This window comes from Oryx dammah, unplaced genomic scaffold, assembly GCF_014754425.2.
Source record: "Oryx dammah isolate SB20612 unplaced genomic scaffold, SCBI_Odam_1.1 HiC_scaffold_7, whole genome shotgun sequence".
NCBI lineage: Eukaryota > Metazoa > Chordata > Mammalia > Artiodactyla > Bovidae > Oryx > Oryx dammah.
This window is the reverse complement of record NW_024070191.1, coordinates 31,770,383-31,839,238: the sequence shown is the minus strand read 5'-3', so window position 1 is coordinate 31,839,238 and position 68,856 is coordinate 31,770,383. Positions and strand designations below refer to the sequence as shown.

The following is a 68,856-nucleotide window of genomic DNA, read 5'->3' as shown; positions in this document are numbered from 1 at the left end:
CAGGTGGCGGTGGCAGGCTGAGTCCTGCAGTTAAAGAAACGGCGCCCCCCCTCCACACGGGGGAGTCGGCCCCCACACCAGACTCCGAGACGACGCAGGGACATGAGGAGATGGGTCCGGATGCCTGTGACGGCGGAAAGGATACCAAGAAGCAGGCGTTGTTTTCCAAGAAGCTCTCCGCAGAAGAGGCCGGGGAGGAGGCCCCCAGGCTGGTCCATGGGGACAGAGGGGCCCCACAGGAGCCAATGGCACCAGGGGCAGCTCCCAGAAATGCGATGGACATGGGAGACTCCCAGGAGGGGGCGGCCGCGACTGGACCCGCGGCCCTGGCAACTCGCGCTCCCCGCCCCTCCTCCAAGGGGGGCTCCTCAGGGGGTCCCCAGCGGGCGACCGGCTCAGGGAGGGCTGGTCCCCTCTTCAGGAGTCAGGGAGACAACACCCGGATGGCATGGAACCAGAGCAAAGCCAGTGACCACGAAGGTCTGCTGTCCGACCCCCTGCGGGGCCTCCAGGCCCCCTGTGAGGCCAAGCCCCCAGGCGTGGCCCATCTGGACCTGACCCTGCCCTCCATCCCTGAGGTCGAGTCAGAGGACGAGAGAGTCGATCAGCCTGAAGACGGCGGAGGGGCGGCCCTGGTGGCAGGCCAGGGAGGAGGGGTTCCGTCCTCCAGCGCGGGGCCCGTCCAGCCTGAGGGGGAGAGGGCGCCCAGTGAGGAGGCTGGCGGGTCAGCAGCAGGAAGCCTGCATGACCCCACGCCGGGAGCACCCAGAGCACCTGCCCCGGCTTCTGCAGAACAGACCCCAGGCCCCGGTGGCGATGGCGGGAAGGGAGGACCAGCCGGAGATGGGAGCCCGCCTCGGCCTCCAGCCGCTGCCCTGGGGTCCCCTGTGTCCAGCTCCCCCACCCTTCCCCCGCTTCCTGCCATGCGCTCCTTTCCCCCCTCTGCACACTCTGACACCCCCCACACCAATACAGCAGAATCTCAAAAAAAAGCAACAGCCGAGGGCTCCGCGGGTAACGTGGAAAATCCCGGCAAGAGGAAGCCACTTCTTCAGGCCCGGGTCTCCCCCTCAGAGACACAGCCGAGCGCTGGAAGCAGGCCGGCCAAGCACAGGTGAGAGCCGGTGTGGAGCGGGGGGACCGTCCTCGGGAGTGTAAGCCAGCCCCCCACCCCTGACTCCCCACCCCTGCGTCTGTCTCTGGCGTGAGGGCTTGCTCACGCATAGCTGTCCTGGCGGTGTATGTGCCCCCCGCCCCCGCCCCGGTGTTGACAGCAAGGCGTCTTTGGGAAGGCCGTCCTCTGGGCTGGGAGCCCCCCAGAGACGACACCCCTGCATCTTGGAGCAAGAAAGTCGCAGTAGCGGCCATCCTCAGAGGCAGAGTGCGGATTGTCCTGCCCTGTCTGATATGGAGCTCTCCTTGCAGAGAAGCATCGGGAGCCAAGTTTTCTTTCCTGGTCTCGGAGACCAGCTGAGACTTGAGTGGGAAAAGCCAGTCGGGCGGACAGCTTACTCTATAAAAACCCCGCCTGGTGGGAAGCTGGCTTGTCTGTTGGAGCTCTGCAGGGCTCCAGGGCGGAGGTGTGAGCACCCATGTCTCCAGGCTCCCCTGCCGCCTGCCTCGCTGGTTGCCACCCCCAGAGAGAGGTGGTCCCTCCATGTTGCGGTTCCCGCAGGTCTAAGGGTCCTTTCCCCCTTCTCTTCCAGACTTCATCCTGTGAAGCCGATGAACACGACAGCCCCCAGGGTCACTAACTCCACCTTGGGAACTGCCGCGATCGTGAGTGAGAACTTGATCAACGAAGCCGGGATGAAGGTATGTCTTGGGGGAGCAGGCAGGTTAGTCTGAGTCTCCATGGCAGATAGCTCCTGGGGGCAGTGGGGAACCCCGGGATGACTCAACCACACGTCTCTGCTTTGGACGATCTTTGGAAGCCCTTACACCTCCCATGGCATACTCACCTTTTCCCCTCATAGTTATTTGGCTGTTGTTGGATTTGTGTGTGTGTGTGTGTGTGTGTGTGTGTGTGTGTGTGTGTGTCTCAAGCAACACGATTGGCAACCAGTACTTCTTTTTAATGAGAAGAAAATGTCACCCACCCCCAACCCCCCACCCCACCCCCTCGGGTCATGCCAAACAGACATTCTCCTTTTCCCCATGCATCCTTTCCTATCTTTTGGCAAGAAGGTAAAATTCTTGTAGTTGTAACTGTGGCACAGATAGTCTTTTTTTGTAACTTTATTCTGAAGTGATTTCAAACTTGAAAAAAGTTGCAAGCGTAGCACAAAGAACTTCTGTACGCCTTTCACCCCAGTCCACCAGCTTGTTGGCATTTCTCCAGATTTGCTTTATCATGCTCATCCTCTCCTCCATTCTCTTTGTATGTACATACATTTCCCCACCTCCTGAATTATTTGAGAGTAACTTGCCCACGTCATGCTCCTTTTATCCTTAAATACTTAAGTGTGTAATTCTTAAGAATAAGGACATTTATCAAAATGAAGAAATTTAACAGACATATCACACTGCTTTCTCATCTGTCGTCCGTATTTCAATGTCACCAGTTTGTCCCAGTGGTGGCCTTTCTTCTTTGTTTCCCAGTCCGGGGTCACCAAGAGACCCTGATGTCTTGTCTCAAGGATCTCCTTTATTTTGGAACGGTTCCTTGGCTTTTTTTTTGTCTTTGGAGACGTTGACCTTTTTCAAGAGTTTAGAACAGTTGTTTGGTAGAATTTTCCCATTTGGGTTTGCCTGACATCTACCCGTGGTTTGGTGGAGGCTGGGTCTTTTCGGCAAGTATTAACTATAGGAAAAACACGCCCTTCCCAGTGCATCGTGTAAAGGGCCCACGGCACCCTGTCCTCTTAGTGGGGTGTTAACTTGGTGACTTAGGTTAGGTGGTGTCCACTGGGTTATTCAGTGCAGAGTAGCTGTTTTTTCCCCTTCACAGTTGGTAGGAAATGTGTGGGGAATTCATTTCAGGCCATGCAACCTCCTGCTCTCTATCAACCTCCCATTCATAGGCCTCAATGTCGACTGATGAATGTAAGGTAGTAGCAGAAGGATGGGTCTCCAGCCCCATCGCCTGCGTGGAAACCCTCTGAAATCCTCTTGTTCGCTTAGTTTTTATCATACACACTTCTGCACGTTGCTACTTAATTATTCTTTGAAATGGTTATGCTAGTCTATACTTACCCACTCCCCAGTTAGGTAATTGGCTATTTAGCTTGTTCTCTGATTTTCGGTATGAATAACACTGCAGTCCGTAGTTTCTTACATAGGACTTTTCCCTTCTTGTAGTTGACTTCCTTAAGCTGAATTTCCAGGAAGACTATTGCTTGATGAAAGGATCTCTGCTCTGTAAAAAAGCTTGAGTGGCTACCACTGAAAAAAGCAGCTCCTCCCCACAAAACCAAAACCACCCCCCACCTCCCACCCCCATGAGTTCCGCTGGGGAGTGTCTCCATCCTGCCCTTTCCGGTTCTAGAACCAGAGGGATTGAGTCCTGCCTTGCTACCCAACCTCTTCGTCTTTGATTCATTGTCACACAGACGGAGGAGAATGATCTACTTACTGAGTGATAGGGGACTGTTAATGAGAGGAGATGTGTTGTGTTTCAGGCACGTGGAAACATGTTGTGTTTCCTAACCGACCCTGCAGACTACAGTTGGGAGACATAAACTTCATTTCTGTTTTACTGCAGGTGTCTAGAAGTTTCACTCAATCATAGATTGTACAGTCCCATGGATTCCAGGATGTCAAATATTTTTTGTGTTTTTTTTTTTTTTTTTTTTCTGTTTTTGGGGGCAATTCGGGAGCACACCACTTAGAATACAGGATCTAAGTTGTCTGAGCAGGGATCGAACCTGTGCCCCTTGCAGCGGAAGTGTGGACTCTAAAACATTGGACCACCAGGGAAGTCCCAGTTTTTGTGTTTTTTAAAAACAAAACTTTTGCTCACATGGCCTTCACTCCTGCAGGTATTTTTAAGTGTGGGGTGATGGCTGATGCCTTCCACCTTCCACTCTAGGAACTGGGCTGAAGGTCATCCACTGAAAGCCAGAGATCTGAGTTCCAGGTCAAGAGGCAGAGTGGTAATAAGGAACTGTTGATAAGGAACTGTTAGAAAACCACTTAGCATCTTCTAACCATCTTGCCTTCTCCTCCCTGTAGTCCGTGCTTACAGGGCGCCAGCCTGAAAATGATCAGCTGTAGCCAGAATTGTGTACCTATGGTCTTTTAGCCCCAGCCTAAAGATGGACTGGCTGTAACTTCACCAGCCCAGCCCAGCTGGCTTCTTTGGTTGTGTTAGAAGAAGCAGCACTTGTCTTCCTGGCATGGATGATATTTACCAGGAAATTGGGCAAAAGAACAGCACGAAAGGGACGATAACGAAAACCAGGGTCATTTCGCAGCTCTGCACCCTTCTTCCTTTAACAGTGGAATGCAGCTTGGCTCCAAAGAGAAACAAACACCTAGCTTTCAGGAAGTCAGCTAGACCCTTGGTCCCCCGCTCTGTTTACTCATCCAAGCTCACTTAATCAGGGGCTTATCTCTGGGCCCCGACTGACAGTAACTTGCCTTAAAACCAAGGCAACCGTTACTTATGTTGCTCATGATCTGTACGCCCCACTGCTGCCCCTCTGCCTGGCTGTAACAGAGCTGTTGGTCCCGGACCAGACCTGGTAACTCCTCTGAATAAATATGGAAGTGTTCCTGGAGACTGCCATTGGCCGGCCATAGGATAGGCACTTTGTACTAAGGCATAAACAGTACTTATGAAAATAACCACTCTTTGGAATGTTGCAAAGTGAGAGAGAGGTTAGGGAAAGAAACTGCGTGGCTAAAGTTATGAAAACCTAGCTGAATCATCACTTTAATGGCTTTTTCTTTTCTTTTCTGGTTATTGTGTTAGGGCCACCATCTTTTATAGATGATTAATAACTAGGAATGTATCATTTATTCAGGTGGCTTCCACACTTCCATTTAAAAATAACAGAGCCAACTAAAGCCAAAAAAGTCTTCTGTCAAATTATAGGGGGAAAGTGGGAGACCAACGTGAATATATGTCATAATTGGTAAAATGATGGGGGGAAAAGTCCGATATGAAAGTCCTAGAAGGAAATAGGTAACGATGGGCACTATCGTCTCCTGAGTTAATGGGTATTTTCTTTGCACCTCTTCCTCTCCGTGGCCCTTGCTCACTTTCTGTGACTGCTGGATTGCTCTTTAATTTTTTTAGTCGTCACATAAATAGGAGTTTCTGATGATTTCTATGATGCAGCATTTCTTCTTTAGGTTACAGAATCCAAATGGAAGAGCTGTTTGACAGTTTGTAGGAAGTCCCGCTAGTCTTCCCTGGTGGCTTAGATGGAAAAGAGTCTGCCTGCAGTACAGGAGACCTGGGTTTGATCCTTGGGTCAGGAAGATCCCTTGGAGAAGGGAATGGCAACCCACTCCAATATTCTTGCCTGGAAAATCCCATGGACAGAAGAGCCTGGTGGGCTGTAGTCCATGGGGTCACAAAGAGTCGGACACGACTAAGCGGCTAACACTCAGGAGGTACCTTAAGTGTGCGTGCCATTTCAGTTCTGTGCCTTGGTCTTAAGGAAATGTTTACGGATATGACCAAAGATTGATGTTCATGCCTTTAAATATGTTCTTATATAATTGTGAAAACTGAAACCACCTTAAATGACCAGCAACAGGGAGATGGTTAAAATACAATTAAGTTTAAAACATCCATTTAAAAAGCAATTTTTCTAAAATTTAATGATGGGAGAATGCTCACAAAATACCCAATTTTCAAAAGCTATAAAACTTGATTCTGTGTGAGGCTAAAGTTATCACAAAGAACACCCGTTACCAATAAGAGACCCAAATATTAGGTGTTGGAGTTATGGGTAATAATTTTTTCCCTTCTTTTAGATTTGAGATTTTCTATGATAAATAAATATTTTTTTTTCACAGTTCAAAACACGATTCTGTTATTGCAGGCAAAATTAATTTTTTTAAAAATTCATTTAATTTTTAATTGAAAGATAATTGCCTTACAGAACTTTGTTTTTTTCTGTCAAACATGGTCAGAAAATTAATGTTAATTCATCTCCAGAGTCTGAGCCAGCGGTTACTACTCCATCTTTGAAGCTTTCCCCCATCACCCAGAAGCCAGGGTCTCTGGTTTGTCCAGCTCCTGGAGCACGTCCTGTCCCCCTGGACCCTGATGCCCTGCACCTCAGGTGAAGCCCCAGGTGTGTCAGGCCCTGTTGGGGCCTGTGCCTCCTCTCGACATGCACTCTCCCTCCAGATGTCTATCTCCCAGACGCTCCTGCGAACGTCTTCTGTGATCAGTATTTTTTTTTTTTTAAGAGGAAGTTACTTATTTATTTTCGGCTGCCCTGGGTCTTCGTCGCTGCCTGAGGGCTCTGTCTAGTTGCGGTGAGCAGGGGCTGCTGTTCCTCATGGCTTCTCACTGCGGTGGCTTCTCTAGTGGGAGCACAGGCTCTGGGGCGTGTGGGCTCTGGTAGTCGTGCCTGGCGTGGCCTAGGCCACAGGCTCAGCAGCTGTGGTGTGCAGGTTCAGTTGCTCCAAGGCACGTGGGATCTTCCCCGACCAGGGGTGGGACCTGTGTCTCTGCATTGCCTTCCTATCTACTGCGCCACCAGAGAAGTCCTGTAATCAATATTGTTGAACAGATAAAATCCTTCTGTGACAGAGGTATAATCTAAAACCCCTTGAGGATATATTCTTGGCTATTGTTTTTACAAAGACCACTTGTTTTCTTGGTAGGATATGTAAACAGACATGCCACTTTGAAAAAAAAAGTGATAAAATAAACATAAAATTTACCCTCTCGACTGTTTTTAAGTGTCCATTTTCAGCAGTGTTAAGGACATTCCTATTGTTGCACAACCAATCTCCAGAGTTCCTTCCCAGACATGCAACTTTTTTGAAAGGGTTGTTTTGAAAGTCACAAGTAGGATGATGGAGGTCCAGCGGGGGGTACCCTGTGAGTGTCTGCTTTCAACAAGTTAAAAAAAAAAAAGATTGAAAGAGAGAAACAGTTTTCAACAAGTGGTCCAGCATCTCAGGGGCTTCCCTAGTGATAAAGAACCCACCTGCAATGCAGAAGACATGGGTTCGATCCCTGGGTCAGAAAGATCCCCTGGAGGAGGAAATGGCAACCCACTCCAGTATTCTTGCTTGGGAAATTCCATGGACAGAAGAGCCTGGCGGGCTACAGTCCATGGGGTCGCAAGAGTAGGACTCGACTTAGCAACCAAACAATAACCACCATCTCACCTATTTCTAGGCCTCCTGTGTGAAGTTAGGCCTGCTGCGTGTGTGGAAGTGTCAGGAGTTTCTAAGTTACTAGCCATCATTGTGCTGTTCCTTGTAACCAGGACAAGAGGGACACAATTTCTCTGGAACTCTGGCTGGTGTGCAGGCAGTTTACATCACTGGACCGAACAGGGGCTTCTCTCATGTTGTGTCAAGGTTTACCTGCTCCTGACATGACTGCCTCTTGGAGCAGGTAGTTCTCGGCCTTCCTCAGGAAACTATTTGACCCTCACAGTGGCGAAACCATGATTATCTCAGAGCTCTGCAGGCAAAACTGTCTTGAGGTTGCCCTACAACCTCATCTCTTTCAACTTTCGAACCTGAGTCATAGACTTCAGGAAAAGTTAGTTTGGTTTTTTTTTTTTAATTTCCCCCATCTCTCTGGAGACTTGGTACAACATGTTAGTTTACATAACGCTTATCTTGTGTCTCCTCGAGGTTGGGGCCTGAGCAGTTTGCAGTCAGACTCCAGGCCTCCCAGGTGACGATCGCAATCCCTGGGGCTCCTACTCTGGTCAGGAGCGGGGCGGCCGCTCCGGCCGCGGCCACAGGACCCCCAGGGGACGCCACCAGTGGCTGTGTGCTGGCCTTTGGCTTTGACTCTGCATAGGTTTTGAGAGTGAGATGACTTAGACTGGGGTCTCCCAGGCTGTCCTCCTAATCGCCAGGTCTCCTGAGCATAGTGGAGGCAGTAGCAGACTGTCTGGGATAAATGTCCACATATTGTACCGGGAGGAGAGTGTTGCCTACTGCGTCGTCTGCCGCTAGCATTTCTTCACGGGTCCCCTCAGCCTGGGGCTCAGGTCCGCTTGGATACCTGGTTGTTCCAGTTCTAATGTTCACAGACCTCCAGTCGTGACGTCTCTAAATCCCAGGCCTAGAGGCTAGTCCAGGGGTCTGCAGCCCGTGAGTCAAGTATGATTTTCACACTTTCAATCGGTCGTTCTCCAGCGGTCCCATGGTTAGGACTCTGCACTTTCACTGCTGAGGGCCCAGGTTCAGTCCCTGGGTAGGGAAATAAGATCCCACCAACCTCAGTTCATTTCAGTTCAGTCACTCAGTCGTGCCCAACTCTTTGCGACCCCATGGACTGCAGCACGCCAGGCCTCCCTGTCCATCACCAACTCCTGGAGTTTACCCAGACTCATGTCCATTGAGTCAGTGATGCCATCCAACCATCTCATCCTCTGTCATCCCCTTCTGCCTTCAATCTTTCCCAGCATCATGGTCTTTTCTAATGAGTCGGTTCTTCCCAGCAGGTGGCCAAAGTATTGGAGTTTCAGCTTCAGCATCAGTCCTTCCAATGAATATTCAGGACTGATTTCCTTTAGGAGGGACTGGTTGGATCTCCTTGTAGTCCAAGGGACTCTCAAGAGTCTTCTCCAACACCACAGTTCAAAGGCATCAATTCTTCAGCACTCAGCTTTCTTTATAGTCCAACTTTCACATCCATACATGACTACTGGAAAAACCATAGCTTTGACTAGATGAACTTTGTTGGCAAAGTAATATCTCTGCTTTTTAATATGCTGTCTAGGTTGGTCATAACTTTTCTTCCAAGGAGCAAGCGTCTTTTAATTTCATGGCTGCAGTTACCATCTGCAGTGATTTTGGAGCCCAAGAAAATAAAATCTGTCACTGTTTCCATTGTTTCCCCATCTATTTGCCATGAAGTGATGGGACTGGATGCCATGATCTTAGTTTTCTGAATGTTGAGTTTTAAGCCAACTTTTTCACTCTCTTCTTTCACTTTCATCAGGAGGCTCTTTAGTTCTTCTTCACTTTCTGCCATAAGAGTGGTGTCATCTGCATATCTGAGGTTATTGATATTTCTCCCGGCAGTCTTGATTCCAGCTTGTGCTTCATCCAGTCCAGCATTTGTCATGATGTACTCTGCATATAAGTGAAATATAAGTTAAATATACCAACCTCGTGGTAGGGCCAAAAGGAAAAAAAAAAAAAGAAAGAAAAGGTAATGAAACAAAAAACCAAACCAAAAGACGAACATGCAGCAAAGGCCATCTGTGGCCTGGGCAGCCTGAGATACTAACTCTCTGGCCCTTTACAGAAAGCTTCATTGTCACAGATTTTCACTGAAATTGAAACTGAATTCCCAGGAGACTCAGATCACAGACTCAATCACTAAAAGCTACCTCTTCTGTATTTCTTTTATTTACTTATAACTAGTTATTTGTTCATAAATATTTACTTGGCTGTGCCAGGTTTTAGCTGAGCCACCCAGGGTCTTAGTTGTGCCCTGTGGACTCTTAGTTGCAGCATGTGGGATCTAGTTCCCTGGCTGGGGACCGAACCTGGGTCCCCTGCATTGGGAACGTGGAGTCTTAGCTACTGGACCACCAAGGGAGTCCCGGTATTTCTCTGAGATGTTTGACCTCTTGGCTGACTTTGTCAATTTTCTTGTTGTCCCCCCTTCCCGCCCCCCACCAAAGAAATATAAGCCCTCGGACCCCGCATTTGCCTACGTGCAGCTGACCCACGACGAGCTCATTCAGCTGGTCCTCAAGCAGAAGGAAACGATCAGCAAGAAGGAATGTCAGGTGCGCCAACTGGAAGACTACATCGACAACCTGCTGGTCAGGGTCATGGAGGAGACCCCGAACATCCTCCGGGTTCCCTCTCAGGTCGGCAAAAAAGCAGGAAAGATGTGAGCCGCCGGCCTCCAGCATCGAGACTCTGCCGTGAGTCTGTCTCCACCAGCTCCCAAGGCCGAGGCCTCTCTGTGCCCGACAGCCGGGCACAGGTTGCCGTCTTCCTCCCAGGTTATCTGGCAGGGGTCCCTCCCACCCACGGAAGCCAGGTCAATGAGTACAACGGATCCTTTCACTGTCCATTCCCAGGGTTTTATTTTTAAATGCCACTGTGCCTTTAACCACGTTGTAAATATTTTATGGTCCGACCGGAGACATGGTCATAAGATCTGATCCTGGCCCAGAGGGTCAGATGGCGCGGGGGGGGGTATTAATTAATGTATTTTAAACACTGGGGTTTTCTTTCTTTGAATTTGAGATTTTTAAAGTACATCTCCCCCCGGTCTTTAAAGCTTCAGGTGAGATGACAAGGACCAGGCGACTGGGGCTGTGCTGCACATACCTTCTTGGCATTTGAGTAGCTCAGGCATGGCGTTTTGGCTGCAGATGCTAAATTTTTGATACCGTGTAAACCTACTTGACTCCTCGGACTTGGTCTTTTGTTTTGACTGGAGCAGAGGAGTGCAGAGTGTGCCTTTGAGATTTATAACAAGCTGCCTTTTCCAGACATCAGCCTCTACACCACAGTAGCCTTTAAAAGATGCTCTTTATCAATGGAGAGGGGCTGTCTGTAGAGGGAAGCAGACCAGGGGACTTAGAGTCACTTTGCACTCAAGGGAATTGGTCAAAACCCCTCCTCTGGTGATCACAGAGTCCCTGTGACTGGAGTGGCTGAGGCAATGCCTTGATTAGCTATCGAGTGCCCCAGGTGCTTGCTAAAATGGTTCTACCAGCTGTGGAGCGATGGCAGGGGGTCCGTTGGCCCTCTCCCCCCATGTCTTCGCTTGGCTCCCTGGTTTCCTTGGCAGCTCTTCATGGCATTTTCCCTCCTTAGTATAACATTGTGAAGAGCAAGATGATATCTATTTTTAGATGGCTATGTTTTTAAAACTAGATTAACACGCTTAAAAAAAAAACTAGGACCCCTTCTTAACTAATAGCACCAGTTCAGATTCTTCAGGGCTTCCCTGGTGGTTCAGTGGTAGAGAATCCTCCTGCCGATGCAGGAGATGGGGGTTCTATCCCTGGGTTGGGAAGATCCCCTGGAGAAGGAAATGGCAACCCACTCCAGTGTTCTTGCCTGAAAAATCCCACGGACAGAGGAGCCTGATGAGCTACAGTCCACGCGGTCGCAAAGAGTCAGACATGACTTAGGAACTAAACAACTCAGACTCTTCAGGTAATTTCATTGTTAGTAACCTGATATTAGAATGTTTTCTATATTACTCATTTTTTGTTGTTGTTCCAGTTGAGACAGAATCTCATCAAATCCCGACATCTCTCCTCGGGAGAGAATGTCATAGGCCGAGGGTGTGGGTAGGGCTTGAGGAGAGAGCAGTTATTAAACGGAACTCTCTGTGTTCATTCTTGTTGTATTGAAGTTAAGAGGTAAGATGATTGGCAGTGGGATTCCTTCTCAGGATCACATCTGCTGCCACATTAGTTAATATCAGAGCACTTTAATCTGAAGGATGATACTGTAACTTGATTGAACTAATTCACTTTTAATTATTGATAGCTGTTTTATTTAATACCTTCCTACATACTGGGGACCACTGTAAACCTCTCAGACGACTTGTATTTTTGTAGCGCTACGAGATTTATTTACATCCCTATAAAGAGAACTGGATGTTTGCTTGAACTCTGGAGACATACGTGTATATATTTATTATGCAATGTTTTGTACTTGATGTCAGTGTACCTGGACTGTGATAACCCTCGTGCACTGGGTGGCAGGGGCCCTTAGTGGTTTCTCCCAGGAAGAGCTCACGTGGAGACCCGAGTTCTTCCTGAAAGCTTTTTGTTGTGGGAGATCTGCTGCTAGGACCTCGGGGATGGGACCCGCTCAGAGCGAATTCCTCTGCTCTGAGATGCCACTCGAGAACTCTGGAGAATGAAGGACAATCAACTTCAAGAGTGTCTGGTTTCTACCAACTGCTGGAAAAAAATTCCACAGGTAGCATTCCTGCACCTCTCAAGGATGCCGGTTAACACCTGTCCTTGAGGACACTGCTGTGAGGGAGAACTCAGTTGGGAAAGCTGGAGCCAGCTCTGAGCTGTTCACAGGGGCAGGTGGACTGGAGGGCTGGAGCTCCTGCAGCTGGTGTTGGTCTGAGGGCTTACACCCAGGTGTCTGCACCAGGAGAGTCTGGTTTAGCCTCTGGCTGCTGAGAATGCTCACTGAACTGATGAGTCCTGGGAGGAGGCCATGCCTTGCAGAAGCAGGAACAGTTCTTTCTTGGCCCTGCTTGGCTGCCCACCTCCCACCCCCAGAAGACCAGTCAGTACTTCAGGGAAGCATCCAATGAAATACCAAACACCTTGTGATGAACTTCCACTGGAGGTCAGCATCTAGAAAAAAAAAAGTCAATCCTTTGCCCAGTTGTTTCATATTATCTATGTTGCTGGGCTTTGACAGATGTCCTGCCCACCCCTTTTATTTCCTGTGGGTTAGCCTCCCCAGGTAGTGGGATGGAAGAGCAAGAAAGTCTGCCCTTTGCCACATGAACAGCCATTGGCCCGGAGTGGAGGGTGTGTGGGCAGTGAGTGGCACACGTGTATGGTTTCCAGCTCTGCTGACAGTGGGGGCTCAGAAGGGCACAGAGTGGGGAGGGTCCACGACCCTTAGCCACCTGCCAGACTGAAGGCCAGAGGCAACTTGTTGTAAAATTAGGCGCCCCATGCCCCTTCTCTTTTAGACCCATTCACCAGTGAATGGTCCCTCAAGGCTGAAGGATCTGTTGCCCTCAGCAGGGCGGAGAGCTTACCCTCCAGTTTCTACACCAATCTCAAACCTGTGGTTTTCTCAGTATCTATTGTGTGAGCTACTGACGTGACCTCTTCCTCCCTCTGATTGAAAGCTCACCCAGCATTTCTGGATTATAGAATTCTTATCTCCTGCCTTATTACTTTGGGAATTTTGAATTTCTTTGCTTTTGTTTTTGAGAAGTAACCTAAAAACTTCCTACAACACTAAATAAAATGGTACTGGTACTACCTTTCAAAGTTTTGTGTCTGTGGTTTTGTATGAGTGTGATAAGAATTTCTGGCTTCCTGCAGAATCTCTCTTAGCGGGTGACCAGTGTTTCTCAGCCCATGAGGGTCTCTTGCCTGGGTTCCTGCTGCTGCCACTCTATCTGGTGCCCAGGGGCCCCAGGGCCCTTTCTCCTGCGGGGGTTGGGATATCTCTGATGACCTCCCTATGACACAACCCATATTTTGGGCTGGAAGGGACTCTGGCGTTTATCAGCTGAACATTGTTTGAATTTCCTGTCCCTAGTGATACAGGCTGCCACCTTTTCCTTAAGCTGAGCAGAGGAACAAGCCATGTTCTTGATTCACCTCCACTGTGCACCACCCTGCACCACCGCCCACCACACACACACACCTCTTCACCCCCGGCCCACTGATTTCCCAAAGAGTGAAATCCTGACTTTTGGAGCTTCATTTGAATTCACCCTGCGTTCAGGACTGCCCAGATCTAGGAGCCAGGTCTCTGGTTCCACAAGTGTAGCTCATTCATTTCTGAGTAGAGGGGATTATGGCTGTAAAAGACTCCTCTTGAGCTCATTCTACTAATCTCCAACCCTTCCCCAAAGAAGTGAGAGGTCTGCCTGCCTCAAATAAGGGTCCCAAGCTCTCCGAATGGAGGAGATGCTCTTAAGGATGAAAGTCACATTGTAGAGGGACAGACGCAGGTGAACCAGGGTCGCTTCCAGGTCGGGTGGGGGAAGCTTCCTGAGGGCCTCCCCGGTTTGGGTGGAGGGGTCTGGTTACCCAACTGGATGTAGATGGTGGAACCACCATGTAAAATGATACAAAGTTGGTTTCTCTTAAAACATAAAACCTTCCAGGTTTGGTCCAAACAATCAAAAAGCTCTCTGGAAAGGGTCTCCAAGGAAGGAATGTTTGTACAAATGACCCCCAACTCTCCCCTGAGATTCATCTCCCTTGCTTTTTTGGGGGGGCACCCTGCCCACCTCCCCGTGGAAAACATCACAGGGTACCATTCCCACTCTGACCACAGCCAGAGCATCAGCACCATGCACATTCCCAGCCCTCAGACCCGGCCTCTAAGCCGATCGGGGGTGCCATCTTTTGGACTCTGCAGTCTCCCCATCCTGAGAAGGTGGGAACAATCTCTTTGCCTTCAAGTTCAAAGCTCTAAGCTGAGCTCTGTGGGGCCAGCGGTTCCCAAAGCCAGAAAACCTTCCAAGGGAAAATGTCCTCATGTGGCCTTGTGATGTTTGACTATCTTACACACACTTGTATCCTGAGCTCTAGAAACAGTCACCCTGGTGACACCAGCAGGCCCTCAGAACTGAGAGGAAGCTGCTCCATCCTTGCACATCAAGTGCTCACTTCAGGCTGAAACTTGACCACAAAAGGAAGGCCTGTTTGTTGAGTTCCTGCATTTCACTCAGCACTGCTGATCACTGTTTCAGTTCTCATCAAGGTAGATAATATCTCCATTGTGCAGATGAGGAAACGGAGACTTTCAGAGGCATCAGAACTGGAGTTTGCCTGGGGTCCCAGAGCAGGTAGTTAAGAAAGGATTTGAACTCACTTATCCAACCTGGGGTTCTAAACAGGTGTCAAACTATGGCCTCACTCTTGTTCATGTGGCCCTCAAACCACGGGTGATTTTTCCTGGCAGTGCTCTAGTAGTCCAGGGGAAGGACACTGCACTTTCACTCCTATGGTCCTGGATTTAATCCTTCATCAAGGAACTAAGATCCCATAAGCCATGGAGTGCAGAAAAAAAAAACACAACAACAACAACCCACAACCCCACCAACAACAAAAAAACAAAGATGATTTCTCCTCTTTTTTTTTTTTAATGCGGGATGAACAAGTCTAGAGATCAAACGGCCAGAATGACCGAAGTCAACAGCATTGCACTGAATACTGGAGATTTTTATATATTTTTTTAAAACAATCAAAATAACAATTCATGACATTCAAATTTCAGTGTCTACACAATTTTATTGGGATACAGCTGAGTTCATTGTCTATGTCTGAGTAATTGTCTATGGCTGTGTCCATCCTGCAAAAGCAGACTTGAGTGGTTAAAACAAAAACTTTCGCATCCGCGAAACCTAAATATTTGCTTTCAGGCCCTTTTTAGAAAACGTCTGTGGACACCCAGTCTAGGATTACTTTGGGGGGCCAAAGAGATAGTATTCTGAGTGACCTGGAATACTGGAGGATGGGAGCAGGCAGGGAAAGTGGAGCCCACGTGACTCAACCCCCACTCAAGCAAGGCCCTATAAGCCACGGCTCCCGAGGAGGGAAGTTCCGGCTGTGATTAAGCTCTCGGCCTGTGGCCACCTCCTCAGACTTGCCAGGTGCCTTTGTTCCTGGGAGATGAAGAAACCCAACACAGTGATCCTCAGCCAGGGGGAGGGAGAGAGTAAACAACAGGAAAAGGGAAAGTGAATATGAGCGAGGGCCCTGGTCCTGCCCTGGACTGAGGCCGTCACCACTGTTGTCAGAGGAGAATCAGCATCTGCTGAAAAGCTGAGATGACCGGGACCCAGTTAGAAAAGCTCCAAGGCCCAGGTTGGCGAGGAGAGTGGGTCCTCCAGGCTCAGAGTGAAACTGGGTTAGAGAGTCATCTGAGCTGGAAGAAGCCCGGGGTGAGGCCTTGAGAGAAGCCCAACCCCACCTCCCCCCAGTTACTCACTCCAGATTAAAAATGATCCTGCCGCTGAGGAATTCCATCTATGTGTGGCCTCTGACAGGCCTACCCAGGACGGGTGTCCACAGGAGGTGAACAGCCTTTTGGTGTAACAGGCGCTCCTGGGACACACGGATGAGACAGCCAGGTCATTCCCAGGGAGACTTGTAACAAAGTCAGACAGGCAGACCACTAACGAACACACACATGTAACCAGAGATGACTGGCCAGGGGCCTTCCATCGGGACACCTTCCATCGGCCTTCCTCTCTGGCCTCCTCTCCAGAAAGAACTCTGGCCTCGAGGTCAGAATTTCACATCTGGACCACGTCTGAGGGATCTTTTCCAATGGCCTTCACTCCTCAGTAGCTTTCTGGTCTAATCCAGCCTATCTGGGCACTCAGCATTCCAAAAGCTGATGTGCTAAGTACCCTGTGGGCTCTGGCCTTAGGGACAAGAAACATGGCTCCAGCTTCACAGGCTTGGGGAGGAGCTGGGGAGAGGGCTTTGAGAAGCATCTGTTAAACAGATCATCACTGTCACTGAAGGACACTTAATTCTTAACCCGGGTCACCTGCATTGCAGGCAGAGTCTTTACTGTCTGAGCCACCAGGGAAGCTCTAAAGCTTAGTAGAGTTTGTATCGGAAGGAAAGGCGCCAAGGATGATGTGTACGTCCTGATTTCCCAGAGGAAGACAAATGAATTTCCTAAATAAATGGTTTCCTTCATGAGAACGGGAACCTTAGACTTGCATGTCTTAGGAGAGCGCGCCATCTTCTGGCCTGGGTCCTGACTACCTCCCTGCCTGTTTGCGTCTGAGGGTGAGGCTCTCTGAGAGCATCCAGGGCTGGAAGAGAATTACCTCTCCACCCCTGGAGTTGCTAGCTGTGTGTGTGCTCAATCGTGACTGACTCTTTGGGACCCCATGGACTATAAACCCGCCAGGCACCTCTGTCCATGGGATTTTCCAGGCAAGAATACTGGAGTGGGTTGCCATTTCCTCCTCCAGGGGATCTTCCTGACCCAGGGATTGAACTCGAGTCTCCTGCGTCTCCTGCATTGCAGGCAGATTCTTTACCACTGTGCCACCTGGGAAGCCCCAGAGTTGCCAGGTCATAAAACTGCTCTTCCACTTTACTATGAGAAATGTCAGGGAAAGCAGAATTTCAAGGCTTCTGTCATGAGTAGATGACTCTGTAGTGAAATCCCACTTAAAAAAAAACAAAAATGCAGTTAGGTTCATGATCTGCACAAAACTGGGATGAGCGGCGTCAGATACTGTTCTCTATGGGAATGTAAAGACATACTCCCAGGGCCAGTTATGTTCCTTTTAGGGACATGTTTACCCTCCCAGTTGGAGAAGGAAATGGCAACCCATTCCAGTATTCTTGCCTGGAGAATCCCATGGACAGAGGAGCTTGGTGGGTTACAGTCCACGGGTCGCAAAGAGTCAGACATGACTGAACGACTTCACTTTCACTTTACCCTCCCAGTAAGGATGTCGATTGCACTGTCTGAAACTAACATCTTCTAAAATCTGCTAATGCCAGAGACTGCCTGAAATTCTCCAAGATCAAAGCGAGAAGCAGAAATTCCCCACATACTTTCAGCACGGGCTGTGATAACACCCGTCTGTTTTCTTGGAGTCAGAGGGACTGGCCATGGTTCTTTGTAACTTTAACTCAATTGTCTTATTCTTCAAACATAATTGATTCTAAAAGTTTCAAGTGTTAAAAAACATTTATTTATTTATGTATTTATGCCACACCACATGGCTTGTGGAATCTTAGTTCCCTGACCAGGGATTGAACCTGGGCCCTCAGCAGTGAAGGCACAAAGTCCTAACTACTAGGCTACCAGGGAATTCCTGAAAACCTTTACTCTTGATGAGTGCAACTGGGATTTACTTATGAGAAAACACATCCTCTTTGCTGACACTTAAGTTATATTCAAACATGACATACAAAATCTCTTGTTTGTGAGCTTGGTTTCTGGAACATTACTAGAGGCACACTTTTGCTTGATTCTTTGATCTATACTATACCACTCCAGGAACTTTGGAGCTAGAATTCTGGAGCATCTTAAAGCTTAAGGTTTTAAAAACATCTCAATTTGCTTAAATTCTTCAGACTGCCAAGGGCCTCACTAACCTCCATAGTTTTTCTCTCCAACTCCCTTAGGCATTTCTTGCCTAGTCTCTGGAAGCCTCCCAGGTTGTCACTCTGCAAAGAGAGGAAACAACGTGCTTGTAGGGAAGCTGCTCTGGAAAGAACACAATTTCCTGCTCTCTCAATACACTACTCTCCCTTTTAGGCCACGAATTTTATACTATGGCCAGAATCAACATTTATTAAGGGTCCGTCTAGTCAAGGCTATGGTTTTTCAGTGGTCATGTATGGATGTGAGAGTTGGACCCAAAAGAAAGCTGAACGCCGAAGAATTGATGCTTTTGAGCTGTGGTGTTGGAGAAGACTCTTGAGAGTCCCTTGGACTGCAAGGAGATCCAACCAGTCCATTCTGAAGGAGATCAGCCCTGGGATTTCTTTGGAAGGAATGATGCTAAAGCTGAAGCTCCAGTACTTTGGCCACCTCATGCGAAGAGTTGACTCATTGGAAAAAACTCTGATGCTGGGAGGGATTGGGGGCAGGAGGAGAAGGGGACGACAGAGGATGAGATGGCTGGATGGCATCACGGACTCGATGGACGTGAGTCTGAGTGAACTCCGGGAGTTGGTGATGGACAGGGAAGCCTGGCGTGCTGCAATTCATGGGGTCGCGAAGAGTCGGAAACGACTGAGCGACTGAACTGAACTGAACTGAAGAGAAAAAGGAGAGTCGGCGATACCCTTGGCGCTTTAGAAAGAATTGTTTCTGACTGGCAACAGTTTTTTGTTTGTTACGCGCATCCACAGCGGTAGAAAGCTCACTCAAGAGTAACCCTGAGCCTAGACAGCCAACCTCAAACTAAGTACAGATTGCGGGGAATTTGAAGATACAGTCCAGGCCAGGAACCTCCTTTCCTCGATCACGTTTCTACCCGAGTCCGCAGAGGAACGGACCGGAAGCCGCGGAGGAGGTACCTACAGTACGGCTGTTACGCTGGCCGGAAGAGGAAGGAGCAACCCTACAAGACTCCGCTCCTACTTCCTGTTTCGGCACAGTTGCTGTTGTGGGCGGTAGGGGTGGTTAGTAGCTTGGGCTCTGGAGCGCTTGTGCGATGTCGGGTAGAGGCCGCTGTCCCGATTGCGGCTCCGCTGAGCTAGTGGAAGACTCGCACTATTCCCAGAACCAGCTGGTGTGCTCCGACTGCGGCTGCGTGGTCACCGAGGGCGTTCTTACGACCACCTTCAGTGACGAGGGCAACCTCCGAGGTACCTGTGAGGGCTTTTCCAGGGCCATGGATACAGCCTGGGGCGATGGAGGGATTGACGTCAGATGCTTCTTATCTCTTGCCATCTCCCTGTCATGAGCACACTTAGATATGGGAGAAAACAGTGAAAGTGAACGAGTGAACTGCAGATCAGGGGCTGCCATTATCTGTTTTCTTGGCTCCATATCTGTTACATGTAGTAAATGAAACAGAAACAAAGTTCCACTGAATTTACCTAGTTTGCCTATTTGGAAGCATTATATCAATAGGTCAGTGTTGTGCGAATGCGGGAAATACTACTACCCCGAAGCGGTTTTGAAAACTAATTGGCAAAAACTTACTTTTCTTTTTTTTCATTTGTTTTCCAAGTCCCTGACCAGTGCAGCCCTCAAAATCTACAGGCAGGAAAATTGCCTGAATTGAATGTACAGGAGGGGTGGCTGGAAATTTGGAGCACTTGGAACTGCTTTAATGCTAGTCCTAGTCTTCTAAAGCTTTCTGTGTATTTGGTACTGCTTGTGGTTATAGAAAACCAGATGGACCTTTTACCTGCAAAGATGAGCACCTTCTGTGAGCTGGGGAGTGGATACCTGATGATTTGGATTCTGCTCCCTGGTTTTGTGTGGTGGGAGGGCAGGGGTCCGTGAATAGAGACTAAACAAGCTATTTTTTGTCCATTATCTTACAGAAGTAACATATTCTCGAAGCACCGGGGAAAACGAACAAGTTAGTCGAAGCCAGCAACGAGGTGAGAATCAACCTTTTATGACACAGTGGCTTTAAAGAAAATTCTCCTTATGGTCCAGCTTGTCTGCTTGTCTTTTCTGTTTTCAGCATTATTATGTAAAGGTAGAGAAGAAGAGAATGGTAATTAGAAATAAAGGACTGAGGTGGTTCTAAGAGAGGTAGCGATTAGGTGGAAGGTTAAGTCTGCTTGGGTATGTTTGAGGTAGATTCGAGGAACCCAGGTCAAAGCTTGGTCACAAATCAAACCAACTTCCAAAAGATGCACTGAAGTGTTGACTTCTTTCCACAAAAGTCTTTGTGCTTTTCAAATGGCCTTACCAAGTGTCACTCCATTGTAGAAAGGTCCATTATTTGTGCATGTGGTATCTGAGGTGAGTTTAACAGAACTTGCTGGGAGCTCCTTTGACTCCTTCACGTATAATATCATGTCATCTGCAAACATGATATGAAGTGACGTTTTTACTTCCTTTCTAATTTAGATTCCTTTTAGTTTTCCTCTCTGTTTGCTATGGCTAGACCTTCCAAAGCTATGTTGAATGAAAGTGACGAGTGTGGGTATCTTTGTCTTGTTCTTAGTCTTATAGGAAATGCTTTCAGCTTTTCACCATTGAGTATGATGTTAGTGTGAGTTTGTCGTATATGACCTTTATTATATGTTGTTTCCTCTAGACCCACATTCTGGAGATATTATTATTGTAAATGGATGTTGCATTTTATCAAAAACTTATTCTGCATCTATTGAAATGATCATATGGCTTATTCTCAGTTTGTTCATGTGGTGTATCACACTGATCTTTGCATCCCTGGGATAAACCCCACTCAATCAAGTTGTCTGATCCTGTTAACATATTGTTGGAAATGCCTCTAACTCCTGCCGTGGGTTTTCCTAGGTCTTCGCCGAGTGAGAGACCTCTGTCGAGTGCTGCAGCTGCCGCCAACATTTGAGGACACAGCAGTTGCCTACTACCAACAGGCGCACCAGCTCACTGGCATCCGCACGGCCAGGCTGCAGAAGAAGGAGGTGCTGGCTGGTTGCTGCGTCCTAATCACCTGCCGGCAGCGTAACTGGCCCCTGACCATGGGGACCATCTGCACCCTGCTCTATGCAGATCTGGATGTGTTTTCTGGAACCTACATGCAGATAGTGAAGCTCCTGGGGCTGGATGTGCCATCTCTGTGCTTGGTGGACCTGGTGAAGACCTACTGTAGCAGGTACCTGCCTGGGGGAGACACGGGGGTGGCATGGGTTCAGACCTGAATCCTTTTATTTCCGCTGTCTCTTTTTGACCAAGTCCATTCTACGAGGATGGACTTCTCCTTCTCCTGTGCCTGGCGCTGGTCAGGTGAATCCCATTTTACGTTTCTAGAATGTTGTGTCATTTTCAAACCCCTTCGCTGTCATAGCAGCCTGATGCTGTAGGAAGGTTAAGTATCAGCTTTGGCACGGGGGGGTTCTGGGTTCTACCACTCAGGCCTGCTTGACTAAATGCCACAGCCCTGCCTCAGCAGGATCATGTTGTGTGTGATCAGAGCTGAAAGAGTATGAGCAAACTGACAGAGCTGGAATTAGAAGCTAATTTTTTTGTTTAATAAGTAGCTGTGTTCTTTTTTTTTTCTGACAAATACGGTAGAAAGCAAAGGCTGTCAGTGTTGAATGACCTTGAGTTTGAAGCTTGGTTATTTCTAAGCTGGATGACTGTGGGCAAGTTTTTCGACTCTTAAATGCACATAACAGGCTGTTGAGTAGATTAAAGAACATTTTGTAAAGCACTCACTCAGAATGATGGCTGATGGTGGGGGCAGGCGGGATTGTCAATAGACATTAGTGCCCTTCTGCACTCTCTTGCCCTTCACCTCTCCTGCAGGAGACTCTCCCTGATTTCTCTTGGTACCTGAATAAAGTTGCTACCCAGCAGGCTTGTGTGTTCCCAAAAGAATAGCATAGCTTGCCTATCTTCTGCACTTTGGAAGAGCTGTCTCCCTGAGGTACTGAGACCAGACCCTCATTTTGGTTATTTCAGCTTCAAGCTGTTTGAAGCCTCCCCATCTGTGCCAGCCAAGTACATAGAAGACAAAGAGAAGATGCTATCGCGAACACTGCAGTTGGTGGAGCTGGCCGATGAGACTTGGCTGGTGACCGGACGGCACCCCTTGCCCGTTATCACCGCCGCCACTTTCCTGGCATGGCAGTCCCTGCGGCCTTCAGATCGGCTGACCTGTTCCCTTGCCCGATTTTGTAAATTGGCGAATGTAGACCTGCCCTACCCTGCTTCCTCCCGCGTGCAGGAGCTGCTGGCTGTGCTGCTGCGGATGGCCAAGCAGCTGGCCTGGTTGCAGGTTCTGAAGCTTGACAAACGGTCTGTGGTCAAGCACATCGGCGACCTTCTCCAGCACCGCCACGTGCTGGTCCGCAAGGCCTTTCGGGACGGAACAGCTGAGATGGACGCCAGGGAGAAGGAGCCACAGGGCCAGGGGCAGGGGCAAGGAGCGGGAGACGAGGATGTGGGGAGTAGCTCTTCAGAGCTGCCTATGGGCAAGCGGCCCGCCAGCCCCGCCCTCCTCCTCCCACCCTGCATGTTGAAGCCCCCAAAGCGAGTCTGTCCCACCCCCCCTGTCTCCACGATCACTGGAGATGAGGACATTTCTGATAGTGAAATCGAGCAGTATTTGCGTACCCCTCAGGAAGTTACGGACTTCCAGAAGGCCCAGGCAGCTAGACAAGCTGCCCAGAGTGTTCCGAACCCCACCTGATGCACATTGGGCATTGAGGGCGCTTCCCCTCATCTGATGACTTGCTGACTGGCCTGACACAACCAGAGGAATCTGTCCACAAGCCCTCAGGTGTTTCCATTCTCGTTTAAGGGACCCAAGAGGGGTTGTGCATCCCAGAGGTGAAGTCAGAAGGAGCGTGGGGACTCCCGGGTTGGAGAGAGTCCCATCCCTTGGTCCAAGAGAGTGGCTTGCCTCCCTCCGGGTTCTGTGGGCTGGCTTTCTCTCGGGCTGTTGGGGCACCGTCAGGGGCTCTTCTGCTCCCGGATTGGATTGGATACACGGCTGCCGCGGGGCTGGTGTGGATTGTGGGTTATTCCCAGCGTTACCAGCCCTCAGAGGATGGGAACCAAGCAACCCTCGGCCCTGTGTTTGTTCAAAGACCCTGTGGGCTCGTGTACAGTGTTAAAGATCCTCTCTCATCACAAAAGGACCGTGGCTGGAGGAGTAAGGTCATAGCTCAAAGGGCTTTGCAAAATTTTAATATATTAAAACAAGAGGCATCTGCTAGAAAACATTCTATTGTATAAAACCCGAGCTTTTAAAAACATGTTTTCTTTGGCACTTTTCATCCCCTCCCTCCCCTTTCCCCAGCGTATTGCAAAAAGCTCTCCAGTGCTAAGGCATTGGCGGGGTATGTAAACAGCAGCCAGCATACGTGGAAGAATAATATGAAGCTTTTTTTTTTTTTTGCCTTTTTTTTTTCTTCTAATATTGTCTGTGCAGCAAGCATAAATAACAGGATCCATCTCAGGGTGTGTGGGTTTTCTCCCTTTCCCCTGTCTGCTCTCACCTTGGCGATCAGGCTGGAGTGATACGGAGACTGGGCTGAGTTTCCCTGTTGCTTTTCATGAGGCCCAAGTTTCCCTCCACTTTGATCATGTGCTGTAATCAAAGGCTGGTGGTTGCTCTTTAGGTTGGGGAAAATATGAGTGTTGGAGTTTAAAAGTAGTGAAGGCACAGGTCCCAGGTGAATCGCAGGGCCCCTTCCCTTTGCCTTGGGGATTTGATTTGGGCTTCAGTGGGGCAGAGAAGCTGGTTTGATTTTTTTGGAGGTTTCTGATACGGACCTAGACATCAGATCATCGATAAGATTCTCCTGTCTGGCCTCATGGAGGTGGGGAGGCCTCAGTCCCTGGGAAGGGGAAGGCTGTGCCATTAACAGTAATGCTTTTCCAGCACCACCTGAAGCCTGGCAGCAGCGCCCCTCTTCAGAGCGTTTTTTTCAGTAGGACTAGGTTTGAGGCAGGACTACCTTCAGCCCCAAATCGAAGTACTAGCTCTGCTATCCTCCCCAGGTACCTGGCAGTCAGCGTCTTAGGTGTAGGACCTTAGCTTTGTCCTCAAGTGCCCTCTCAGAGCTCTGCCATGGGGGTCTTGTCCCAGTCCCGTGGGAATGGCCTCCAGCCCTAAGCCTGCACCCCTCCTTCTACTTGCCCCCTCCCTTCCAGAGAGCTGGTTGATCCCAGCTGCCTTTCACGCGGCCCGCCTTCTCCTTTTGCATAGTTAATTCCAAAAAGCAGCACCTTGTTCCCTCTGGCTTGTCCTGGTCACCTGGCTCATCTGCTAGGCTCCCTAGTTAGCCAGAGTCGGGGTGAAAGAGAGGCTCTGGGGTGTGGGCACAGAGGGGAGACTTCAGAGGAGGGCGGTTAGGCGAGAACGCCTCACTCAGGCTACATCACCAGTGTTCCCAGTAAGGCGGATGCCGCCAGTGAGGCGGGTGTACCTTAGAAGGGGCCCGCCCGAGCTGTCCCCGCCACTCTTGGTCGCACCGCAGACCGGCAGGACTTTAGCCTGCAAGCCTGGATGGCAGGTGCTGCCGAAAACCGGCCTGGGCCGGGACGGAAACCTACCCCGCCCGCGGTCCAGGGATTGTCTGTCGCTACGCCGGGGAGGCCCGCCCCGCGGTGGTGGGCCTACGCCTTTCCCTCCCCCGGCCTCCAGGACTACAGCTGGAGAGCCCAGGTGCAGCGAGGCACCTCCACTCCCACCTGGGGGCGTACCGATCGACGTCTCTGGGGCGCCCCCCGCCCCTCCGTGAGAAGCGGGGTCAGGAGCCCGCACGGCCAGCTCGTGCCGAAGCGGCGCCCGCGCCCACCCTAGACGGTGGTCTCGCTTTTCCAGAGGCCAGTCTTCATGCAGCCGCCGCCGGCCGCCTCCGCATCGCTCGAGGGGACGTCATCGTACTTGCCGCCCTTGGGAGCGCCGTTGAGGCTGGCCGAGTTGAGCGGGTACGAGCGGCGCTTGCTCTCCTTTTCCAGCGCGCCACCCCGGAGGTTGTCGCGGCTGGCGCTGCGGCGCTGGCCCGGCCGGCCGGCCTCGGGGGGCGGCGCGGCGCTCGTGTCGCTGCCCTCCGACGGCGTGAGCGCGGCCTCGCCCTCGAGCCGGGGCCCGGCGCCCGGGCTGTGGCGGCTGCTGCCCAGGTAGCTCTCGGATGGGCTATGGTGCGGGCTGCCACTCTCGCTTGACTGTAGCTCGGCTGCCCCGGCCGCGCCCCCGCGCAGCGCCCGGAGCCGGTTCTTGCCGCCGGCCTCCCCCGCGCGGTGCCCCTTGGCGCGGCTCTTGTGGCCCCGGCGGCCGTGGTGCAGGTTGTTGGGATGGCGCTGGCCGAGGCCAGCCCGGGGACCCGGAGGCTCGGGCTCCCCCTCCCCGCGGGCCGCCGCCCCCGCCTCGCACGCCTGGCTCTGCGCCAGCTGCAGGTTGGTGAGCTTGCAGGGCCCCGGGGGCGGCGCGTGGCCGCTGCTGCCGCTCGGGGACGATTTAAGAGACGGGGGTCCCTCTCCGAACACCGGGGACCCGTCTTCGGGGCCGGCAGGCGCGGCCCGCGGGGAGGCGCGGGATCCCGAGGCCGGGGGCCGGCAGGCTCGCCAGGAGGCCCTGACGTCCCTGCGCCTGGCACAGTGGTGGGTGAAGACGAAGAGACCCAGGGCAGAGGCCGCCACGCCGTACAGACAGCTGCACACCACCCGGGGCAGCCAGCGCTGCGACACCGTCAGCGCCCCGCAGGCCCACGTGGCCAGGTAGAGGAAATGCGTGGTCACCAGCGCCCCCAGCTGGACTCCCGGAGAATAGAGGCCGTCGCCGTCCTCCGAGGGCCCGGGCGTCACCACCCCTGTGCTTCCAGCCGCCAGGAGGGAACCTGAGTCACTCAGGAGGGGGCCGCTGCTCCTGAGCCTGGTGGAACCCCTCAGCTCCTCCCCCGGCTCCAGGGAGACCCGGCCGGTGCCCCCCTTTGGGCTCTGTGCCAGGGGACCCCGTAAGCGCAGCCCTGCGCACAGGAAATAGATCCAGGTGATGAGCAGAATCAAAGCCACCGGGATGTAGAAGGCGCCTAGGCTCGGGCGCCACACCAGCCAGCAGCTGCGGGGAGAGACGGCATGTATGAGGTGGAGCCCCGAGGCCGGGTGGGTGGGGAGGCGGCTCGGGCCACATGCAGGTGTTGGGGCTGGGCGACTGGCTGGGCGGGTGGGTGGTGCCCCCTGTGGTGAGGAGTAGGAGGCACCCCGCCAAGCAGGGAGGTCAGGGGCAGGGCCAAGACGCTCACTAGGGGCTGTGGTCCCGGTAGTTGTGGATGTTGACAGCGGCCGTGATGCCACAGATAATGAGTGGAATCCCTCCCGCGATCAGATAGAACCTGGAGAGAGGGGGTTTGGGGGTCAGAGAGATGGGGAACAAGGAGGGGACCTGGTACTCGGAATCCTCACCGAGGGGTCTCCGCCCCATCCTCCTTCCCCGGGAAATCGTGTGCGAGTTTTGTTTTTTTTTCCAGGGATGCAGGGCCCCTCTAGGGCAGGTCATAGGTCCCTAGGGGATTTGGCCAAGACTGCTTGCTGTAAGGAACAGAGGCCAGAATTGCTTTCTGTCCCTCTAAACAGCACCGAACTCAGTGCCGCTCTGGTTCCCAGGATCCCTGCCCAGTGCCCTGCAAAGTTGCTTACTTCCTTGCCGTGGGATGCCTCAAAACCCCAAGGAGGCACCCCCTCCATGGCACTGGGCAAACTTGGTGCCACCTAGGCCCTTGGCTCTCCTGCCTTTTTTTTTTTTTTTAATGGCCACAGGGTCTTAGTTTCCCGATTAGCAACCGGACTCAGGCCACGGTAGTGAAAGCACCAAGTCCTAGCCACTGGACGGCCAGGGAAGCCCCCTGCCTCCTCTCGTGTCTTGGGAGTGTGATCTCCCAGGACCTTGGACCCACCCTGCATCCACCCTGGGAGAACAGCCTTTGATGTCTTTCCTCCACCCCTGGAGCCCTTCCCCACCGCAAAGCTGACAGATGGAACTGCCTACCGCAGCATGGGTCGGGGGGCAGGCAGGGCAGCGTCCCCTTCTGGTGGAGGGGGCGCCCTCCAGGTGAGCTCCTTGTGGAGGACGCGGGCCTTCACGCCCATCCAGAGGAGTGTAGACAGTGAAGAGTAGTGCAGGGTGATGCCCACCTGTGGGGTCACGGGCTGAGGGCTGGGGGGCCGGCCACCCCGAAGCCTCAGCCCCCACAGTGTTCTCCCCTGCCTCCCACGTGCCCCGCCCCCAGCTCCACCCAGACCCTCCCCAGGGTTGCGTCCCTGCTGTCACCCTCTCTACTTCCAGCCCAGGGCTCTCCACGTGCCAGGGTGGCTGTCGTTGCTGCCGGCCTCGTCCCCGACTGCTCTTCCATCGCAGGCCCCCCAACCTCCACTTCACCCCGGCTCCTAGTATCTCTGCTTCTCACCCCCCCACCAAAACAAGGCTGGGCCCAGAACCGTGGAGCTGGAGCCCATGACCCACCCCCACTTCCGGCCTGTGTGCCTCCCTCCTCTGTGCCCAGGCTGCTGGCACCCATCCTGGAGACCCCAGCCCTTGCCCTGCTTACCGCCTGGCAGACCATCTGGTAGTTGGTGAGCGTGATGCCTCCCGCAAATACGGCAGAGGTCATGGCCATGTGGAAGCACAGGTTCAGCAGCATGTGCCAGCCCTTCCGGGACACGTGGATGGAGCTGCCGCAGAAACATCTCTAGTTAGTGGACCGCGCAACCCAAGGTCGGGCGCGTGGGCTCTCAAGACCACCAGGAGGGTCGAAGAGAAGGCAGACGTTGGTGTGCGTGCGTGAAATGGGACAGACACCTTAAGCCCCGGCCTTTTTTTTCCACCTCAGAACACTCGCAGGAAATGCTGGGCAGGAGCCTGGGGAAGGGACACTTGCCAGAGCTGAGCGACCCCCTTGGCCTTCCCCCGCACACACCCGCTCCCCCTGCAGGAGCTCACCTGTGGTTGAGGATGTAGGTGATGATGGTGGAGAAGAGACAGAGTAGCAGCAGGGCCGTGCAGGGGTACACGACAGGGTGCAGCCCCGCCCCAGAGCCCCCCGCCTCCCTGGGGAAGGCACTCAGCTCCTGGAAAGACAGGACAGGGAGTGAGCAACAGGAAGCCATGGGCCTCGAGGCCCCCTGTGGGGTCCGGCCCAGTCCCCCAGGCCGGTTCTTCCCTCCCAAGTCCAGTCAGCCTTGGGCCCCAACTTTGGCCCTTTGCTATCTGGGTAGCAAAGATGGAAGCACCACCACATTTGGTCTAAGTAGCATTTCTGACCTGCCTTTCTGGGAGCGTTGCAGGTTCTCAGCCTAAAAATCAGAGATAAGGAAAGAGAAAGAAGGCACTATGCATGGTACAGCCACACACCTGCTCAGGATCTGGGAGTTCGGGCTATGAAGTGTAGTGCAGGAGGTGAGGGGCTGGACAGGGCTGGGCGGGGAGGGGGACAGAGGGCAGACATGCCCAGGTTCATTTTTCACTTTAACAACCTGGGTGTCAGAGTGAAGGATGTGGAGACCCGGCCTGGTGGTTCCTGAGCCATCTCTCTAGACATGGGAAGAGGACCTCCCTGTCTATCTTCTTTTTTACCTTTTCCCCCCCAAAAGGCTGTGGGGCTTTTTTCCTTTTTCCCCCCAAAAGGGTCTGGGGCTTCCCTGGTGGCTCAGATGGTAAAGAATCCACCCACAATGCAGGAGCCCCTGGGTTTGATTCCTGAGTCAGGAAGATCCCCTGGAGAAGGGAATGATGACCCACTCCAGTATTCTTGCCTGGAGAATCCCCATGGACAGGGGATCCTGGCGGGCTACAGTCCATGGGGTAGCAAAGAATCAAACACGAGTTAGCAACTAACACGTTCGCTTTCCTGATAGAGGGCCTGAGGACCTCCCTGTCTCCTGCAAGATGGAGAGGTGTGGGGCAGACCAGAGGGACAGGTCCCCGTGAGTCCTTCCCATCACGAGACCCGATCAGGCCACCATTCTTTCCGTATTTCCCTGTGGCCCCAGGTGGTCAGGGCGCCCACTCAGCTCACCATGAGCACAGCCACGTTGCCCAGGTGCTGGCAGTGCAGGGAGCTGACGTTGGGCTGGCTGGAGCGCAGCTGGCAGCCCTCAGATCGCCAGCCCCCGGGCCCCCCGGGCCCCTCCTGGCTCCACCAGGCCGCCACAGGCTCGGCCCCCTCAGCCCAGTGCCGCAGCGAGACGGCCACTGGCTCCGTCAGGTTCCCCACGCCGCAGCCACCTAGGGTGGGAAGGGGAGGGGGATCCACTCAGGCCCGGGCGGGCGTGCGGGGGGCTTGGCGGGGCCTAGGGGATAGAGTTAGATGCCACATGCAGGCCCGCCCCCTACCCCGGAGCCTCAGCCTAACTGGAGAGCTGCAAGGATGAATCAAAACAAAGGCACGGCGAGCTGGTGGCCCTCCTTAGTGCCAAAGGGGTCGCGGTGACTTGGCCAGGAAGGGAGGACTCGGGGGTTGGGGACAAGAAGGTGGAAGGTGACACTGAGGGAGCAAAAGCCGGAGTGAAGGGAGGATACAGGAGGGCAGGCACCCCGCAGGGGCAGCTGGCACCAGGTGGTGATGGGGAGGAGAGGGAGGCCCCTGCGGGTGGAAGGTCTGTGCTTGGAGCCCTTCAGAAATGTGACGAGTCGGGGATGTGAAACCCCGGGTCCCCGGAGCCTTTTCTCCACCCGTCCCTTCCTTCATGGGATCCCCCTTTCCAGCATCGTCCTCGGAAACGGTGCAGGGGCCACCATCCCCTGCCTCCAGGGGTGAGGGCAGGGCCAGGCAGGGCGGGGTCCTGGCCGCCCCCACAGTGGGGTAGGGTGGGGCACAGGCCCTTACTGGTCCCCGCAAAGATGACAGGGGTGGCCACTCCACGCCTCCTCCCAGGCCCCGCGGCTCCAGGGCGGGAGGTGTTGCCTAGAGTGCGGAAGAGGCGCCCGTTGCGGAAGATGAGCAGCTGGAGGGTGCAGTCTGGGGGCGCCGGGGGGGCCAGGGCCGCCGGGGGCGTCGAGAACAGACTGGGCGGCAGCTGGATGGAGGCCAGGGCCACGCTGTTCTGGGGGGGACATGGGAGTTCCTCAGAGATGCCTGGGGTCCCCGGGACTCTGCTGGCCCCCAGGGCCACCTCCACATGTCCCCTCCCCTGCCTGCATCCCCTCACGCCCCCTGCCCCCTCTAGGCACCTCACCTCCCACCCGCCCCCCACCTGCTCAGCACCCTGCCTCCCCAGTGCCCACCTTGATGTGGAAGGCCGACAGAGACACGTTGGGCCTGCCGGTGGTGCAGCGGAAGCGGAGCTGCTGGTCGGCCAGGGGCTCCGGCTCGGGTGACGGGCTCTGGCCGGGGCCCGCAGGCCGCGTGCCAGGCATGCCCGCCTCCCTCCTCTGGAAGGCCGTGCAGGTCAGGCCCACATAGCTGTGTGGCTTGATGAGGTAGGCCTCCAAGGCCACGTTCCTCGAGTTCTAAGGATAGGGACCCCGTCACCCTCTCCTGGCCTGCTCCTGCTCGAGACCACAGACCTGCTCCGACCGACTCCTGGTCCCTTGCCCGTCGCCCAGGGCCTGGGAGCCCCGAGTCGGCCGTGGAGTCCCCTCAGTGCTGCTCCGCCCTCCCTCCCGCTCACTCACCCCCAACCTTGCAGCCCGCTCAGCTCCCCACATGCCCTGGTCCTCCTGCCCCAGCTAAGCCGGAGAGCAGGGGCCATGTGCCCCCTTCTCGTATCCACCCCCCGTGCCCAGAGGAGATGTGGTGGTCTCCTTTTTGACTGTTAATAGTTCCCCACCCTTCACTGGTCACGTCCCCTCTTCTTGGGGATCTGAAGTCTCCATTAGCTCCCACTCGATCCCAGTGCTGCCCTCTGCTTCCAAACCCTCCTCCTGGCTCTTCTTCTCCTCCCTGCCCCTTCTTGTGTATTTCCATCCACCTAGCCCTTCAACTCAGGGTTTCCCCAGGTAGCTCAGTGGTAAAGAATCCTCCTGCCAAGGCAGGAGAGGTGAGTTCAACCCCTGGGCAGGGAAGAGCCCCTGGAGAAGGAAATGGCAACCCCCTCCAGTATTCTTGCCTGGAGAATCCCATGGACAGAGGAGCCCGGCGGGCTACGGTCCATGTGGTTGCAAAGAGTTGGACACGCCTTAGTGACTCAACGACACAGTCTTTCAACTCGGTTCCCCGCACGAAGCCTTGGGTAACTGCTGTGGTGTCACTGGCCTCCCTCTCCTCTGCACTGCCCCCCCTCTCCTCTGCACTGCCCCTGACAAGCTGGAATTTGATGCCACATGACCGGGATGGGACCCTAGTCATATTCGGGTTCTTGATAAATCAGGCACACGGCCGGCCCACACTTGGACTTGCTCCTGGATGATGAGGGCTGGGGCTGACCCCGTCACCTCTAAGGCCCCTCCCTGTGCCTCCCTGGTTGGGGCAGCCTCCCAGCTGGCCCACGGTACCACGGAGATGTGCTGGGCGTGGGGGCTCAGCGCAGCTCCCCCGATGCGCTCCAGGGCACCCACGATGCCACTGCAGGCCTTGTCCTCGCGCTGGGCCAGCCACAGAAGGTGCTCGTCCACAAGCATCAGGTTGCTGGCCATGTCCACCATCACCTCCACCAGCTGGGGGCGGGAGGGGTGGGAGTCACGGCGGGCAGGAGCGAGGCTGGGGCAACAGAGGCTTGAGCGGTTGAGGGCGGGCAGGTGATTTCCAAGGGACCCAGAGGCCCGACTGAATCTCACCTCTTTGATCTGGTCGACATAACCCAGAAACTTCTGGATCATCTGAGCCACATAGACGACGTCCATCATATCGGAGAAGCTGGCGGCCTCGGCCGTGTACACTCGAAGCTGGTGGGCCAGGGTCAGCGCGTTGGAGGCGTTGATGGGCATCTGGGTTGGAGGGAGGAGGAAAGGGCACCATCCAATCCGGCTTCTTCTCCCCCAAAATGCCCCCCAGGAGCCCCCTTCTCTGGGCTGTTGCTCGGCGATGGGGCCTGGGGAGCAGGGTCCTGCCCATGTCTTGAGTCTGATCCCGATGGGAGAGGCAGATGTAAAGAGAGAGGTCTGCACGACTCAGGGCCGCCCTCCGGCTGCGCCACCCCTAAGGACAACGGGATGACCTCACGCTTTCCTCTTAAGGCGGACCTTGCTGTACTGGGGGACAAAGATGATCGGGGTGGCCCTCCCGTCCCGAGTGTGGCCCTGGGGAGTCTGAATCCCCGGGAAGAGGAGACGAGCGCGAGACACAGCGCTGGCCCTGTGGCTCCTCACCGTGCCTCCCAAGGACGCAGGGGCCCCCAGCCCCGTGGGGCCAGCCAGCTTCTCCCCTTCCCCTTCCCCGTGGCCTCCACCCCCGCCCCGGCCTCACCAGCACGAAGGTGTAGAGCACCCGGGTGATGTCGTTGGTGTACAGGCAGTGGGAGTAGTCCCCCGGCTCCCAGCGGCCAGCGCGGTCGCACCGGCGAGAGGCTCGGGTGCCAGGGGCTCCTCCGCTCAGGGGCACCGAGGTGAAGGGGTACTGCAGGCAGGACTGGTAGGCTGTGATGCCAGCTAGAGTTCGCGGCCACCTGGGGGCAGAGGTGGAGAGTTGCCGATGACCCAGGCTCCTCAGGGCCAGGGTCCATCCCTTCCCTGCCCTGAGAACTGTGAGGCCAGACCCCTTGGGAGCTGGAGGCAGGGTCCAGAAGAGGCCGTGTGGACTGGACTTCAAGGGCTTCCCAAGCTCCCCCTGAGTTCTTAAGCTGTGTTTGTTGGGACAGTGCTGTCACTGCTGCGAGGCTGGCCTTGGAGTCCTGAGTTCAGGTCACTTATACTTTCTGGGCCTCAGTCTTCTCAGCTGTAGGATGGGAGAATAACACCTGTCCTGACTAAGGGAGAGGCCCCTGGGATATTAAAATGTGACGTCTGTCATGGGAGAGTTTTGTCAACTATCCATGTAGGGAAGCAACTGGCCCTACCCCCCGCCCCAAAAAAACCCCAAACCCCTGTTCTGCACAGCACATCTTGAAGGGTGATTTTATACAAAAGGATATATGGTCTCTCTAAACATACCAATGGGATCCGGAGCTGAATGACAAGAGGAAGTGTTTTCTCCATCTTAGAGCAGGTGGGGGGACTGTTCACTCGTGCCTCAGAGGCTTGGGTGGGGGGCGGGGGATGGCCAGGGGTGGTCCCAAACCTGAAGTCCCCGCGGTTGTTGGCGACACGCTCAGCAGGGCAGTAGGAAGCCGAGGTCTCCAGCACCACGATCTCCACCTTCTTGCTGGCGTTTCCCTGGACCGTGGACACGGAGCACTCCCATTCGCCTGAGGCCCACACGCCAATGTGAGACAGGGTCAGCTCGCTGCGGGCGGGCGGGCAGGCAGGCGAGGGCTGGCTGGAGGCGCTCCTGGTGGCCACGCCACCCTCCCCGAGCGCCCGGGTGCCAGCTTCAGGCTCTTTTCTTTTTTTTTTCAGTTGAGTCATGCAAGATCTTAGTTCCCCCACCAGAGGTGGAACCTGGGCCCCTGGCAGTGGACCACCAAGGAAGTCCCCCAGGCTCTGAGCCAAGGGTACAGGCTCACACTCCTTTAACACTGGCCTTACAATAGCGTTTTTCAGGGCTTCAGTCTCCCCACCCTCATCATGGAGGTAATAAAACCTCTCTTGCAAGACGTTTGCAGAGAGCAAGTCCAACAATATAGGTGAGACCCTCTGTATCTTTGTAAAGGTACTGAAGAAATGTCAGATTTAATCAGTTTTTTTCCTATCAGGCAATCTGTAGGGCTTCCCAGGTGGCTCAGTGGCAAAGAATCCACCTGCCAGTGCAGGAGACTGATTTGATCCCTGGGTCAGGAAGAGCCCCTGGAGAAGGAAACGGTAACCCACTCCAGTATTCTTGTCTGGGAAATCCCATGGACAGAGGAGCCTGGCGGCTACAGTCCATGGGGTTGCAGAAGAGTCGGACACGACTTAGTGACTAAAACGACAATTCAATTTGTATCCCTCACGCAGACCATTTCTGACTTAGTTCTGGATCTGCATAAACGCGCCCACAGACATTCCCAGGAGCAGACCAGCTCCTGTCGGGGGTGAGTGGGTGGGTGAGGGTTCTGGCTCCCCCCACCCCTGCTCTGGGCTGAGAAGGGGCTGCAGGGCCTGTACCTGGTGATGAAGGTGCAGTCGTGGACCAGGCTGTCGGCCAGCAGGACGCCCGCCTGCTCGTCACCCTCCACGGGGGCCCGGTTGTGGTACCAGCGGATGCGGGTATCGTTGCCCAGGTAGCTCGCCGAGCACTGGAAGGGCAGCCGGTCACCCTGGAAGACCACTTGGCGGAGGGATGGGATGAGGTGGTGTGTGTGGAGCTCCAGGGCCCCCTCTGTGGGCGAGGACACCGGGAGTGAGCCTGAGTGTCAGGTGAGGACCAGGCCCCTCTGTCTGGAGCCCACCCTAGTTCAGAAGAAGGGGGCTGGAGTGTCTCCAGAGATTAAAGCAGAGGAGAGGAGCAGGCGGGTTTTGAACGGGTAAAAGTGCGTATTTCCATAGCACGCTTTGTCACCCCAAGAGGTGGGACCAGATGAAAAACATAAACCAAGCAGCGCTCCCCCCAGGAAGTTTAGAAAATCGGATGGAGGACGGGTCCCCAGTGGGGTCTAAGGGAGAGGACGCCCTGGAGACCAAGCCCACCGCCTCGGGAGCCTTGAGGGCTCAGGTCAGCTCACCGCAGCGCAGCTGGGCCTCTTGGAGGCCGGCCAGGGCCTGGGCGTGCAGGGCACTGGGGTAGGCACAGAGCGTGCGCTCCGACAGCTGCAGGGAGCGGTTGTGGGCCCAGGGAAGCAGCCAGCGCAGGCGGCAATCGCAGGTCAGGAACTCGGTGCCGAAGTCCCTGCAGAGGGTGGAGGGGCCCAGGGTAGAGCAGAGGGGTTCCCTGGGCTCCCGGGGTGGGGATGGAACCCCAGGGAGAGACTGAGGCTGGAGAGGGCAAACGCCACGTGCGAGCCTGCGCCCTGAGGTGCCCTGCGGCCATCACCGCACATGGTGGGGCTTCGCCCAGCCCATCGTCCTGCCTCCTCAGAAGGCTGGCCACGTGCTTGCAGTGTTTATGTGTCCCCCTCCTGGCCGAGGAAGGAAGCAGGGGTCTGGGGAAAGGATACTCACACCACCTTAAGGGCTGGCAGCTCATCAAAGACCCCAGGTTGCAGACTGGAGAAGATGTTTCCAGATATGTTTCTGCAGTGGAACAGGGAGACGGGATCTTAGGTTCTCCCTGGGCTAGGGGTGAGCCGTGAGAATGCAGGGCCCATGAGGGTCTGGGGAGCCTTCCCTCGCACCCCACCCTCCGTCCCCGCCTTCCCTGCCCCGCACTCACAGCCGGAGAAGCCTGGGGAGGCCCTGGAAGGTCCCGGAGGTGAGACAGCCGATCCGGTTGTTGGAGAGGTCCCTGGAGAGACACACAGACCCTCAGCACGTCGGCCACGTGGCAGCACATGGGTCCACCCGTGAGGGACACATGTGTGAGGCTGAGGCTTGTGTGGGGAGCGGAGAAAAAGGGGATGGGGTTGGGGCATGAAGGGTCTGCCCCCCCACCCCGTATATATGGTGAAGAGGGACAGTGGGTGACTGGGATCCACGGGACCTCCTCCAGGGGTGTGGGGCCTGGGGGCATGGTGGTCAGGATACGCCACTCACAAGCGCTTCAGCTCCCCCAGACCCAGGAAGGCGCCAGGCTGCACCGTGCTGATGACGTTGTTTCTCAGGTCCCTGCGGGAGACAAGCAGGGGGCCCTGACATCTCGCCCACTCGGGGGGCACACGGCCCACCTGGGTGGGCAGCTCCTGCTCTAGTCGGGGCTGGGGTCTCCGTTGCCCTTGAAATCCCTGGTGTCCTCAGTGGCGGCCGGGAGGCCGCTTGAAGGACCTGGCCCCTCAGACAGGTGCCCGTGGCCTCCCCGGCTCCCTGGTCAGACTGGCGCAGGGAAGGTGCAGAAGGGCGTTGGATGGACGGATGGACGGACAGACGATGTGGCAAACCTGGTGGAAATGGGAGGGGAGGGCCCCGAGCCTGGTGTCAGGAGGCCCCAGCTGCCAAGAGCTGCCCCGAGTTTCTCCATCTCTCGGGGCTGCCGTTGCATCGTTTGAAAACGGGCGTGACGGTCCTCTGCGGACTGCCGTGCCGCGCTCAGTCCCCCAGTTGTGTCCAACTCTCTGTGACCCCATGGACCGTAGCCCACTGGGCTCCTCCTCCGACCATGGGGATCTGCCACACAAAGGTACGGTCTCCTCGAGCCTGGCTGCGGGGAGGCATTCTGGAGTTAATCCTGTGGCCCTCTCCTCCTGGCAGGTGAGCAAGAGTCCCCAGCTGGCTGGCTGCTGTGGGATGCTGCCTGCTATCCATCACCTGGCCACACCCCTCTGCCCTCAGATGGGGAAGCTGAGGCCACGGGGGCCACCGGCCAGCTTCCGCCAGGTCTCCTCGGAGCCCCCAGTGCAGACAGAAGGTGCCAGGGGAAGTGTCACCTCAGGCTGGCCTCCAGCAGGTCACAGACTGGATGGAAGGAAGGACGGTGACCGCCGCCGGGGCTCCCCAGGGCCAAGGGGCACCCCCCAGGAGGAGTGACCTGCAGGGTGGCCGAGTCTGTGGCTCACTCTCCCTCCCCTCCGTCACGTCCCAGAGGGGCGGCAGAGACTGAAGAGGCCATCCCTGGGGACCAGCCAGTGCCCACCTGGCCCCAGCACCCCCACCAGACCCAGCAGCCCTCTGGGACCACCAAGGTGAGGGCTGGCCCCCGGCTTGTGTCAGCGCCGCACCCTCTGTGCAGTCACAGCAGCGGGAGAGGGGCTGGCCGGACCAGCCTCTCGCCTACGCTCCCCGAGGCCCACCTGGGTCTTTCCTGAACCAAACCAGCACAGGCTCAGGGCTCACCGAGACCCCACCGGGAGGCTTCACTGACCACTGGGAGGGGGCTGCAGGCTCTCCACTCTGCTTCCTGCTCTCCAGCATCCTCTCAGGCCCCCCGGAACGCCCAGGAGAGAGACGAGCATGGCTGGGGGTTGGGGTTGCGTTGGTGTTCCTGGAGTAACCCACCTAGCTTGGCTGGTGAGGCAAACCTGCTTTCCAAGGCCTGGCCACCCCCAGCCCCAGCTCCAGGAAGGGGCTCTTGGCTTTGCAGGCCAAAGCCTCGGGAGCACCTCTGGATTCTGGGCAGGAGGGGGTTAACTGAGCCAGCTCCCTGCTGGGGGAGAGGAAATGGGTGTCCAGGATGGGGAGGCGCCTTCCCACCAAGGGGCCTGTTTTCACACGGGCCAGCCCAGCTGGGGACAAAAACACCCAGAGAGAGACAGAGAGACAGGGAGAGAGACAGAGACAGACAATAACAGAGAGATAGAGAGACAGAGAGACAGAGAGATGGAGTCAGACAGAGACAGAGAGACGGAGAGATGGAGTCAGACAGAAACAGAGAGACAGAGACAGGCAATAACAGAGACAGAGAGACAGAGAGATGCAGTCAGACAGACACAGACAGAAAGAGACAGAGAGATGGAGACAGGCAATAACAGAGAGATAGAGAGACGGAGAAACAAAGACATAAACAGAGAGACAAACAGAGAGAAATGGAACACGTTCCCTGCTCAGCCCTGCCCCTGGCTTGGGGGCCTCACACCGCAGCACCCTCTCCCACCGAGGACCTGGCCTCCTAACCCTGCGCCCCTTCAGAAAGAGGCAGCCACCAGGGTGCGTCCCACGGGGTGACTTCCACCCCCAGGGTGCAGGCAGGGAATGTGCGAGACTGCAGGGCCCAGAAGGCTCCTCCAGGGTGGAGTCTGGAGAAGGGGACGGCCCCCACCCCAAGCTGCCCTTCCTGCCTGCTCCCCGCCCTCCTTGCTGCCCAGAGCCCCACCCGCACAGCCCCCGCCTCCGATGCCGCTCTGGCCTGTGCCCCCTGGCCCCTCTGGGGGTCTGGCCGTTCTCAGGGCTCTGCCTCCCACCCCGCGCAGGGGAAACACATTCCTCATTGTGTCACTTCCCTTCATGGGCTGCCAAGGGGCCCGGGCCGCAGCCCCCCGCCCCTTCCCTCTCTGCTCACTGTGTTTATTCTCATTTCCTCCCCGCCCCCCTCCAAGAACCCCCACCCAGCTGCCCCACTGATGCTCCACAGATGGGAGCAAGGCAGGCGGCCTGGGCCCAGCCCCTTCCTGCCCCGGGTTTCCTGCAGCCCCCACCGGCCACCGGGGCCTTCAGAAAGGGGAGCTTCCAGCGAGTATCTGCAGTCCTGACCCCCTAGTCTCACACCCGCAGAGCAGCTTCCGGGGTGGGCAAGGCAGCCCTTAGATGGAGTGCCCTCAGAGTTGGCCTGGATCTACCATTCCTGGTCCTCTCCAGGGGGAGGGGGGACGGGTCAGGGACAGCTCCCTGAGCTGAACTGATAGCCCGATGGGGGCTGCCCCCCTCCAGCCCCAGCAGCTCAGGCCTCCTGGTCCCCAAGGTGGGGGCGCAGCTCTGGGGCTGTACCCTCCCAAGTGGTAGGAGGAGATGCTCACGTAGAACTTGGGTATTTCTGTGGGCCTCTGAGGCCCCTACCGGTTGGTTGGTGGTTCAGCACCTTCCTGGCTGAGTGGAATCTTTTTCTGAGTATCTGCTGCAGGCTATGGAGCCCCGCCCCAGAAGAATGCACCACCCTCCACTACTATGTGCCTGATTTCAGAGGCTCGTGGAACCCAGGTTACAAACCCCTGCTCTGGTCTTTCTCATCTGACCCCTTCATCTCTTAGGTGAGGTCACAAGGACGCACGGATGTGTCCATGATGTGCATCCTTCTGTAATCTCCCACCCCTGTCTGCTTCCACAGGGCCCTCCCTGGTCCTGGAACCTGGAGAAAAGGCAGCTTATGCGCGGAACCTCCCTCCCCACCCTCTCACCATGCCTAACCCAGACCAGGCTCCCCGACTCCAGACATATCCCTCTCCCCGTATCTGTGCCCACACGGAGGAGCAGGATCCCCCTATGGCAGAAGTTGGGGGCAGGGGACTGCTGGGAACAAATCTCACCCTATACCCTTCTTGGGAAAAAGGAGCTCAAGGAGCTGTGTGTGTAAGACTGAGTGTGTGAGTGCAAGGAGCTGAGTGTGTAAGACTGTTGTGAGCACAAGAAATAAAACAGCAGATCGACTGATAGGTTGGACTTGAAATTTTTAAAGCTTTGCTCTTGAAAGAATATCACCCAAGAAAGGGCAACCCATGGGATGAGAGAAAATATTTGCAAATCAAATGACCAATGAATGCATGAAGAGGTGCTCAACACCATTAGGGAAATACTTGTCCATCAAGATGGTTATAATTTAAAAAACAGAGATTGGAATCCTTATATATTATTGATGGGAGCGTAAAATGGCACAGCCACTTTGGAAAAAAGCTTGGCAGTTAAAGCTACCATTGTTTGTTGTTGTTTTGTTGTTTAGATGCTAAGTTGTGTCTGACACTTGTGCAACCCCATGGACTGGAACCTGCCAGACTCCTCTGTCCATGGGATTTCCCAGGCAAGAATACTGGAGTGGGTTGCATTTCCTTCTCCAGGGGATCTTCCCGACCCAGGGATTGAACTTGTGTCTCCTGCATTAACAGACGAATTCTTGACCACTGAGCCGCCAGGGAAGCCCTACATGACCCAGCAATTGCACTCCTTGGCACACATCCAAGAGAAGCGAACACACACGAACACAAGAACATACACAGGAATATTCATAGCAGCACTATTCATAAGCCCCAAGTGGAAACACCCCAAATGTCTATCAACTTATGAATGAAGAAATAAAATATGGTATCTTTATACAATGGAATAGTATTTGGCCATAAAAAAGAATGATGTAGAGACTTCCCTAGTGCTCCAGTGGTTAAGAACCTGCCTGCCGATGCATGGGACACAGGTTCAATCCTTAGTCAGGGAACTAAAATTCCACATGCTGTGAGTTAACTAAGCCCACGCACCACAACAAAGATCCCGTGTGCCACAACTAAGACACAGTGCAGCCAAAGATAATAAAGAAATAAACCTGAAAGAATGACGTGCTAATACATGCTATACGGATGAACTCGGAAAACACTATGCTTCATGAAGGAATGCAGTTACCAAAGATCACATACAGTGTGGTCCAGGCAAATCTACAGAGACAGAGAGTAGCTTAGTAGTTACTTGTTGTTGTTTGAGTCACTAAGTTGTGTCCGACTCTTATGGGACCCCACGGACTGTAGCCCTCCAGGCTCCTCCGTCCATGGGATTTCCCAGGCAAGAATACTGGAATGGGTTGCCATTTCCTTCTCCAGGGGATCTTCCCGACCCAGATAGTCTCCTGCATTAGCAGGCGGATTCTTTACCACTGAGCCACCTGGGAAGCCCAGCGTTTGCTCAGGGCTGGGAAATAGAGGGTGGAGGATGGGAGAAGTGATTGCTAAGGATTCAAGGTTGCTTTAGGGGATGATGAAAATGTTCTAAAATTAGATTATGAGGATGAATGCACAGCTGTAAGTGTACTCAAAAACCACTGGATCCTACCCTTTAAACGGGTGAACGTTATGGTACGTAAATTAGGTCTCACTAAACTATTGAGTGTGTGAGCTTGTATGACAGTATGTATTTGAGTGTGTGTGTGTGAGTGTGTACCCACACTCGGACAGGGTGGGGCAGCACGAAGCTGGCTCCCTCTGGCCCCCACAGACCTCCCTGCTTGTGGGTTTGAAAACCAAATTATAGGTTTGGAGGCCGCAGAGCAGCTCCCTTGGGCCCTCCAGGACTTTCAGGGTTCCTTAGAAAGTGGGGGGGTGGGGGCGGGGAGGGCTGGCTGCGGAGTGGGCACGACACCCCCGCAGGTACAGAGGTTGTCTAGGGGAGGCGGGCGGGGAAAGGGAGAGGTCTTGGGGGCCAGGAGGGAAACCCAGACGGTCCGAGGCTCCCTCCCACCCGCGTGCCCCGGGCCCCTCTTGTCTCTGACCTCATCCAATAGGTATTTATGGAGCACATACCCCGTGCCAGGCCTTGGGCCTACAGCAGCGAGCAGGAGGGCTGTCCCCGGACCCATTAGCCTCCCAGCTCGGGCCCTCGGGCAGCGTCTACGCCGCGTTCCTCTCCGGCGGCGGCGCGGCCGGGAGGGCAGTGGGGGCGGGGGGTACGCCAGAGCCCGGCCCCCGGCCCCGCCCATAGATTAATGGAAGCCACCTGGCTGGGGAGCCTCAGCCCCCCGCCCGCCCCCAACCGTTCCCGTGAACATCCGCGTCTAATGAGAGCCCCAGCGCCGCCGCATACCAGCCCCCGGGGCTCATTAATCTCATTAGGCAACGACAAATCAACCCGGGCCTCGGCTCCAGGCTCCCACCCCGGGCCCTCGGCTCCAGGCGTGCTCAGGCCACTGGGGCCGTGCGCGCATCCACGCGGACCCACACGCAGGCCCGCACGCCCAGTCCGGGGCTCCCTCGGCCTTCACCCCACCCCCCGGGGGTGCTGTCTGCCCCGTGGTCCGCTTGGGTCTGCTGGGAAAGTCCGGTGGCCGGGTCCCTGCTGAACGCACGGAGATGCGCCGGACCCGAGAGACGATCCGATCGCCGGCAAGACCTTTTCGCGCAGACACTTTGTCTCCACCACCGCATGCCCGGGGCTGGGGGCTGCGGATGAATCAAGCGATCAGGGGCGGCTGGTGTGACATCTTGCCACTTATAACTCTTCTGGGGAGCAGGAGACCGCCTGTACTGAGAGCCCGAAGTATCCCCCTGCTGTCTTCCTGGGTGAGAGCCTCTTACCTCCGTGATCGCCCATCAGGGAGCCGCGCCTGGCTCCTTGATCCAGGCGAGAACCCCGCGGCTCGCACAGGCACCCGGAAGGTGAAGGATGGAGGGGCAATTCCATCCGAGTCTCTTTTCACTCCAGAGCAAAGTCCTGTGCCCTTTCATCATCCGTCCCTTCACCCAAAGGTCTTTCCCCTGGACAACAGTCTAGTCCACGCTGAGGGGCGGTGGGCCATGGGGCTCAGAGGCAGGGCATCACAAGTCTAGGCTCTTCAGCCACAGGCTTGGACTATCCTTGAACTCTGCCAAGCCATTTCAGGTTCTCCTGTCCAGCTTGCCTAGCTGATAAAGGTGTGTCTCCCCACCCTACCCCACCCTACCCCTCCCTGGGCCACAGGTCCACCCATGGGATCGTCTCAGGCACATTCCCTCGGGGTGCCCTTTCTGTGCCCACTCCCCTACCTCGGGGCTCTGCACTGCAAAACAGGGGCCCCTTACACCCCCCCCATCCGCAGAGGCCAGAGGGGCACTCTGCATGGGCAGGCAATTCTGGCACTTTCTGGAGCAGCACAGACTGAGTTACCAGGCGGAGTTACAGGACTTGAGTTACGGGAGTTATGTAACTGAGTTACCGTAGGACTTGCTGCCCGGCCCGTGGGATGTGAAGCTGCCACTGGCTTCACCGAGGCAGCCTGGACGGCCCAGTCCGAGAGGACAGAGAGACCAGTGTTTCCTGGCACCAACTGCACACCAAGCCACGGCGTCTCATCCGCGATGAATAGGCCCACAGTGTAGGGGTCATCCGGCCCGCTGGTTCCCAACCCCGACGGGCATGAGAATCGCCTGCCTACCTTGTCAGCGATTCCCAGGCCCTTGCTGACCTCATCAGTAGCATCTCCAGGACCAGGGCCCAGGGCCTCTCTCCACCTCTGGGGAGTGACTGTGATGATCACTTTATGTGTCAGACTGTAGCCGCGGTCCCTAACCCGGGGCCACAGACTGGTACCGATCCGTGGCCCATAGGAACCAGGCTGCACAGGAGGTGAGCGGCAGGTGAGCAACTGAGGCTCCATCTGTGTTTACGGCTGCTCTCCATCACCTGCATTACTGCCTGAGCTCCGCCTCCTCTCGGATCAGCGGTGGCAGCGTTAGATTCTCATAGGAGCATAAACCCTCACCCTAAAATCAAGGTGGAATATCCTGAGATTGCCACTACATAGAAATAAAGTGCACAATAAATGTAATGCATGTGAGTCATCCAGAAAACACCCCCCACCCTGTCCGTGGAAAATTTGTCTTCCACAAAACTGGTACCCAAAAAAGTTGGGGACTGCTGGACTATAGCACCCAGTGACTTAATCAGTCACTAATCTAGGTGCTGCTGTGGAGGTATTTTGATGTGGTTTTAACATCTACCGATGAATCTATCAGTTGACTTTAAATAAAGGAGATGACTTTGCTAACATGGGTGGGCCTCGTCCAACCATTTGAAGGCCCTGAGAGCAAAACCCAGGTTTTCCAGAGAAGTTCTGCCTTCAGACTGCAGCATCCATTCCTACCTGACTCTCCAACCTACTGACCGGTCCTACAGATTTTGGATTTGCTAGCCCCCAAAATTAACACTACAGTCCATGGGATCACAGAGTCAGACACAGCTGAGCGCATGCACACGCATACACACAATTACACGAGCCATTTTCTTAAAGTAAATTTCTTTATGTTGTTGTTCAGTCACTAAGTTGCATCCAACTCTGAGACCCCATGGACTGTAGCCCATCAGGATTCTCTGTCCGTGGGATTTTCCAGGCAAGAATACTGGAGTGAGTTGCCGTTTCCTTCTCCAGGAGCTCTTCCTGACCCAGGGATCGAATCCACTTTGACAGAAGTCTCCTGCATTAGCAGGTGGATAAAGAAATAATTTCTTAGAATTCCTGGCAGTCCAGTGGTTAGGACTTGGCACTTTTACTACCATGGGGCTGAGTTCAATCCCTGGTCAGGGAGCTAAGATCTAGAAAGCTTTGCTGTGCAGCTAGAAAATGTAACTACTAACTAAATGTATGTGTGCAGGCTCAGACATGTCTGACTCCTTGCAACCTCATGGACTGCAGCCCGCCAGGCTCCTCTGTCCATGGAATTTTTCAGGCAAGAATACTGGAGGAGGTTGCCATTTCTTTCTCCAGGGAGTCTTCGCAGTCCAGGAATTGACCCTGTAGCTCTTGCATCTCCTACACTGGCAGGTGAATTCTTTACCACTAGTGCCACCTGGGAAGTCCAACTAACTGACTAATTTCTTTGCCTATTTATATAAGGAGACACACATCCACCTCCTTTCAGTGCCGTCTCTCTGCAGAAGGCTGGCTGATACAGTGGTGCTCAGCCAGGCTCCAGGCCCTGGGCTCCTCCAGCCCCTCACTGCCTCTCCATCCCGGGGAAGTGCGGGCGCCTGCTGAACGCAGCACCCCCTCTGCTTCCCCTCCTCTGAAAGCCCAAGTGGCCGTGTCACTGGGCTCTTTGATATTTTTTCCTTCTCCTGCAACACCGTGGGTATCGCCCACACCCAAGGATCATAGAGTTTAAAATCCAGAAGGCACTTTACAAACCACCCTGTCTCTCCACTTTTAACCATCGAGCAAACCTAAGGCTCCATCTGACCCCACCTTGCACCACTCCCCAGTCATGCTGCCCTCTTTCGGCGCCTCAAACTTACCAGCCAGACTGGACCCCAGGGCCTTCCCACCTGCTGCTGCCTCTGCCTCCAGACGCTACCTGCTGGTCAGCTTCCTCCCTCCCGCGCGCTCGGGCTCCATCACCTCCAGCGCGGCCTTAACCTCACTACATCAAATAGCATCTCCATTCCAGTGCTTTCTGTCCCCCTTCCCCTTGGCACTTTTTGGATTTGCTAGCCCCCACAATTAACACTACAGTCCATGGGATCACAGAGTCAGACACAGCTGAGCGCATGCACACGCACACACACAATTACACGAGCCATTTTCTTAAAGTAAATTTCTTTATGTTATTGTTCAGTCACTAAGTTGCATCCAACTCTGAGACCCCATGGACTGTAGCCCATCAGGATTCTCTGTCCGTGGGATTTTCCAGGCAAGAATACTGGAGTGAGTTGCCATTTCCTTCTCCAGGGTTTGTAAAGTGGCTTCTGGATTTTAAACTCTATAAATTTCTTTATGTGGTTGTTTTTCTCTGCAGCATTCATGGTCTCCCGATCTATTGTTCAGTTCTTGGCTATTTTCTCGGTCCTGTCCGTGGCGGGTGAGTTCCATGGGGCAGGCACCTGGCCTGCTGTGTTCATTCTTGATGCCCAGCATGCAGCCTGGCACACAGAGGGGGCTCAAGAAACATCTCGGGAGCGGACAACTAGGTGGTTCCTAACAGGGCAGGAGCATTTAGTCATTACTCCCAACTCCCGTCCCACTGTTCTCTGCCTGCCTCCATGGTTTGACAGGCGCCCCTGGTGATTCAAACAGTAAAGTTTCTGCCCGCAGTGCGGGAGACCAGGGTTTGATCCCTGTGTCGGGAAGATCCCCTGGAGAAGGAAATGGCAACCCACTCCAGTACTCTTGCCTGGAGAATCCCATGGACGGAGGAGCCTGGCAGGCTACAGACTATGGGGTCACAAAGAGTCGGACACGACTGAGCGACTTCACTTTCACCGTGGGTTGAATGCACCTGCGGTGCAGTGATTCAGGTCCCTGTGGGTACTATAGGTTTGCATGGGGTAGGGGGGAGGGCCATCTTCTCGTCTTCATCAGAAAATCTACCCTCCTGGGACTGAAGGATGACCCGGCAGATCCAGCAAGTGGGCAGACCTAGAATGTCTGGGGCTGATGAGGCAAGATGGTAAAGCTGGAATGATGTCCTAGAGGCTTCCAGAGGCTTCTGCGGTTAGTCTTTCTCCAAAAGATCCCTGGAGGGAGCATCTGGTTTCTGGCAATTCAGCCCTCTAAGACCTGGGCTGAGTGCAGGAATTATAGCTCCCGAGTTCTTAGCTGCTCCTGGGAGAGAAAATCTTTCCCTTTTTGTTGGTACCTAACGAGTGTTTTTTTTTTTTTTTTTTGGTTTTATACAAAGTTTTTTTTAAATTAATAAAATGTTTTGTTTTTTTAAAAAAAATACTCCATGTGAAAAAATAACTATAAAATGCAAACTTGCTGTTATCTTTTAGTTGCTAAGTCATATCCAACTCTTTGAGACCCCCATGGACTCTACCCTGCCAGGCTCTTCTGTCCATGAGATTTCCCAGGCAAGAACAGGGGAGTGGGTTTCCATTTCCATCTCCACGAATGTTTTTTTTTTTTTAACTTATTTTTAATTTTTGGCTGCGTCACTTGGCATGTGGGATCTTACTTCCCTGATCAGGGATCATATCCATGCCCCCTGCAGTGGACGCTCAGAGTCTCAACCACTTGGACTGCCAGGGAAGTCCGTAATGAGTCTTTTAAAAAGGAGTTTGGTGGCAGTCCTTCCTCCCTGTTGGAGCAGATGGTCAGCAGGACTGGTCATGGCTGTGTGTGTTCACGGCCAGCAACCCCGGGACCCATCCCAACTCCAAGATGCCCGGATCACACGGAACACGCTCTGCCTTGCCACCCCCAGGAACCCAGCCAGGAGGCCACCAAGCTCTCCCCAAGCCCCAGGGGGACTGGGAGAGGGGCTTGCCCTTCTCCTGGGAAGTGGGCATCATAGAGACAACCTCATGAGATTGTTGTCTCGGTTAAAGATGTCACGTAGATACTGCTTCTCTACTACCCTTGAACTTTCTAGCCTTCCCTGAGCCCTCCTTTGGACTTCACAGAAACCCTGACTGACCTGCTTCATTTTTCTATATATGGCAGGGTCTGTGGTCTCACGAGACGGTAATCTCTTTGGCTCTTTGAGAGCAGGCGTCCGCCTTATCCTTGAGTAGCCTCCATCGCTCTGATCTAAGCTTTTTAGGCAAAAGGGTACTGGAGGGGACAGGGCCCTGCTGGAGGCCTTGGGGAATGCCCAGTGGGTGGAAGCAGAGATGGGAGATGGCGGCGGAGGGCTTGGAGGTGGGAGAGCTAGAGAGGGTCCGGCTCCAGCGGGGACAGGAGGCCCAGGTGTCTCATGGAGAAGACAGGACCCAAAGCTGTTGTACAGGCCGTGGATCAGAAGCTGCCAACTGAACGGGGAACTGAGAGAGGGCTCGATTCAATCCAATCCTCTCCTTCACCCGTGATGGAGGCAGGTCCCCAACTCGGGAAGGAACTTCTCTCGGACTAGCAGGGCCCTTGCCAACCGAATGCCCCACCACCACCTCCAGCCCCACGGGGCAGCTGATGCAACGGTAATCAGGGTGGTGGGGGAACAGGCAGCAGGAGAATCGGACGTGACCCGCTGTCCCCACCCTTGGCCAGGACTCTGGCCCCTGGGAGCTTGGTTATTGCTTGTGTTTAGGGAAGCAGGAAAGAGGCCCCAGTCACACTAAACCCTCCCTCTTCGGGGTCTGCTGGGCCCCCAGCTGGGAGGGGGCGGTGGCTTCTGGCCAGTTAAGGGGCTCGGCCCTTGGAGCTAATTGCTCATTAAAGAGCGTTAATGAGCTTCCCACAGCCCCACCCCTGCCTGGACCAGCGAGGTGTCCTCAGGCCTCTCTGCTGTCCCCGGGGAGGGAGCGGGTCTCTCTTTCCCAGACCAGCCCCTCCGCTTGGTGGTCAACTCTGACTGTGGGCCCTGCTCCGCCAGCAGGTTCTGGGTCGCGGTGCCCCTTGGCAGTTAGCACCCCTCATCCTCCCCGGCCCACCCTGCCCGAGCACTTACAATTTCTCCAGCAGGGACAGTCCCAGGAAGGCTCCGCTCCGGAGGCCAGTGATCTTGTTGTTGCTCAAGAGCCTGGAGGACCGGGGAGAACACAGATGGGAGAAGAACACTTGCCTTCCGTGTAAGTGGCACCCCTTGAGGTTGTGCAAGGAGCAGCCCCACCCTGGGCTCCAGGAGACCACTGGGAGGAGCCAGCCAATAGCTCGGGCAGAATATAGTCAGCCCACTGAGCCCCAGCTCAGCCGTGTCAACCTGCCTGGGATCCCACGCCTGGATCTGACTTGGGCTCCATATAAGCAGGCACGCCACCCCGTTTCCACCTGGGAATCACAGGGCCACGCCCACAGCCCCCCCTTTCTTCCCCCTACCCTGCCCCGATAGCTCTGTCTTGCTTGAGCTGTCAGCCTTGACCTGAGGACAGTGATGGGGAGAAGGGTCTAGCAAGCAGAACAAGAAACCCAGTAGGTGTGGGGGCAAGTGGAAGGGATTGCCCTTCCTTGGGGTCTTCATCACTCTGGGAGCTCAGGGCCTCACCAGAAGGTGACCCCTCCTTCCCTGCCCTCAAAGGCCCCCAATTCAGAGGAACAGAATGCCCGTGTGTCCCTGTCTACAACCTTGACCAGAAACTGATGGAGTCCTGGGCACCCCCAGGGAGCCCAAGCCTCAGGCTCTGCCTCTGAGTCTTTGTTTATTTATTCGTTTGTACTGGCGGGAGGCAGAAAGGGGGCCCCAAGCTCCTGATGGAACCCACTCTGCCCACCCACTCAGTCTTTCTCTGCCAGGCTCCCCGCTGGGAGGAGAGAGATCCAGACCAGTCAAAGGGCTCATCCCTTGAGTTAATTGCTTATTAAAAAGCTTTAATGAGGGACTTCCCTGGTGGTCCAGAGTTTAAGACTCACGCTTCCACTACAGGGGGCACGGGTTCGATCCCTGGTCGGGGAACTAAGATCCTACATGCCATGTGAGACCAAAAAATAAAAGGCTTTAATGAGCCTCTCAGCCCAAGCTCTTGCAAAGGGTTTCCCATCTTTGCTCAGCGTGGTGGAGAGCAGACCTGGGAAGGCCAGAGGGGCAGGCCTCCGGCCTCCTCTCCAGTGGGCAGCCTCAGGGCTGGACAGTAAGAGAGAGGGCAAAGGGCAGGGACTGGGCATGAGAGGGGCTGTCGGAGCTCTGCGCAAAGCCTCCTGGAAGTGGGTGGGTGCACTCACCAGCCCAACAGTGAAAGGACCCCAGACACCTGCGCTACTCCAAGTTCAAGGGGCACGTGGAGGACAGACCGTGGCCAGGTGGAGGCACGGACGGGAAGGGCTTTGTGGGTCAAGGGAAAGAGGTGGACAGCTCATCTCCTTCTCCGCTTTCTCCGCTCTGCAGAGAGGCCCTCCTCCCCTCCTGGACCCCGCCTCACTATCTCTCCACCGCGTCATCCACAGTGACTGGGTGCACAGGTTCCGGGGAAGTGCTGTTTCCAAAGTGCTTCACACACACACACACACACACACACCCCTTGATATTTCAAAAAGCACATCACAGTAGTCATCATATGAATACTTAGAACTTTCTTGAACCCCTTTATTCTCATTTTATGTGTTTTGTTCTTGTTCCATTTAGTCGCCAAGGCGTGTCCAACTCTTTGCGATTCCACAGACTGGAGCCCACCAGGCTCCTCTGTCCATGGGATTTTCCAGGCAAGACTACTGGAGTGGGTTGCCATTTCCTCCTCCAGGCGATCTTCCCGAGGACAGTTTTGTTTCCCATTACCTATGGTGGCTGATTGTAAATAATATTGTCAATTCTTACAGCTCTAAGGGTCTGGTGGGGCTGGGGTCACCCCCTTGGTGGTGACAGGCTCCTGATGGTGTGAGTTTTAAATCCAAACCTGCCCCTCGTCATTTGCACCTCATTTCTTCATATAGCCTCAGGGTCTGAGGCTCAGAGGTTGCATTAACTGTCAAAAAAAAAAAAAAAAAGGTGAGAGGACCCCTCAGTATCCATCTGTGGTGGGGAGATCCTGAAATACCAGGAGGAAGGGTGAGAAAGGGTATCTGTTTCAGCCTCCCTCACCCCAAGGTTTCTCCAGGGATGACTCGTGCCTGGGTCTTGGGAGGAAGACAGATTAGGATGCTGATGGAGGTGGGGGACACAGGGAGGGGTCATGGGTATGGAAGGACAGAGGAATGGGGTAGCCAGGTTATCACAGCCCAGAGCACCAAGGGGGAAGCCTGAGAACACCGCCAAACTTGAGTGGCGTACGGACCTGTTAAAGGGAGGGGAAAGCTGGTTTATTTCCTGCAAATATATCAGTGGATCCCAGTTTGAGAAACACTGACCTTAGGAATGAAAATAAATACCTTCCAAGAAAAAATTATCTCAAAATTATCATTAAAAGATTTTTGTTTACAGATCGCTGAATTGAAAACAGAAAATTAAAAAAGTCTCCAACTCCCAAATCCCTGATATTAAAACTCAGGATCATAACTGGAGAACCCCATCCAGACACGTCTAGAGGTAGTGTTGGGGAGTAGGTACCCCACATTCCCCAGACTCTTCAGCCTTTAACCCTTGAACACCTTTCACATACTTCAAATTTAACCCAGAGTCACTCAACAGAAGTACAACGCCAGCTGCATTTGTAATTCAGAATGTTCTAGCAGCCACACTTTTTAGAAGTTAAAAATTAAGTTAATAATAGACTTTATCCCAGTATATCCAAAATGTTATCATTTTAACATGTAATACATATGTTATTATGTATTATAAATATATAATTATATTATAAATAGAAAACATTACATATATATTATATATGCTTGTATATTATAAATACACAATATAAATTATATACATAACAAAAATTATGAATGAGCTATGTTCCTTCTTTTTGTGCTGTCTTGGAATCTGGTGTGCACTGTCCTCTTCCAGCACAACTTAATTTAGACCAGCCACATTGCAAGTACTTGGATGTCACATGGGGCTGGTGACCTTAACCCTCATCCCTGATCTAGTCTGCTTGTAGGCAGCACTGCCCCCCATGAGGAAGTCTGGGCTGCCGGGGAGATCCCGAGGCAGCCGGGGTGCTGTGTGTGTGTGTGTGTGTCTGTGTGTGTCTGTATGCGTGGGGCCTGGGAGCAGAGCAAAGGACGGGGCCCAGCACCTGAGGCAGGTGAGGCTGAGCCTCTGGTCCAAGAGAGCTCCTTCCTGGCTCCTGCCCCGCTCTGAAGCGGGCTCTGTGGGCCGGGGAGGAGAGGGCACAGTGGCATGGGAGCGGGGTCGGCTGCAGCCCACGCGGCTGGCTGGGCCAGCCCCAGTGCAAACTCTCAGCCCGGAGAGTCTTGAAATGAGATTTTTTTTTTCCTCTTGTGTTTGAGAATATGCTCTCCCGATCCCCTACCCTCTAAGCCACTCACAGAATTGGGGACCCCAGGCCAACATCACTGCATCTTCCCCATCCAATGGACCCCTTCTTGCCACATCTCCAGTTCTTGGAAAGATGTCACCGATACCATTATGGTTTAGCCCCCAAGTACCCCAAATTGGATCTTTTGGTCTTAACAACCTAGACTGGGCTGAGGAGATTTTATTTCTGTCCCAGAGTGTGGGGACTGAAATAATGGTGCTTGTGGGTTCAGTCCTTTGGAGGTGCCCCTTGTGTGTCTGGCCAGGAATTTGGGACAGCGTTTGGGGGAGGTAGGAAGCTGGCAGTCACAAGGCTGCTCATGGGGGTAAATGAAACACACACACACACACACACAGTCTCATCCATTAGGAAGCAAAATGTTCCCACCACACTAGGCTCCCATGGGAGGCAAACAGGCAGGGCGGCCCCAAGCTTCTGTCCAGAGTCGCAGACAACGGTGCAGTCCTGACCCCTTCTTCCTAATACCCTCAGCCACCCTGCTCTCCCAAGAGCCTCAGCAGCAGCAGCCTTCCCAGCCCCAGCACAGTGTGCCCACCAGGTGGGTTTTCTTCCCAACCATGCCACTTGCCTCTCCAGCTGGCCCAGCCCAGCATCCTCAACATCTTCCTCCCTCCCCTTGCCCCCGACTACCACCCAGGGTCACATTTTCACAGGAAGGGGGGCCAGTCTCTGGAGGCCCCTGTTCTCTACCCCAGAATTTGAAACCTGGCCAAGGAGAGGGGACGCACAGCGTCCGTTCCAGAACTCTGTCCGCGCTCAGGTCCTATTTTAGGGAAGAGGAGCAAGCAGCGTTACTGCTAACGAGGCTGGAGGCCACAGGAGCGACTGGCTGGCATCGGCTGGGGCCCTGTGGCCTCCGGGCAGCCACAAGAACTCGCCAGATCCCGGCCTGACGTCCAAGATGACCCTTGTAGGGGTCCCGCAGGCCCCGCTCAGTGGGGCGTGGGGCCAGCACATGCCTGCACCGAAGGGGCCTCACACGTGCTGGAAGAGTCACACGTGTCGCCCTCCCAGCCCCCACCCGACCCAGCAGACACACACATGCCAGGGCCCCACGCTCTCCAGGAATCCTAAGCCTGGAATGCAGGCTGCTGCCAGGGTCCTCTGGGCTGGGAGGGCCCCGTCGCCAACACCTGCTGCTGGCACCTTGGCTGTATCTTTGGGAGACTGTCAGTATGGGGAGCAGGGTGGTCTGCTTGCTGACATGAGAAGAGCCCCAGGATCATAACCATCAATATGAGACCGTTCTCCCCTAAGCCCCCTCCCGTGGGCACAGTACCCAGGGCCTTGGAGCATTTCCAGGCCCACAGGGCGTCTGACACCTTAAAAAAAAAAAAAATCACTACTGAATATAGACGCTGCAAGTGTAAATTAATGAAAGTTTAACTACAGAACTACTAAATGTCATATTATTGCCAATTAGCAATCATCGTTCAGTTTCATGAAGGATGTGGGTGCAGTTTAGCATGACTGATAGGACAATGGGGCCTCCAAACGTGAGACTGCCTCTGGTCCACGGTCCTGGCTCTGACACACACCTTTGCCTAAAGGCTGTGCCCAAGTCCACTGAGCCTGACTGCGGGGCACAGAAATGCTGGAGAGGACACAGCACTCCCAGACCTCCTGCCATCCTTCCCTTGGCTGGAAGACTGTCCGGTCAGCCCTGAACACCTACTGGTTAGGAGGTCACCCAGGTGGGGCCTCTTCTCCCCAGGCTTTAGAGGGCCATGTCCTGAGACAGCCTCTGACCTCAGCCTTGAAGCTGAGCTGTCCAGGCAGGGCCTGAGGTCAAGGTAAAGAGGGAAAATTGTCTTGCAATGGCTCCTACACACGGGGCCTTCCCGCGGTCCTCTTCTCTAACTTGCCCTCTCTGCAGGGGTACCACATCTGGGCGATCAGCAGGCAGAAACCAAGAAACTGGAGAAGGCGAACCTGCAGCTGTTCATGGTGGGTAGCTGATATGCCTTGACTAGGATGTGGGAGCCCCCAGCACTGGAATTGAGTCTTTTGTGAGCATTCACCCCTGGGCATCCCCTCACTCATTATGCAATCCTACATGGACACTTACTGTGTGCTGGGCCCTGGGGAACACGCCAGCACTGCAAACACAAATGAGACCTGGTGTCTACCATTTCCCACTCAGGCAAGGTGGAAGAACGTGTGTCAGACAGGGTGGACTATTCGTGTAGCTGTGTCCACCCGGTTTCAGGAAGCTGGGAACTTACTCCCAGTCACACTTCCTGCAGACACGGCCTAAAATCTCACCACTGGGGACTCAGACTTTTAGGCAAAGAAAGTGTTTTTTTTCTTTTTTAAATACAAATAAACCTGAAAGGATCTGTTATCAATCTTTTACACCTAAGCATAAATTAGTCCTTTAATCCTTCCACTCGAGATTTTCCTTGGGAACTTGGAGGCTCCCCTTCCTTCCTTCTTTGTGAGCCTGTGTCCAGCCTCCACCGAGAGACTGCAAGGCCCCCTGAGGGCAGAGGCCAGCTCTCTGTGGCCTCCTGGCAGTGGAGGCCAGACACACAGCACAGGCAACTGCCGGACTGGGTGAGTGAGCAGGAGTCTGGTGGGGTACAGCTCCAGGGGAAGTGGGGGTGGTCCATGAACCCCCAGTTTTCCCAACTCAGGAGGCAGTTTCCTCTTTGCCTCCACTTTCCCACCAAATCTTCTGTGCAGTGATGTTGCCCAGTGGTCCCCTAAGCACACGTGTATCAGTGTGGGTGGGGGCCTCTCTTCCTGGCTCACTATTCACGTGGAGGAAGCGGATTGATTATCTCCCTGCCCGGTCCCCAGGGAGGACAGCTCTGATTGGTCAGTGTGGGAACAGGGGGTTGACCAGGAGTTGGAGTCAAGGGATCTGGCTGGGAGTTGGGTGACCTTGGGCAGGTCAGCCGCAATGGGGTGCCTTCTTAGGAAAAGAAGGGTCTGGACTGGAAACGCCCACTCCTTAAGTGTGATGGCTTTTCCCACCCTGAGTCTCCTGAAATCTAGAATTTCTGCTCCAACACACAACTCCCAGCAGGCAAAGCGCCCTGGGGGCGGGGGGCGGAGCGGGAGGGAGAGAAGCGGGAGGTGGGGGCTCTCGACCTCCTCTTTGCTTTCCAGCTGGGAGACGTCTGGGCCTTCGAGCTCAGGCTGGAACTCCCTCCCGGGCTGCTCCCTCCAGCCGGTTCCCTGCTCCTCCGTGACAGACTGTCCCCTGCCCCTCACCTGGCCCCATCCATCTTGCACACCCGTCTCCCCCAGCCGGCCTCTCCCCACTCCCAGGGCTGGGAAAGCAGGGTCCTGGGAGGCCGCCGGGCGTTAGCTACACTCCGCAGCGTCTCTGCTCCCCCACCCCCATCACCCAGTCCTAAAAGCAAAGGAATGTTCTGGAGTTTGGGAAGGATGGGCCCCCTCACCCCCACCCCGAGGAGGAGGAGGGAGGAAGGGGAGGAGGCAGCTTTGTCCTGTCAGTGTCTGAGCTCTAAATAGAACAGAGCGGCTGGGCTGGGGGAATGAAAATAAACAGCCCCTCTGAACAGCCCCGTCTTAGCCGTCAACCGGATTTTCCTTCTGGTTCCCCAGCCCAGGGCCATTTCCCTCCCCTCCCCTCCCCTGGAGGCCAAGGCTCTACCTCGGGGTGGGGGGTGGGGGGGGGTGGAATGGGGGAGTGAAGGGGGGTCTTAGTCCATGCTGTGTGGCCTTGGGGAACGCGCCTCCCCTCTCTGGGCTTTGGGGATGACATGCTTGCCAGAATGGAAGGATGGAGATCAACTAAGAGGTGGCTGGAACTTTTTCTCCTTCAGGAAAGAGTTCTTACCCCAATGACTCCCATGTGGCATAAACTTAGGAACACTCGCTCCCTTTAAACACATGACCCCAAATTTAAGGGTCAATTTATGGTGAGGTTCAAATTACACTGGTTTGCCTGTGCCTTTGGAGGAAATTCTCAGACTTACCAGGACTAAGGATTGCATCCCAGCCCACCTCCCCACCCCCCAAAAGCCCAGCCCAGAGGGGTGAGCTGTAGTAGCAAAAACAGACTTCCTTGAGGGGTCAAGAGTGGCTGGGTTCTTGCATGGGTTCTGAATAATTCTGCAAATAACCCATTCTGGGTCCTGGCCCCACTCGGGATGAATGGGGGTTGAATTTTAGGTCCACTGTCTCAGGTGCAAGAAGGACTCAACCCAGGGAAGCATGGAGGGCTCTGCTGTCTGCCTAGTGCTTCTGAGATGAAACCCTGGGCCCTGCACCTACGGGCAGGGTTCCTAACACCTCCAGGAAGGGCTGATGAGTCCAGGAACCTGGGCTCTGGTGGCCTCCAGCAACTCCAGGAGGTGGTCGGGGGAGAGTCAGGGAGGCACGTGGATTTCTTCAGGGCTCCTCACTTCAGACAAGCAGGGGGTCCCAGAGCCCCGCTGAGGGGGAGAGTGTGCTGGAGTCCCTGGCCTCTTCCCTCCTTTCCTTCCTTCCCTCCTTTCTCCTTGCTCCCTCTCCCTCCCCCTCCTCTCCCGCACAAAAGCTCTCTGTACACAGCCACTTCCTCTGGCTGCTGTCTCTGAGCCCAGACCTTATGAGAACCATATGGGGGAAAGAGGGTGGAAGGGAAGGGGGTGGGGAGGCCTCGTGGGCCCGCCCCTTCAGTCGGCATCTCTCCCCTCCCCTCCTTGCAGGCCGTTGGCACACTTTGCCCCCAGCTCCCCCAACTGGACCCCACAGCTGGGGCGAGGGGCGCTGAAGGGAGGGCACACGGGGAGTGAGGGGAGGGCTGGGAAGGGGCCTCCCTCCCCCATGGTGCTCTGAAGACCACCAAACTCACAGCAAAGGGCCCAAGTTCCTTCTCTCCTGTGGGGGCAGCCTATGTGGTGGGCAACCCCCCAGACTGAGTGGATGAGGGTTCATCCATGCCTGCCTCCCGTCCCCACCCAGCCCTGGAATGTTCCCAGGTCAAAGGGGCCTGGGTCCTGCTGGGAAGGAACTGGGTTTTCTAAATCAGCCTTTGTGTCCATTGGCTCCCAAGTCCAGCCAGGTGAACACTGACTCTCTTACCTGAAAGGAACATGAGGGGAACCCCACCAGCTAATCCTGATGCTGGCATCAGCCAGCTAAGCTGTGCGGCTCTGGAGCAAGACGTGGCCTTCTCCCCATCTGGCCTCAGTTTGCTCAGCTGTCAGATATTCATGTAGAGGCTGGACCCGCTGGTCTCTAAGGCCCTTTTTGGCCCAGGGGACCCAGAAACTTACGACACTGCCCAGTATCCTCTGAGAGCCTGCTCAGAGGTCCTGGGAGGTCCTCAGGGGAGATTTCCTTCTAGAGTTACCCATTATCAGTCTCTTCGTGGAATCCCTGAATATCCCCTCTCCACTGTCCCCATCTCTGTAACTCCCAGAGCCCAGGATCAGAGGACAGGCCCATCAACTGCTGCCCAGGGGTGAGCAGGGGGCTCACAGTGGTCTGTGTCTCCATCCCCTGCCTGTGATAAGCCACTCTCCCCCATGAGAACTTGCCCCTCAAGGGAGGCCCATAAAGCCTCCTGCTCTGGGCTGGAGAGGGGGTGGGGTGGCGGGGACATGCCCACAGCTGCCCCCTGGACCAGCTGTGAGACTAGGGGGTGGGGTGGGCAGACGGATCAGGAAGAAAGCCAAGAGTTCTACTTTCCTGGAAAAACTGCGAATGAAAATCCATTAGAGGAAAGAAAAAAAAAAAAAAGCCAAGGGTGGAGAGAGGGGCCTGCAAAACAGAAGGCGGACTGCAGATAGCAGGGTGGGAGCGGAAGGGTTTTCCCTGAGGTGAGCGGCTCTGTTGACAGGGTTGCCCCTGATCAGCCTGGAGGCTGGCTGCAGACGGGGCACCTTATCTAGCACTTTCTCTGCCTGGAGAGCCTGCCAGACTTCCCAAGGTGGAGGCCTGACTTTCCCCCTGCCCGCCCAGGACCCACATGGGCAGGGCGGTGCATGGAGGGGACTGACAGCTGGCGGCCCATTCTGGAGGAAAACAGGAGGAGAGAGGGGAAGGCTATAATGCAAAGGCTACTGGCCCGAGTCCATTGTTTGCCCTAGATCATGGGCAGAAAGGGGAAAGGAGAAATTTGGGGGAAAAAATAATAATAAAGGAGGGAAGTGTTTGGAAGGGTGTGAAGGTTTCTGCACTCTCCATCTCCATTTGCGTCCAGACTGGAGTGGCCGAAGCCCCTTCCCAGCCCTTCTTCCCTCTAGATGCATGCTGGCTAGGGATGGGTTTACTGGGGGGACTGAGCCCCCAGAAGAGAATCCGTGCACAGCTTCTGCTGAAGGAGAATGTGGGCTCTTTTCCTTTAGAAGCCAGCTTGGGGGACGGGTTGCAGTCTGGATCTGGATTAGCTGGAGTCCGTGGGGTGGTCTCTGAAGCAAATGTCCATGGCGGGTCCCAGTCTCACCCCGGGGTGGGCTGACGGGCCAGCGGGCTCTCAGGGGGCTGCTCCAGCTTGGCCTGCCCTGTCCGTTGTCCCTGCTGAGATGTCTGGCCAGGCTGAGGGGTGGGGGGCTGTTCTTTGGAAGGTATCTTGGGCCAGGTAGGTCAGTGGCCTGGGACAAAAGGGGGGCGGCCCTTCCTCTGGGGATGGTTAAGGATGGGAAGGTGAGCTAGGGGTCCTGTTGGCTGCCACCCTGTCCTCATATCTTTTTACCCAGCGTCTCTCTTGCTGAGAATGTATCTTCTCACCCCACTCTGTCTCCTTGGAGTGGCATCCATGGGAATTAGTCGTGGCTGGAAAGCATTAGTTGCCAAATCATTCTAAGATGTACTGCAAAACCACCTTTAATGTTTTTCCCCTTCTTTCTGCCGTCGTCAGTACATTAGGATGTCCCAATCTCAGCACATGTGTGTGAGCAGGGTGGAAAGATCCAGGGCACACACACACATACACACACCTCTCTTGGAGCTCAATTCTCATTGCCCAGCAGGGACTCACACAGACACACTGGCCCAATCATTCCACACAGCAAGCATTTTTCTCCTCCAGAACTGAGTGGGCTGGGGAATGCCCAGGCCTGTCTGGACACTTCCACACCAGTGGACTCTCAGGGGGATGGGACTCAGATGCCACAGCTGTCTTCCCAGGCCATGGCCCTGTCCCCTAGGCGGCGGGAACCCGGGAGAGAGCAGAGGGACACGGCTTCCACCCCGCTAATACACACAGGCACACACCCACCCCAGGCTGGGGAGAATGCAGGCCAGGCGGCCAACGTCAGAGGCTGACCAGTCGTGTCCTGTCAGGAAGCGCACAGCCTCTGAACTCACCCAACCAGAGTCGTTACTGTATTGTTCTGGACACAATCGGATAGACCCTGAGCCAGCTCCAACTCCGGGGCAAGGGGTGGTGGGGAAACGGTCGCCACCGGGGTCAGGAGGACAGGGAAGGGGAAGCGGCTTGGTGGCTGGGTCTAGGACAGGACAGGAAGGGGCCGCCGCCAGGGCCGGACCCCCCACTCCACGGCATGCGTGGAGCTCCGAGCACGTGGTCCGCGCAGGAAATCGCTGCGGTGGGGAGCGGTCCGTAATTCTCCTGCGGGCTGGCGGGATCTCGGACCCTCATTGGGGAGGCTGGGGGTCGGGTTGTGGCGCAGCGGGCAGAGCCAGTTGCCAATGAGGGCTTAATAAGGCCCGGGCTGAGAAGGGAACGACGGGATGACGGAGGGAGGTTGGGAGGCAGCCTCCTTCCCCTCCGCCAGGTTTCGTTCTCTGCAATCTGCGCGAAGAAGTCAATCGAGAAACGGCCAAAGTTCGTCTTCACATCCGAGGAGGGAGGGAGGAGGAAGGGATGCAGGACTAGGAGCGCAGGTCAATTCACAGATGCGCGCGGCGGGACAGGGGCCCAAGAGGAATCGGGACGCCGGGGGGTCTCGTTCACATCAGAAGCGCCTGCACCCCAAGGACATTTTTCCGAACCCACCCTGCTGCCTGAGCTAGAGAGACGGGCTGCAAGCGGGGCTGGCAGGCCCCGGGGTCGGATGGGGCGCCCCCATCTGGAGGATCCAGGCCGGCGGGCTGAACCCGGGAAACCCCCAGTGCGGCCAGGGACGCGTCCGCGGTGGTGACGACCACAGGCACCTACTGGGCCGCAGGCGTCGATCTCCGCTGAGCCTTCCTCCCATCCCACCCACCTCAGGTCCTCAAAGTCCGCAACACCAGCCCCGGCTAGAAAACCAAGGGGTCTGGGCGTCCCGCCAGCGCGCGTACCCCTTCACCTGTACAGGTGAGTGGGCGCCCCGTGGTGCCTCTCTTTGGGGCGCCTCCGTCCCCAGTGCTCTTTCCTCCCTCCTTCCACGCCTGGAGCCCTGATCTTTCCCCTGCTTCTCCCAAGCCTCCCTTCTCGGCTTCTGGACTCAGGCCCGCAGTCTCTGAAGTGGTGGCATCGTCTCTGTCCCCCATTCCCCAGCCCTCCCGTCTGGTCTCCTGTCGTGCCCTCGTCGGGACTGGGGCCCGGCCGGGCCGAATAGGGTACTCACAGGGTAACGGTGCTGTTCGGCAGAAGGCCAGGATCGGGAGGCTCCGGGAGGTCCCCGCCGCCGCACACCACCCTCCTGCGCGCCGGGTTGGGGGCGCCGCCGCTGAGCCCCTTGGGCCGCTCCCCCGAGCACTTGCAGCTGCGAATGGGGACCGGGCAGCCGGGCGCGCCCCGAGTCTCGGGCGTCAAAAGCAGCAGCCACGGCAGCAGCAGCAGCAGGCGCGCGGGCGCCCCCCGCATCCTGCGTCCCGCGGCGCCCATCAGCCCATCGCCCCGCGGGGACCCACAGCGCCAGGGCCCGTCTGCGCGCCGGCCGGAGGGATCCGGGCGGGCGGGAGGCGTGCTCAGCGGGGGCCCGGGGCGCCCGAGGGCGGGGCGGGGGGCCCTGGGCGGAGGCGAGCCCCGGGGTCCCCGCCGCCGCGCCCCGGGGGCATGTCCGGCGAGCGCCCCGGCGGGGAGGACGCGGGCGCGGCTGTCAGCGCGGCGCTGGCGGCTCCCGGCGGCGCGGCCCGACTTTCGGCGCCGTGCGCCCGGGCTGGATGAGGCCGGGCCCCTCCGCGTCGCCTGCTCGCTCTGAGCGGGGCTGGGACCTAGCGGATCGCGCCGGGCTCCTGCCGCCGCCGCCGCTGCCGCCGCCTCTCCGTGCCATGGATGGAGGCAGCTCGGCGCGGCGCCGCTGCCGCCGCCTCCAGTCCCCGCCCGCCCTCCCGAGAGGGCGCCCTCCCCTCGCCAGCTCGTCCGTCCGCGAGGCCCTAGCGCCTCCCGATGCGCGGCCAGGCCGCTTCCCTCCTCCGAGTCGCAGCCGGCCCGCCGGCGGGAGGCACCGCGCGTTCCCCGCGCCTGCCCTGACCCTGGACGTTTCCCGGCCGCCCCTCTCCCCAGAGCCGAGGTTCTTCCTCTCCACAACCCGAGCCAACCGCTAGCACTTCCCACGGAATCCTGCCTCACTCTTGCCCGTCCAGCCTGCACCCCGACGCTTCTGGGGCTTTCATCAACCCGCGGGCTTGGCCAGAGATGTCCCTGGGTGGGAATGAACTTTGTACCCCGCTTCGGGGTTGCTGAGGCTCGGCTTCCCCTGACCCCTGACCTGGTGGGCCAGGCTAGAAGCCCGGCGCTCACTCTCGCAGCCCTGCTTCAGTCAGTGCAGGATATATACGAGCTGGAGACGAAGGAGGCTCTCGGACCCTCCGGATGACCTCGCCCAGCGGGGGTTGCATGTCATTGGGCCAGGAGGGGTCAAAGGCCGAGACAGATCTGATCTAGGGGCCTATCTTTTCCACATCCACAGGCGCAGGGGGCGTGGGTGGGTGGGAATGAGCAGAACTGAGAAGGCAAAAGCAGGGATTCCCACTGGCTGTGGCAAGAGCACTGCAGGGAGTCAGGAGGGCCCGGTCTGGGCGGCTCTGACTAAGGACACAGTCCCTAACATCCTGGGTGTCAAATCTCCGCAGTCCAAAGGGGCCCTTCCACCCCCTAGTTTGTGACTGCAAGTTTTGACCTGAGAATGAGTGAGTGGGCGGGGGCCACTCCGGTGGCTATGAAAACTCTCAGTAGGTCTTAGATGGGCGGGAATGCAGGCAAGGAACCCGGCTGGGGACAGAGGGTAGAGTGAAGTGTGGCCCAGTGTGCCTACTTCCTCAGTTTCCCCACGAAGGCGGCCTTTTCTGCCACTTAATAGCACCTTTGCGGTGGAGATGCAGGCTGCTGGGGTTTGGAGGAACCCCTGAGGCGAGCCCCCTTTCCCCCTCCTCCGTTGGGCCACCAAAGTGGTCTCTCTGATGACCGCCACCTTTTTGGGTGCCACGGGTGTGTGTGGCACCTTTTCCAGCACGTTGGCCTTTCAGCTGGGTTCCCCCCACCCACCCCCTTTCCTGGAAAGGGTTTCTTTCCCTTGTGTGGGCGGCAGACGCTGAGCCCAGACACGGACTTCTGGCTCCACAAGCCTCTCCCAGTTGCAGGCTCTGGTTCCTTCAACTTCCAAAGATAAATAAATAGTGATTGCAAATGGAGCAAGGGAGAAGGGGACGGCCCCCCTCCCCCCAGCAGGAGCCCTCCTCAGGGCGGGCACAGGGGCCAGGCCTGCATTCCTAGGAAGGGTTGTCACAGAGCCACGGCCCACAGGCAGGTCTGCCACCCGGCCCTCCTGTTTCCAGGCCAGGGAACTTCTCAGAGAGGAGAGCAGGGGACACCTCGGTCCTGGGTCACACAGCTCTCCTGTCATTTCTTTTTTTTTTTTTTGCTCAGCAGAGACACTCTAAGTCCGGAAAGGAATTCCACTGCAACAGCCGCTCTCTGAGGCTGAATCGAGGCCAAATGACATTTAATGAGGCAGTGATTCCTCACAGGTGGGAATGAGGCGCGGGGAGGAAACATTTGCAAAATGCTGTCCTATCCTGCTGGTCATCCCTTTTGATCTCTCTTCGCATCCAGAAAGGTGATGGATGAGTGGTAGAGACAGGGTTGGGGACTTATCCTCCGCTTCCTTTTTCTGCATGCTGTTTTCTCTGAGCCACTCAAAGCTTTCCTCATGAAAAACCTTCCTGGTTATCTGTTCTCAGAGATATAGGCTGGAATGAATGAGTTGCCTGCATGTGTTGAAGTTTGTTTGGGATAGAAAGATGACTCAAGCTGAGTTCCCACCCTCAAGACATCTGGTTAGGAAGCAGGGCCCTGATTGTGTGGGATAACCTCTTCAGTGAACTCGGGATAAGGTAGCGTGATACAGGGAGGAGGCTGAATTAATACCCCCCTAAAACAAAATGGGGGGGTGGGGGTGGGGGAGGCCTGATCAAAAATGTTAGTCCAATCTAGGGCAGAAATGTAACTCACCTGAACTTACTAGACCATTGTTGTCCCCTTAAGGGCCCTAGGGCTCGCACCCTCTAAGCCCTCTCTAAAGAAGCTTTCCTTGGGACTTCCTGGCTTGATCCCTGGTAGGGGAACTAGAATCCAACGTGCTTCAGAGCAACTAAATCTGAGTGCTGCAAAGACAGAGTCCGTGAGGTGCCACAAAGATTCTGCGTGCTGCCATGAAGACCCGACTCAACCAAATAAACAAATAGAGGGAAAAAATGTCCAAAAAGAAAAGAAAAAGTGTGACTTTGCTGGGTGCTAGCTGCTGGCTAGCCTCTCTCTTGCCTCCACCCGCAATGCTGATCCATTCCCCTTCGTCAGGCAGTGGCTGGGGGGCTCTTCTCCCACGATCGACCAGACCCTCCATTGGGGGCAGCTGAGAGTGGGAGATGTGGGGTCATGATCCGTGTCCCCTTCCTCCAAGCCCAGAGCAGACCAGAGCTAGCACAGGGCAGCCAGTGTTTACTGAGGGTTTGTTATGTGCTGGGCACTTGCGACTACATTTTACGAGAATTAGCTCATTTTGTCCTCATACCAGGGTGAGGATGGCTGTTTTAATGGACAAAAGGGGAAGAGGCACCCTGAATAGTAAACTTGCCCAAGGATACACAGCCCAGAAGTGATGGAAATCAGGATTTTTAAATATAAATGTATTTATCTACTTGTTTTGGCTGTGCTGGGTCTTCATTGCCACGTGGGTTTTTCTCTAGTTGCAGCAGGTGGGGACCACTCTCTAGTTGCGGTGCTCGGGCTTCTCACTGCGGGGGCTTCTCTTGTTGTGGAGGACGGGCTTTTGGAGCTTCAGTAGTTACGTTTCCAAGGCTCTCGAGCATGGGCTCGGTAGTTGTGGTACAGGAATTTAGTTGCTCTGTGGCATGTGGAATCTTCCCAGACCAGGGATCAAATCCATGCCCCCTGCATTGGCAGGTGGATTCTTTTTTTTTTTTTTTTTTACTATTTTTAATTAAAAAAAATTTTATTTTATTTATTTGGCTGCACCACGTCTTAGTGGTAGCATGTGAGATCTTGTTCCCTGACCAGGGATTGCACTTGGGTCCCCTGCATTAGGAGCTCAGAGTCTTAGCCACTGGACCACGAGAGAAGTCCCGGCAGGTGGATTCTTAACAACTGGACCACCAGGGAAATCCTAGAGTCCAGTTTTAACCACTGAGCTTTATAATTTCTGGGGTAGGAAGGCGCCCTCAGTAATCACCCCAAGAAATCCCCTCACTTCTGCTTAAGGTTGTCTCATTTTTATTTTCTGGCCTTCTCTGAGCTGAACGTTTACAGACATCCACCCCCCAAACCATAGCTAGTGGTGGAACAGGAATCCCCAGTCCATATTCTTCTAGCAGAGTCAAGGGAGACAGAGATTTTCCCTAGGAGCTCCACACCTCGGCTAGAAGAGAATAGTCTCTGAAGATTATGAGAGAGACTTCCCTGGCAGTGCAGTGGTTAAGACTCTGAGTTGCCCATGCAGGGGGACTTGGGTTTGATCTCTGATCAGGGAACCAAGATCCCACATGCCTCGCAGCCTGTCCCAAATATAAAAATATATAAATTAAAAAAAAATAAAATAAAGACTATGAGAGATTATAAACACATATAGAATCAGAGTTCACAATATCAAGCACCTCCCAGTTCCAGGCCCTGGTTTCTTCTCCCGGCCGTCAGAGGCCCCACTTGGGATGTCTGAATTTAATTGTTAGTTTTTCCAGTTCCCTCTGTGCCTTCTCATGCCAGAGGCAGGATCCTAACACAGACCCAGGATAACAGTGGATAAGGTCATGGCCCATAATTGGATCGATAATGCCAGCATGACTTTTCTCCAGGGCGCCATTAATTTAGAAAGACATGGAGGCTCAGAGCCCGTGAACACCACCCTTTTATCCCACCTCCCCACCAGGAAGGCTCTCTGGGGTAGTCCTCTGAGCTCTGTCCTCTCTTTCCTGTCTTGAACTTCCCCGTGGGGACTCTGCTAAGCCGCCCATCCTGTTGGAACTGTGACGCTGAGGGTTCATGGCAGAGTGCTCATGCCTCAGCCAGAAGGAATGAATAGGAACTGTGGGAAGCTACCCAGATAAATATTTGGACCTCTAAGGACTTCCCTTCAGAGATCGGACATCGCCCCCTACGAGGTGCCTGTGTATACTTTAGACCCTCCCACAGGAGGGACTCATAATCTCTGTCCCCATGAAAACCTGACTCACCCTTTAAGTGAAATGATGGATGAGTTTCTGCACCATGACGATCATGCTTAAGAGCATGAGAATGAAGCTAGATGCAAATCCCAGGCTCTCCATTTTATTGGTCTTGTGACTTTGGGTAACTCACTTAATCTGCCTCGGCCTCAGTTTTCTCATCTGTGCAATGGGGTGAAAAAATATTTACTTCAGAGGGCTGTGTTGACGATGTCAGTTACTTGTCAAAGGTGCCTGTGTGATATACTATAAAAATAGATTTGGTCTTTTAAAAAAATGAATGAATGAATTTTATTTTCTTGTCTGAGCTGGGCCTTTGTTGCTGAGTGAGGGCTTCCTCTAGGCGCGGGGGTCTGTTCTCTGGTTGTGGTGCGTGGGCTGCTCCCTGCGGTGGCTTCTCTTGATGCAGAGCACAGGCTCCAGAGCGTGGATCAGTTGTTGCGGCTCCCGCTCCACGGCCTGTGGGATCTTCCCGACCAGTGATGGGACCCGTGTCCCCTGCATTGGCAGGTGGATTCTTAACCACTGGACACCAGTGAAGTACTGTATTTGGTCTTCATGCCCACCCATTCCTGACCCCCAGCTCCTAAAACCCTTGGCATTTCCTGAGGGACAGGAGTATCTTCTGATATTCCTCTGGGCACAGCTGAGTTTATGCTAATGAGGGTTGTACTCTTAGCCTCAGGATGGGGGCTGGTCAAGACTGCTTGAACAATAAGATTCAGAGAGCTTCTGGGTTGGTGAACAGTCACGGTGCGGGGAAGGAGCCCACCCAGGATGGGTATGGAAGCTCCATGCCTCACCCCTCTGCCCACACTCTGCCCTACGAATTGCTTCCACTTGGCTGGAAGTGGAAGTGATGAGTTGTATCCTTTTTTATATATAATTAAATTTATTTATTTTTAATTGAAGGATAACCGCTGTACAATATTGTGTTGGTTTCTGCCATATATCAACATGAATCAGCCATAGGTATACTTATGAGTGGTATCCTTTATAATAGACCAGCCAATGTGAATAAAGTGTTTTCTGAGTTCCGTGAGCTGTTCTAGCAAACTATAGAACTTGAAGAGGGGATCACGAGAATCTCTGATTTATAGTCAGTTGGTCAGAAGTATGGGCGCCCCAGGACATCTGGAGTAGAGGCAGTCTTGGGGAACTGAGCCCTTAGCTTGTGTGGTCTGTGTAAAGTAGTCAGTGTCAAAGTTGAATGAAATTATAGGACTCCCAGTAGGGGTTGGAGAATTGGAGAGTTGACTGGAGTCAGAAAACACCCCAGGGACTTCCCTGGTGGTCCAGTGGCTAAGACTCCGTACTCCCAGTGCAGGGGACCTGGGTTCAATCCCTGGTCAGGGAACCAGATCCATAGGCCACAACTAAGAGTTTGCATGTTGTAACTAAAGATTCCACGTGCCCCAAGGAAGGTTGAGGATCTCATGTGCTGCAGCTAAGACCCAATGCAGCCAAATGAATAAAAGTAAATTCAAAACAAAACAAAACACCCCAGCCTGACACATTCACAGGCTCAGTCAATGTCAATAGGGCCAGCTGGTGTGTTTCTTATTGGAACCTGCTTGGTTTTGTCCTGTTATAGTTCACTGCTTACCTATTTCACTCTTCCACTAGAACAGAAGGTCCAAGAAAAGGCTATTATTTTCTTTATTTCTATGATTTCCAGCCTGTTTTAGTGACCAATGAATAGAAGAGACATTTAATTAACTTGCTCAGCAAAGTGTTCCTGAGTTTTTAATTATTTAAACAACAGTTACTGGGCATTTACTATGTGCCAGACACTGTGTTGAGCACTGAATATACAGCAGTCAGTGCACAGATGATAAAGTCCATGGTTTCGTGGAGGTAATGTTATAGCAGACAGAGCCAGATAATATGTAAATAAACCAATGAATATGTTAATCTAGTGGGTGAGGATAAGATCAATGAAGCAAAATTAAACAGGGTAAGGAAATAATAATGGAGGAATGGAAGCAACGTAAGTGTCCATCAAACGATGAGTATATAAAGAAGATGTACATATACAGTGGAATACTACTCAGTCATAAAAAAGAAGGAAGTTTTGCCACTTGTAACCGCATAGTGAACTTGGAGAGAAGTACACTAAGTGAAATAAATCAGAATGAGAAAGACAAATACCACACAATAGCACACTTATATGTGGAATCTAAAAAATGTAACAAACTAGTGAATATAACAGAAAAGGTGCAGACTCACAGATAGAGAGAACAAGCCAGTGGTTATCAGTAGTAGGGAGAGGGAAGGGAGGAGGGTCAATATAGGGGTAGAAGAGTAAGAGGTACAGTTATGTATAGAAGAAACTCCGAGGATATATTATGCAATGTACAGAATATAGCTAATATTTGGTAACAACTATAAATGGAATATGGGCTTCCCTGGTGGCTCAGCAGTAAAGAATCTACCTGCAATGCAGAAGACGCAGGAGACGCAGGTTCGATCCCTGGATCAGGAAGATCCCCCCTAAAGGAGGGCATGGCAACCCACTCCAGTATTCTCGCCTGGAGAATCCCATGGACAGAGGAGGTGGGCCACTGTCCATAGGGTGGCAAAGAGTCAGGCATGACTGAAGTGACTGAGCATGCATGCATAAATGGAATATAACCTTTAAAATTGTGAATCACTATATTGTACAGCTGTAAGTTATATACTATTGTACATTAATTATACTTAAAAAAAAAAAAAAGAGTGGTGAGGAAGACCTCTCTGACAAGGTGATCTTAGAGCAGAATTCTGAAGGAATGAAGGAAGTGGCCCAGGGGTTTGGGGGGACAGGGCAGCATGGTGGGAGGTCCCCAGCTGTGACCCATCAAAGAAGAGCCAGCGATCAGCATGGCCGCCCCGCCGGCAGTGAGAGGGAGGGCAAGAGGGCGGTGGACACGGTATCCTAGACCTCAGTTCTAGATCATGTAGGGCTTTGAAGGTCATGGGAAGAATGTTGGATTTTATTCTGAACAAGAAGAGAAATCTAGAAGGTTTGAAAAGAGGAACGATCTGATCCGAGATGGACTTTCACATCTCCTCTCTGCCTCCTGTGTGGAGGATGACCCTGGTGGGAGGACCACAGGGCCTGGAGACCCGCTCAGAGGTCGGGATGACAGTTCGGTGGGTGAAGTCCTTGGTGATGAGGGAGGTGCGGTGTGGGTGGAAAGCGCGTCCACTGGGATCCCTGACACAGTGAGCAGAGTGAGAAAAACCTGTCCAGGAGGGCCCCTAGGTGTCTGGCTTAGGCTGTGAGAATGGAATCCTGTTTATGAAACTGGAGAAGACTCAGGAAGGGTCAGATTTGGGGAGAAAATCAAGCACTGGGTCCATCACTCTTCGGAGCTGGGGGAGTCCAGCTTGGTGCCCTCATGGAGTCGATGGGCCAGTTAGGAGAGGCCAGGATGGACACGAATGGGTGTCCAATCACACACCGTGACGAGTGCTGGGAAGGGAAGGGGAACTTTGGGAGCACCACGGGGCCGGAGGACCCTGAGGGGGTCAGGACAGGCCTCTAAGGAGGTGATAGCTCAGCGGCCTGGAGGATGATCAGGCCTGGGGCAGGGAGGAGCGTGGCACCATGGGCTCAGGACATGTGGGGAGCAGGGGCAGGGAGGGTGGATGAGGGCCCCCTCCTGCTCCTGCCTCTCTCTGGCCAGCCCTCGAGCCCCCTGGGAGCTCCTGGGCCCTCCAGAGCTCGGGGACGCTGCGTCTCTCTTGCCCGGGATCTCCCAGGGGGCCTCTCGGCAGGTCAAGGTTTGGGGGGCTTTCCTGGTGCCCATCATGCCTCACTTCCCACCTGGTGCTGGGGCTCCTTGGGGCCCGTGACAGTTGTTTAGATCCTCCTCCCCCACCCCCAGCCAGGGGCTGCTCCAGCCACAGCCTTTCTCCTCAGAGGCGCCGAGAGGATGGGGCCCAGTCCCAGGCCAGCAACCCCTCTCGGAGCCCTACCAGGGTCAGAGTATTCAGGGCCTAGACGGGGGTGAGGCAGCTCTGGCCAGAAGAGTGTATGTGAGTGTTTGTGTGTGTGTGTGACTGTGTGTGTATGTGTGTGTGAGTGTGTATGTGTGTGAGTATATGTGTGTGTGAGTGTGTATGTGTGTGAGTATATGTGTGTGTGAGTCTATTATGTGTGTGAAGGTGTGTGTGTGAGAGTGTGTGTGTGAATGTATGTGTGTGTGAGTGTATGTCTCTGTGTGTGTGTGAGTGTGTGTGTATGTGTGTGTGAGTACGTGTAAGTGTATGTGTGTGGAGGCACAAGTGTGTGTGTGTATATGTGTGTGTGTATGACAGGGTATGTGTGTGTGAGTGCATGTGTGTGTATGTGTGTGTTTGTGTGAGTGTGAGTGTGTGTGTGAGTGAGTGTATGTGTGTGTGTATGTGTGATTGTGTGTGTGTCTGTGTCTGTG

At 54.6% G+C, this 68,856-nt stretch overlaps 3 protein-coding genes across 4 annotated transcripts in view; 2 read left to right on the top strand and 1 right to left on the bottom strand.

Annotated features, from left to right (window-relative positions):
* The window catches only part of RAB11FIP1 (RAB11 family interacting protein 1), a 33,000-nt gene extending 22,166 nt beyond the window's left edge, over nt 1-10,834 (top strand). The window contains exons 4-6 of one of the 2 annotated variants that reach the window (XM_040242932.1): nt 1-1,114; nt 1,707-1,815; nt 9,792-10,834. The exon at nt 1-1,114 is cut by the window's left edge and continues 617 nt beyond it. In XM_040242932.1, the coding sequence (XP_040098866.1) occupies nt 1-1,114; nt 1,707-1,815; nt 9,792-10,010 (1,442 nt within the window). In that variant the 3' untranslated portion in view covers nt 10,011-10,834. The remainder of the gene's footprint in view (nt 1,115-1,706; nt 1,816-9,791) is intronic. The other variant, XM_040242933.1, reaches the window with a different exon arrangement.
* An 8,081-nt stretch (nt 10,835-18,915) lies between these two features.
* On the top strand, nt 18,916-23,431 carry BRF2 (BRF2 RNA polymerase III transcription initiation factor subunit). Its single transcript, XM_040242931.1, has 4 exons — nt 18,916-19,160; nt 19,848-19,907; nt 20,797-21,118; nt 21,928-23,431. The coding sequence occupies exons 1-4, from the start codon at nt 19,007-19,009 to the stop codon at nt 22,655-22,657; spliced, it is 1,266 nt and encodes a 421-aa protein (XP_040098865.1). The 5' UTR covers nt 18,916-19,006; the 3' UTR covers nt 22,658-23,431.
* Nucleotides 23,432-23,719: 288 nt separating this feature from the next.
* ADGRA2 (adhesion G protein-coupled receptor A2) lies at nt 23,720-59,642 on the bottom strand. The gene is made up of 19 exons (XM_040242930.1): nt 59,383-59,642; nt 47,491-47,562; nt 35,615-35,686; nt 35,295-35,366; nt 35,084-35,155; nt 34,648-34,811; nt 34,091-34,304; nt 33,126-33,290; nt 32,316-32,514; nt 31,688-31,837; nt 31,406-31,567; nt 30,197-30,421; nt 29,799-30,015; nt 28,989-29,197; nt 27,914-28,041; nt 27,522-27,645; nt 26,963-27,108; nt 26,220-26,309; nt 23,720-26,035 (listed from the first exon to the last, which is right to left on the bottom strand). The coding sequence occupies exons 1-19, from the start codon at nt 59,640-59,642 to the stop codon at nt 24,775-24,777; spliced, it is 4,002 nt and encodes a 1,333-aa protein (XP_040098864.1). The 3' UTR covers nt 23,720-24,774.
* Nucleotides 59,643-68,856: the final 9,214 nt, after the last annotated feature.

Excerpts from the sequence above, each read along its gene's own strand:
- BRF2 (XM_040242931.1), top strand. The coding sequence starts at position 19,007 with ATGTCGGGTAGAGGCCGCTGTCCCGATTGCGGCTCCGCTGAGCTAGTG. Across the intron at positions 19,161-19,847 it reads TGACGAGGGCAACCTCCGAG|AAGTAACATATTCTCGAAGC; the intron begins GTACCTGTGAGG and ends ATTATCTTACAG. Across the intron at positions 19,908-20,796 it reads TAGTCGAAGCCAGCAACGAG|GTCTTCGCCGAGTGAGAGAC; the intron begins GTGAGAATCAAC and ends GGGTTTTCCTAG.
- ADGRA2 (XM_040242930.1), bottom strand. The coding sequence starts at position 59,642 with ATGGGCGCCGCGGGACGCAGGATGCGGGGGGCGCCCGCGCGCCTGCTG. Across the intron at positions 32,515-33,125 it reads AACAACCGCGGGGACTTCAG|GTGGCCGCGAACTCTAGCTG; the intron begins GTTTGGGACCAC and ends CTCTGCCCCCAG. Across the intron at positions 26,036-26,219 it reads TACCGGGACCACAGCCCCTA|CTGCTGGCTGGTGTGGCGCC; the intron begins GTGAGCGTCTTG and ends CTCTCCCCGCAG.